The sequence below is a fragment of the Salvelinus namaycush genome, chromosome 35 (assembly GCF_016432855.1).
Source record: "Salvelinus namaycush isolate Seneca chromosome 35, SaNama_1.0, whole genome shotgun sequence".
Lineage (NCBI taxonomy): Eukaryota > Metazoa > Chordata > Actinopteri > Salmoniformes > Salmonidae > Salvelinus > Salvelinus namaycush.
Genome location: NC_052341.1, coordinates 9259477 through 9320424, shown reverse-complemented (window position 1 = coordinate 9320424; position 60948 = coordinate 9259477). Strand labels below are relative to the sequence as shown.

The window sequence follows — 60948 nt, the reverse complement described above, 5'->3', positions numbered from 1 at the left end:
CGGACCATGGATCGTCGCCGGAGGACCCAGACCGTGGATCATCGCCGGGGACTCCGGACCGTGGATCGTCGCAGGAGGAACCGGGCCGTGGATCGTCGCCGGAAGCTCCGGCCCGTAGATCGTCGCCGGAGGAACCGGACCGGGAACCCTCGCTGAAGGCTCTGGACTGGGAACCCTCGCAGGAGGCTCTGGACTGGGATTACTCGCAGGAGGCTCTGGACTGGGAACCCTCGCAGGAGGCTCCGGACCGGGAACCCTCGCAGGAGGCTCTGGACTGGGTACCCTCGCAGGAGGCTCTGGACTAGGAACCCTCACTGGAGGCTCTGGACTGGGAACCTCGCAGGAGGCTCTGGACCATGGATCATCGCTGGAGGCTCCGGGCCATGGATCATCACTGGAGACTCCGGGCCATGGACCATCACCGGAGGCTCCGGATTGGGAACCGTCGCCGGAGGCTCCGGACTGGTAACCCTTGCCGGAGGCTCCGGACTGGGAACCGTCGCTGGAGGCTCCGGACTGCAGACCGTCGCTGGAGGCCTGGTGCGTGGAGCTGGCAAAGGGCGTACCGGGCTGAGGAGGCGCACTGGAGGTCTGGAGCGTAGAGCTGGCACAATGTGTCCTGGACAGATGACAACCTTCGCACAGCCAGTGCGGGGGGCTGGCACAGGACGCACTGGGCTGTGGAGGCGCACTGGAGACATGGTGCGTAGAACTTGCACAGGACGTACTGGGACGTGGAGGCGCACTGGAGGTCTGGAGCGTAGAGCTGGCACAACGTGTCCTGGACAGATTAGAACCTTCGCACTGCAAGTGCGGGGAGCTGGAACAGGACGTACCAGGCTGTGGAGGCGCACTGGAGACACAGTGCGTAGAACCGGCACACATTGTACCGGAATGATGACACGCTCCTCAAAGCGAGTGCGGAGAGCTGGCACAGGACGTACTGGGCTGTGGAGGCGCACTGGAGACCTGGTGCGTGGAGCCGGCACAGATGGTACCGGACAGATGACACGCTCCTCAGGACGAATACGGGGAGCTGACACAGGTGGCATCGGCTAACACGCTACTTAGGGCGAATGTCTTGCCTCCCCAGCCAAACCAACAGCTCTTCCGCTTCACTCTCTTCACATTTCGCCAACCACTCCTCGAAGGTCTCTATCTCACCCCTCCGTTCACTCTCTCAATCTATCCAACTCTTCCTCCATGGTCTCTAACTCACCACTCAGCGTCGCCGACCACCCCGTGTACCCCCCCCCCCCCAAAAAAATTAGAGGTTGCTTCTTGGGCCTACGTCGTGGCCGCGAACCCCGATGTCGTCGCTTTCCCTCCTTCGCTGCTTCCGCCTGCTTCCATGGCAGGCTTTTGTCTCCTGACATTATTTCGTCCCAAGTCCAGGATGTCCTCCACTCCTGGCTTTCCTCCCAGGCCCAGGATCCCTGCTCCTCCTGGGCACGCTGCTTGGTCCGTGGGTGGTGGGATCTTCTGTCACGATCGCTGTTGTAAGAATCGGACCAAAATGCAGCGTGGTTTGGGTTCATCATCTTTATTGCGTGAACCGGCAAAAAACAATAAAGAACAAAACAAACGTGAAGCTATGCAGTGCCCAAGGCAACTATACACAAACAAGATCCCACAACAACAGGTGGGAAAAGGCTGCCTAAATATGATCCCCAATCAGAGACAACGATAGACGGCTGCCTCTGATTGGGAACCATACCAAGCCAACCTAGAAATTATGAAACTAGAATGCCCACCCTAGTCACACCCCGACCTAACCCAAAATAGAGAATAAAGGATCTCTAAGGTCAGGGCGTGACACTACTCTATTTATTTCACATGACCTCCCCCACTGGGGAGGCAAGCCCAGCCAATCAGAATAGGTTTTCCCCAAAAAAGGCCTTTATTACTGACAGAAATACACCTCAGTTTCATCAGCTGTCCAGGTGGCTGGTCTCAGACGATCCCGCAGGTGAAGAAGCCAGATGTGGAAGTACTGGTCTGGCGTGGTTACACGTGGTCGGTCGTTGTGAGGCTGGTTGGACGTACTGCCAAATTCTCTATGGCAGAGAAATTAACATTAAATTCACTAGCAACTGGTGGAAATTCCTTCAGTCAGCATGCCAGTTGCACGCTCCATCAAAACTTGGGATATCAGTGGCATTGTGTTATGTGACAAAACTGTACATTTTAGAGTGGCCTTTTATATTCCCCAGCACAAGGTGCACCTGTGTAATGATCATGCTGTTTAATCAGCTTCTTGATATGCCACACCTGTCTGTAACAATATTCGTCTTCGGATGAAGAGTAGTCATCGGACCAAAGCGCAGCGTGGTAAGTGTTCATGTTATTTGTATTAGAACAGAAACACTAAACAAAATAACAAAGAGAGTGAAACGAAAACGAAACAGTCCTGTAAGGTGCAGCAACACAAAACAGAAAACAACTACCCACAAAACACAGGTGGTAAAAGGCTACCTAAGTATGGTTCTCAATCAGAGACAACGATAGACAGCTGCCTCTGATTGAGAACCACACCCGGCCAAACACACAGAAAAGAAAACATAGAACACAAAACATATAATGCCCACCCCAACTCACGCCCTGACCAACCAAAATAGAGACATAAAAAGGATCTCTAAGGTCAGGGCGTGACACTGTCAGGTGGATGGATTATCTTGGCAAATGAGATATGCTCACTAACAAGGATGTAAACAAATTTGGCCACAACATTTGAGAGAAAAAAGCTTTGTGTATGGAACATTTCTGGGATCTTTTATTTCAGCTCACAAAACATGGGACCAACACTTTACATGTTGCATTCATATTTTTGTTCAAAATAGATGGGCCTGTCCAAAAAGACCATCGACATAATATTGTAGGTGGTCAAAAATGTACGTTGATTGATGTAATTCTAGATTCAATGAATGTACAGATTTGATTTTGGAAACAATAATTACTAATTTGTCCAAATGTCCTTTCCTTAAACGCACGGATATGGCCAACCCCTTAGGGATAATTAAATGGCTGTGTCGTTATTCTTTGACTTGTTAAGACAGGTTTCAGATTTCAAGTGTCTCCCCTTGCACATCTGAGTTGCCACATTCATCTTCATGTCGGTTAAGTTTTATTGCGGCCGCTAGAGGTGGATACAAAAACTTGTTCCTGGATGGGATGGACTCATTGGATAGACAACAAGCTTCAACACATTTTCCCAAAAACTTTACGCGCCGTGGCAACTAGTGGCAACGGGTGCTATTACTATATATAGTCTACTGATTTCCACTCAAAGGGGCTTTTATGTTCCTATTCAATGAAAGCGTTGGGCTTTTTCGACTTTTATGGGCGTACCTGCATGTTATTGTGTAGGTGCGAGATAAAGTCACAATTCCACATGTGATGCGCCTTTTGAAACATGTGACAGTGGGACATTGGATTTAAGCGGAGCACTGGAAAGAACTTCAACAAAAACGTGTTGTTGAAGAGAAGGGACAGCGAAGGGACAGCTCCACAGCATACGTTGATGTGAGACTTAGAAGAACATCATTGCAGGCAGACGTTCTCCTTTAAAGTGTTGTGACATAATAACCTTTATGTTAAGCTGGATGTAAAAAAAAACATTCAGAAATTGTGATATTTGCATTGAAATGGAGATCATCTTTATACATTAGTAACAACTGTATACTTGTGTAACATCATCATCAACAAACATAATTGTGCAAGATGAGAGCTTTCATTTCTTTGAACCGGGCAACGTTTGGACTTTTCTGGAGCTGCTTGAGTTTTCTATACTGCGCTCATTGTGGTTTAGGCGACAACCATGTGCATTCTAGTTTTATTTACAGGAGATTGCGTAACCATGAACGGAGAGAGATTCAGAGAGAGATTCTCTCTATTTTGGGTTTACCACATCGTCCAAGGCCCTTTTCTCCAGGAAAACAAGCATCTTCAGCACCCCTGTTCATGCTTGACCTGTACAATGCCATGACTACTGAGGAAGAAGAAGGGTTGAGAACACAAGAGGTTACAGGGAAAGGATTCAGCGGGAAGGCTCATGGAAACTCGCGTAAAGGGTACCACGGATCTCCGCAGGGAAACTCTCGTGTTTCGCAACCTTACCGCGCGGCTCCTCTGACGAGCCAAAGCCCTCCACTCACTACATCTCACGACACCAACTTTCTAAACGATGCTGATATGGTTATGAGCTTTGTCAACTTAGGTAAGCGAATTGAATTGAGAAAGGTTTCAAGCTTGCTGATTTGTGCTGTGCGCTCCAACACCCAAAAATGGCAAATATTGCGGTAACTGATTAACCACAGTATTTTTTAATCCTTAGAACAATGTCACATGGCCTTCCTACTACTAATATATTTAATATTTTGATTTGTTTATATATTATAGGCTTATTCTTTTTCTTATATTGTCCATATGTCCTTCAATGCTGGAAACGTACTCTTTAAACCATGTTTTTTTTCCATTTTTATTTTTTAAATACCACATAGATTCATACAAATTCTAACTTAACAACATTGATTAAATTAACATGAATCTGTGTTTATTTTTCTTGAATTTGATTGAATTCATTAGACGAAAATAAAAACCCTAAACATGTTAAACAAATGTTCCTCCCACAGTAGCGTATGCATGGCTATTCATTTTGTTGCAGATAATTATGATATTCAGTTAGATTTCCAATTAATAGAAGTTATAGGCTATTTCTGTAGTAGCAGGCACTCATTTCCCCTTTGTCACCTATAGCAGGAACAGTGTGGCACACTGCTCAGAAGTGTTCCCAAGTTCTCTTCAAGGTCACTGTGCTGTTTGTCTTAATGCTGTACTTTTCATTATACTGTTGTTGATGTTTCAAGTCTATTTCGATTTCAATATCAGTTTCTATTTCAGACTTTGAGATGCCTAATATTAATGTCAGACCATATTTACAAGGTAAAACAGTGGTAAAAGCACAAACAACCCATATTTTAAAGACCTTATCCATGCTCTTTGAATAAGGTTTGATCAAACAAGATGTTTGTATGGACATTCTTCAAATTCTCATCTCTATGGAGATCTTGAAATATTCAACTGCAATTTCATACTAAGTCTTGCTTCCCCTAAAATTCATGACTTTTCTCTTAAACCTTCATATTTGAATAACCTAGGACAATGGTTATTTGACAAGGGGACATCAAAAGCATTCAGCACATGTTAGATATCCAGCACATACATTTTGAATGAATAGATGTTTATCAAAGTACTTCATAAGGCCCACATTGGAGTATTTATATTTTTAGAAATTGTCAAAACGCATTGTAGCCTAAGGAATGGCGTTCTGGTAAATATGATTAACACTGTTTCTTCAGTAGCGCTGACCTTTATACCCGCAGTTCATACAAACTTATCAGATGACTGTCTGGCCTTGGTTAAATTGGCCTTAATTACGTCCTGTTGTTGAAGAAAGGAAAGCGATCGAACGAGGGCTGCACATTTTCGCCACTTATTCATCGTGGCAGTGGATTTGGGAAGTAAGATGTGAAAGCAGTAGCATTGTTAATTAGTCTTTGTGTCATTTTTCATTAAACATTACATCCCAAAGGAGAGTGAAATGTAATGTATATCGCATTTAAGGAATAGTACAACAGCAGCAAAAAAAATATATTAAAAAATACATTAAAGCTTTAGATCCGTTGATAAGGAGCTAGTGAAATGTTATACTTGTTCACATGTGCCACTATGATAAAACACAAACTACACTTACAGATGTAGGATCTTAATAAAATCACTATTTTGTTGCTGAGAATTTTCTGCACTACAGGAAATACAGAGGATCTTTGTGATTTACAAAAATTCACTGAAAACCCACACTGACACAGGTTATATTAACTGTACTGCACTTTTCATGTAGCCTACTTTTGCCCAGATAATAGCCTAACCACTGATTAAGCAACATTATGGCCTAAACTGTTCAAATCCTGTTGCTGCAGGATTATTTTTGCTGTGACAGTATAGGTCAAATTAAGATCCTACAACAATACAGACACATCTACCAACAACTACAGTTACAGAGAACACATTAACAACAAAGAGGCTTATACAGATATAGCTCTTATAAGTGCTGTATAGCGAAAGCATGTAAAAGGTATATGTGTGAACGCTGTTGGATGTAAAATCCCTCACCTTGGCCAGTCCCATCTGTTTGCACTTAGAGCTGTATGGCATGTTCACTGTCAGCCTTTAATGCTCTGTGCTCTCATTCATGGGACAGTCAGTGGTAAAGTGTTCAATGAGACTATTTACGCAAGTATTACTACTACAGCTATAATGGATTTAACTACACTAATGCTACTACTAACGCCTATTATAATACTACTACTATGAATGATTATTATGCCATTTAAGTGAGGTGTTCACAAAAATGCATATTCACTCTTGTCAACATTCATTTTTATTTTATTTAACTAGGCAAGTCAGTAACAAACAATTTCTTATTTACAATGACAGCCTACCCCAGGCCAATTGTGAGCTGCTCTATGGGACTCCCAATCACAGCCGGATGTGACGAATGTGACTGCAGTGACACCTCATGCACTGAGATGCAGTGCCTTTTACCACTGCGCCACTCAGGAGACATTATCATGAGCAATTGTACAACATCTGTATAATTTGCCTAGTTCCTCTTCCAAATTGTCATCAACGTTTATTCACTGAAACTGCCACATGTCAAGTAGCCTAAGTGGCCGACCCTTTTTAGTGAGTCAAACCACCCTCTGAATTAATCTGCAGCTATCTGACGCTTGAAATACTATATACTCAACCTCACTTCTGCTTCCGATTACTGACAAAAGCTAATCATGGAGCAAGTCCAATCTGTAACAGGACGGCCTGACCCCTGGCCTGTCTGTGTTAAGTAACCACAGACTTTCACTGTAGATAAACTATCAGTGAAATGGACTCACTGGCTGTATGATTTCACTGGCTGTGCCAGAACACTAACACACCTCAACATCAATGCTTTTCTGCTGCTATTTAGCAAGTGTTGGATGGTTAGCTGTCACTTTGTGTCTTCTTGACTGCATGATGGCATGCCTTTGATTGCAGACAGGGTTCAAAATGAGGTCTGCTCTTCTTTGTTGGTCAAGTGTAACTCTCAGTCATATACTATAGTACAAATGTACAATCTTAATTTGATCAATCTTTTGTTGCTGATAATTTTCCTGTACCGCAGGAAATGCAGATGAACTTCGTGATTTACATAAATTCGCTATTGCACTTTTCATGTAGCTTACATTTGGTCAGCTAATAGCCTAACCACTGATAAAGCAACATTATGGACTAAATGTTCAAATCGTGTTGCTGCAGGATTATTTTGCTGTGACTATCAGTGGAGGCTGCTCAGAGGAGGAAGGGGAGGACCATCCTACTCAGTTTTGCAATGAAGGTCTACAGTAGCCTTAACAGAACCCTCTACTGTAGCACCATGGTGTAACCGGAGGACAGCTATTTTCCTTCTTCCTCTGGGTACATTGACTTCAATATAAAACATAGGAGGCTCCTGGTTCTCACCCGCTTTCATAGACTTACACAGTAATTATGACGACTTCATAATTACCTACCAGTGCTCTTGCAGTATGAACTGACATGTTGGCCATCCAATCAAAGAATAAGATAATTTATCTAGTAGCCTACTGAAAGCATAAGCTATAGCTAGCTAGCACTACAGTGCATAAAATGTGGTGAGTAGTTGACTCAAAGAGAGAGAAAGACAATAGTTTAACAGTTTTGAAAACAAATTCATTTCTTCAAAAATTAAGGAGAAGCAGCAGAGAGAAAGAGAGAGAGATTTCGTGGTATTTTTTTTCTTATTATTTTACCTTTCACGTACTTAGGTATTGCAGCTAATTTAGCCTGCTCAACAACCTGACTCCAACATTGAGGAATGCTAGATAGCTATTTACTGTATGTTAGCTAGCTGGCTAAAGTGTAAATCATAGTCCACATATGCTGAGACGTGATAGTCCGGCGTCCCATTGTGACATAGCTACGCGGCTCCGATACGCGTCCTCTATTCATTTGAACGTATTGACAGTTGGAGAAATAGCTTGAGCTGAGAATGAGAAAAGTATGAAAGCTAAAGGTCCAATATTCTATAACACTGCTGTGAGGCTATGAAACACTGCAACTCTTCTAAGTCAAGGTAAACTTTCAGTTTTATAAATGTATTGCCACCAGGGCCTACTGGTGTAACTGCTAAACTGCTTACTGCGTGATTATATATAGGGATTAGATTGTGGGTTTACTAACGCGTTAGTTCTAGTTTGTTGACTGTAATGTTAATATGGTGACAACGATGTAAGCTGTGTAGCGGTTAGCGGTTATGGTATGAAGGCTTGGCTTGGAGAGTTTCTTGCCCTTGGTCACAGCTATTGTGTTGTGCACTGAAGTCCACAAGCAAAGAGAGAAGGTGAGAGGAGGATAAACATTTTGAAACTACTTGGACTAATGATTACACCCCAGATCAGCTAGATGCAGGCAAGAGTGTGCAAGGCAGTATTGAATGTGTCACTGTCTGTTATCTTGATTACTCCAATTTGTCTCTCGATCTGTGCACCAACGTTAAAAAACTTTAATTTGCATGCTAAGTTGTAACAACCTCATGATGGGAATAGGGCAAATTAGAGTATCATCCAATATGCTGTAATAGAAATAAGGCCATTCTCATAAAAAACAAAATTGTCCTCCCTAATCAAAAGGCACGACCGCCAGTGGTGACAATATTAGTTAAATGAAGATGCTACACCTGCATTTATCATTTTTGTAAATTAGTAATGTGCACATTTTATATTGTCCTCCTATGAAACAAGTTTAAACAAATATATCAGACAAAGATAACTTAATATGGGTTTCTTGTATCAAACATAGCCAATACGTTATATAGGTACTACAGGAGATCAATATTAAGTTGGTAAATGAGGTCAAAGCAGTCACTCAAATCATGTAAAAAAAAGTATGTCTGATCTCTTTTTCTCACGCGGAGGGGCAGACGAAAGTAACTTTACATTATTGAAATCACCCTGTTTTTCATAACTGACAGCCCATTCATCATCGGCAGAGAATGTTGTGCCGCACACAGTGGAGGGCCTGTCTAGAAACGTCTACTTGTACTCAGTTGACTGATTGAATGGACTGGAGAGTGCTTTTGTTGGGAGTCAAAATGTTTGGATTGGCTTTTGGAATGTGAAAAGTTTTGATAAATTACTTATTTTCAGTTAGGTAGGTTACTGCTGTCACACCACATTCTGTCGCTTTGCAACACATTTTGGATCTATTGTGTATCAGGGAGGAAGATATCGGTTATAATAATCACTGATCTGAATAAGGTTTATACATTGCCTCTCAGCATGTTATGCAGTTATGCGAGTCCTCTATTTAGTCCTCATGGACCATACTGTCTTCTTTTTCAGTGGAGAAAGACAAAGATTTCTCCCATCAGCGAAGACACTACAAGGAGTTCCGTTTTGACTTGACTCAGATCCCGGAGGGGGAGGCGGTGACTGCTGCTGAGTTTCGGATCTACAAAGATGGCAGTCCTCCGCGCTATGAGAACATTACCCTGAAGGTCACCATCCACCAGGTCATCAAGGAATATCAAAACAAGTAAGCTCCAGCTGCTCTTCATTTTAACACCCCAAATCATCCCAATTAAATATGAGGTATATCATTACATTTTAAATTCTTGTGAAATGGTATATAAATTCAGCTATGGACATTTATAAGTCCAGAAACAGAAACAGATTATATTGACTGCTACCTATGGAATAGGGTGATTCATAAATTCCACAATATTTTTTCTAAAACAGTTCTATGCACAGTAGAGTATCCTTGACATCCAGTGTTATACCTCTTTAGACGGTCACTGTACATTTTGTCTTAATCAAACTATGTTATGAACTGAATTTGCTATTGCATGTAATTGATAATTCTATTGCTTAGAGTGGTGGATTCCTCAATCAAACGCCTATACGAAGGGAAGTGAAAGCACATCTTATTCTGTTTAACTGAGAGGAAACAGCCATCTCAAATGTCCCCTATTACTGTTTATAGGCATCCTGAATCACTGTACATAAAAGATGCAGCCATGTGAGTTTACAAACCAGTTTGCCTTGTTCTGCCCTGGCCTTTTTGCCAGTTAGAGAACCAAAATGGTTGCTGATTTGGGTTTTATATTGGATATTTTGAGAATGGAAGAACTGTCTTTATCACATGTCAGATGTAATATCTAAGTGACATGGCTGTAAATGTATTTTCAAATTAATTCATTGATAAATCCAATCAATTAACCATTTAATCAGTAATTCAATCAACCTACCAATCAACCAATAAATCAACCAACCAATCGTCTAATCTACCAATGAAGCAATCTTCCAAATTATCAATCTATCAATCAACCAATCATCCAATCTATCAATCAACCAATCTTCCAAACAGATTAATCAATATTTCAGTCTTCCAATCTACCAATCAATCAACCATTCAATCAATCAATCAATCAATCAATCAATCAATCAATCAATCAACCCACCAATCTTCCAATCCACCAAACAACCAATCTTCCAATCTACCAATCTACCAATCTACCAGTCAATCAATCTACCAGTCACGCAATCTTCCAATCGACCAATCACCCAATCTACCAATCACCCAATCTTCCAATCACCATGGTCTTAGAGTGAATTTAACATTTTATGAAATTGAACACAGCTTAAATTAGCTTTGAATTAGCTTTGAATCTGATAATGGCGCCGACGGGGATGGCTGCCGTTTTACGGGGTCCTAACCAATTGTGCTATTTTGTGTTTTTTTCACATTGTTTGTAACTTTTTTTGTACATAATGTTGATGCTACCGTCTCTTATGACGGATCCCAAATCCCCGTCATTCTTATGAAGAAAAGACGGAAATATAGGGGCGCAGATTAGGGTTCCTTGTGAGAATTTGTCAGTGAGTGGGTAAGCCCCTTCTACCATCTGTTATATTAGCCAACGTGCAATCACTGGAGAATAAACTGGATGAGCTCTGTTCGAGACTATCCTACCAACGGACATTAAAAACTGTAATATCTTAGGTTTCACCGAGTCGTGGCTGAACGACGACACAGATAATATACAGTTGGCTGGGTTTTCCGTGCATCGGCAGAACAGCTACGTCCGGTAAAATGAGGGGTGTGGGTGTGTCTACTTGTCAATAACAGCTAGTGTGCAATGTCTAATATTAAGGTAGTCTCGAGGTATTGCTCGCCTGAGGTAGAGTACCTCATGATAAGCTGTAGACAACACTATCTACCAAGAGAGTTTTCATCTATATTTTTCATAGCCGTCTATTTACCACCACAAACTGACGCTGGCACAAAGACTGCACTCAACAAGCTATATAAGGCCATAAGAAAACAAGAAAATGCTCATCCAGAAGTGGCGCTCCTAGTGTTCGGGGACTTTAATACAGAGAAACTTAAATCTGTTGTACCTCATTTCTACCAGCATGTCATATGCAACCAGAGGGAAAAAAACTCTAGACCACCTTTACTCCACACACAGAGACACGTACAAAGCTCTCCCTCAACCTCCATTTGGAAAATATGACAATAATTATACAAGTACTAGTGACTCGATCAATACGGAATTGGTCAGATGACACAGATGCTACGCAACAGGACTGTTTTGCTAGCACAGACTGAAATATGTTCTGGGATTCATCCAATGGCATTGAGGAGTATACCACCTCAGTAATCGGCTTCATCAATAAGTGAATCGACGACATCATCCCCACAGTGACAGAACGTTCATATCCCAACCAGAAGCCATGGATAACCGGCAACATCAGCACCGAGCTAAAGGCTAGAGCTGCCGCTTTGAAGGAGCGGGAGACTAATCTAATAAGAAATCCCACTATGCCCTCAGATGAACCATCAAACAGGCAAAGTGTCAATACAGGACTAAGATGGAATCCTAGTACACCGGCTCTGACGCTCGTCGGATGTGGCAGGGCTTGCAAACTATTACGGACTACAAAGGGAAAGACAGCCTCGAGCTGCCCAGTGACGCGAGCCTATCAGACAGTCTAAATGCCTTTTATGGTCTCTTCGAGGCAAGCAACACTGAAGCATGTATGAGAGCACCAGCTATTGCGGACATTGAGTGATCATGCTCTCCTTAGCCTATGTGACCAATACCTTTAAACAGGTCAACATTCACAAGACCGCGGGGCCAGACGGATTACCAGGACATGTACTCAGAGCATACGCTGACCAACTGCTAATTGTCTTCACTGACATTTTCAACTTCTCCCTGACCGAATCTGTAATACCTACATGTTTCAAGCAGACCACCATTGTCCCTGTGCCCAAGGAAGCGAAGGTAACCTGCCTAAATGACTACCGCCCTGTAGCACTCAGGTCGGAAGCTATGAAGTGCTTTGAAAGGCTAGTCATGGCTCACATCAACACCATCATCCCGGAAACCCTAGACCCACTCCAAATCGCATACCGACCCAACAGATCCACAGATGACACAATCTCAATTGCACACAACACTGCCCTTTTCCACCTGGACAAAAGGAACACCTACAGTATGTGAGAATGCTGTTCATTGACTGCAGCTCAGCGTTCAACACCATCGTGCCCATGTAACGGATGTGAAATGGCTATCTAGTTAGCGGTGGTGCGTGCTAATAGCCTTTCAATCGGTGACGTCACTTGCTCTGAGACCTTGAAGTAGGGGTTCCCCTTTGCTCTGCAAGGGCCGCGGCTTTTGTGGCGCGATGGGTAACGATGCTTCGTGAGTGACTGTGGTTGATGTGTGCAGAGGGTCCCTGGTTCGCGCGAGGGGACGGACTAAAGGTATACTGTTACACCCACAAAGTTCATCACTAAGCTAAGAACCCTGGTACTAAAGAACAAGAACACATCTTCACATTTTCTTAACTCTATTTTCTTAAAATGGCATTGTTGGTTGAGGGCTTGCAAGTAAGCATTTCACAGTAAGGTCTACTACACCTGTTGTATTCGACGCATGTGAAAAACAACATTTGATTTGATGTGGGTGAATTTGAAAGTTTGGAATTTTTGGCGTGGATGTCTTTAGATCGTTATCTAAAGCTGAGCATCCACCTTTGGGGACATGCTTGTGTCAGCTTACTCCAAGGGAGGCTTTTAAATGGCCCTTTAAAACCTGCACGGTTCTGTGAAACACTTGTGTCAGGCAATCAGGCATAAAATGAAGGACATCCTGTTTACACTAGTACATCGCTGAAGTTTAGAGGGTATTTTCTCTTGATTAATCAGCTTGTTCCGAGTAGCTTCAAGAAGGTAATTTGTCTCCTTTGAAATATCAAATCATGACCAGCTGCTTTTCAATTTGACTCCGTAAATCATCCATCCTATAAAAATGTTTTTATATGAAGTATATCATTACCTTGTAAATTCTTGTGAAATGGAATATACATTCAGTCATGGGCATTTAAAAGTCCCTCCACAGAAGCAGATTATATTGAATGCCACCTTTGGAATAAGCTGAACTGTATATTTATGATTTGCAAGTTCCACCAGCTTTTTTTTCTAAAACAGTACTATGCACAGTAGAGTATCCTTGACATCCAGTTTTATACCTCATTACACGGTCACTGTACATTTTGTCTAAATCAAACTATGTTATGAACTGAATTTGCTATTGCATGTAATTGATCATTCTATGGTTTAGAGTGGTGGATTCCTCAATCAAACGCCTATACGAAGGGAAGTGAAAGCACATCTTATTCTGTTTAACTGAGAGGAAACAGCCATCTCAAATGTCCCCTATTATTGTTTATAGGCATCCTGAATCACTGTACATAAAAGGTGCAGCCATGTGAGTTTACAAACCAGTTTGCCTTGTTCTGCCCTGGCCTTTTTGCCAGTTAGAGAACCAAAATGGTTGCTGATTTGGGTTTTTAAATTGGACATTTTGAGAATGGAAAAAATTTCTTTATCATATGTGAGATGCAATATCACAGTGATATGGATGTAAATGTATTTTCAAATGAATGGATGAATGAATAAATGCATTAATTAATTAACTAATTAATTAATCAATACATCCAATCAATCACATTTTATACTTTTTCTTCGCCTTTATTTTAACAGGGTGTCATATTGAGACCAAGTCTCTTTTTCAAATGAGCCCTGCACAATACAAACACACACATCAATACAAAACACAATACAAATACTAAATTACAAGACATAATCATAGAAAACAAACACAATCTTCCGTTAGAGCATCCCCCACTAATGCTGTACATTGGGCACGAGGCATTCAAGCCTGAGCTTGCCTTGCAACATATTCCACATCTGTAGAGCATAACATCTATGAGCGGCTCTCCCTAAAAGGCTATGCATGGTCAATCTGACGTCTGCAGTGGCTTTACAGTGTTTACTGTGATGCGGCTTCCGCAGAAGTCAGAGCATTCATACGTATTGTGCTTTATGAAGCAGAGTTGTTGTTAAGGAAGTGAGTTTGTGTTGATACAGGACCTCCCGCCCCTACCATTCGTCAACCAATCATGTCAATGCGGAGCTATACGGAGCTATACAGAGCCCTCCACATTGTTGCAAAATTTGGGAGGTGCACGGCAATGCGGTACGGACCTCAATGGCCTCTGCATGCCTCCAGCAGCTCCACAATTGTGTCACACCCTCCATACGGAACCTCCGACCGCATTTGGAGATCAAGCATAAATTGGCCTTAAATCGGAAGCCACCCTTGGAACCTCTAGCACTATCCAATCTTGTGCTCTTAATCAGTCAATCAATCAACTCCAAGGGAGGCTTTCAACAAGGGAGGCTTTCAAATGTCCCTTTAACACCTGCACGATACTGTGAAACACTTGTGGCAGGCAATCAGACAGAAAATAAAGGACATGTTTACACTAGCCCATCTCTAAAGTTTAGAGGGTATTTTCCTTGATTAATCAGCTTGTTTTGAGTATCTTCAAACATTTTATTTGTCTCTTTTGAAATATCAAATCATGACCTGATACACACATTTAGGCAATAGATGGATATTGCAGAGCATTAAGTGGCACAAAGTAATAAGAAGTGCCACGAAATGAAGCTTGTCACAAATATATTATCATTAGGAGCTTGACTATACTTTTATTTTATCTTAACTTTGATTCCAAATGAGGGACACAATCTAGAAGTCTCTGGGAGGATCTAGATTAAGGTTATTTTCTTTTATTGACTATAAACATTCATTGTGCTATTTATATTATACGTCTTCCATGGAAAGAGAGTTTTAGCTGTGGTAAATGCAATCAGTAGCCTACACAGCGTGGTGTGTCATGAAACAATGAAGATGAAACAAACAACAAAGGAGGCAATAAGGCTGGGTTGACACAGGCAGCCCAATTCTGATATTTTACCCAATTATGGGCAAAATATCTGATTGTTAAAATGACCAAATATGGGCAAAAGATCTGATTGTTCAAATGACCAATTATTGGCAAAATATCTGATTGGACTGCTTGTGTAAACGCAGCTTAATGGACATGGTTACGCACACATTCTGGCCCAATCAGGTTTTTCTTTTCATTAATTAAGACCAAACATACATCTTGACTTTATTAGTATTTGGACATGAAAAATATGTTTCAATAAGTTACTGAAACTTTAGAACAAACATTTGCATGTTAAGTAAATATGTCAATGTTATGTATGAATTCTACAGTTGATCTTTGCCTGGTCTAAAAGTGTCCTATATTGCACTCCTTTCAGCTAACTGACTAGATACAGTTTGTGAACCTCATCCTTGTATCTCCAACCCTGTTCTGTCTCATTCTCACCACACCAGGGGCTCACAAATATAGTTCTTGGATAAAGCTTTTCCATTAGCAAGTTCACCACTTGTGAAGCCTCAGAAATCCATCATTTATCAGTCCTCCTGCTCTATGTGTTAACTGTCAGGCGACTTGTTGCATTCCCGTTCAGTTGAAGCCGTATTGGCCCAATAGGGGCTGCCTAGGGGGTTCCCATGGTAACCCGTATGCCTACCTGCTTCTCTTAAAAATGTTCTGGTAGTGGGAAGCAGTGACATAGCTGAACACACAGGGGTCTACTTAAAGCAGGGCCCACATTCACTGGCCAAATATGTGTGCGGGTGATTGAAGGGGAGATATGGCCCTCTTGGGCTTTTCTGGAGGTCCTAGTCAATAAACTCTCCCATCTGAAGCCCTGGGCCCCAGTCATCATGGTCACCTTTATAGCTCACCCAGGTCTGGAGCCATCACACACCACACATTTAGCTTCTCAGCTCCTAACTGTTATTTTTCTGCTGGATAAAACTTATTTAGAGTTTCACAGTTCAGCACCTCCTTTCTCTGCTCCTCCCCCAAGAAGCACTCATAAAGATGGGGTTAAACTGCTCAACAGCTCAGACGCATAGGACTTTAAATGTGTGGTAGAACAAAGACACGTTTGTTACTTTAATGTTTTTTTTCACTACTTGGAAATTATGGCCTTGAGTATGTGACTGGTTGATTAATATCCTGCTTGTCCATATGTTGTGCGGTTGTGAAAACAGATTGTCTCTAATCTGGCCAAAGAGTCATTAGGCATGAATCGAAATGTACAGAATGGTTACCTGGAGGAAAATGGAGAGGGTCATGCTTTTTCAATTTAAAATCTAGTCAGAGGGTCATATAATTTGTAATTGATTAAAAAACTTTTAATTGTATTTTTTTTACAATTAGTTGTTTATTAGGTTATACATCGATGTGTGCCCGATGCCACCCCTCATCTATGATTCTTCGCTGGGCGTGCAATATCAATTGCGCCTATAGGCTATTTACTGTGGTCTCAATCAGATTGCCCATATAGGTTGTAGTCTACGAAGTGCACGCTCAGAGAATCACAGAGCAAAGTTACATTTTGAAAATAGGTGCTATGACGGTGTAATTAAACTAGGCTGCATTACACACCGCAATGGATATTCCAACCCTGAGCCCCGGCCTGATCTGCTCTTGCTGATCAAAAACGTGTTAATATGCTGCCTAGACAGTGGCTGTGCTGTGTAGGCTAACGGTGGCAGTTCAGAAGGAGAGTCAAAGGCTTCTTCCGATTTATAGAGGGAGCTGGTATGGAGTAGGTGTGATGGTTTCTAAACCCCTGCTACTGTGATATCAATGTGAAATAATAATAATATCTACATAGGCGTACAGAGGCCCATTATCATCAACCATCATTTCTTTGTTCCAATGGCACGTTGTGTTAGCTAATCCAAGTTTATCATTTTAAAAGACTAATTTATCATTAGAAAACCCTTTTGCAATTATGTTAGCACAGCTGAAAACTGTTGTGCTTATTAAAGAAGCAATAAAACTGTCCTCCTTTAGACTAGTTGAGTGCAGGGAGCATCAGCATTTTTGGGTTCGATTACAGGCAAAAAATGGCCAGAAACAAAGCACTTTCTTCTGAAACTCGTCAGTCTATTATTGTTCTGAGAAATTAAGGCTATTCCATGCGAGAAATTGCCAAGAAACTGAATATCTCGTACAATGCCGTGTACTACTCCCTTCCCAGAACAGCGCAAACTGGCTCTAACCAGAATAGAAAGAGGAGTGGGAGGCTCCGGTGCACAACTGATCAAAATGACAAGTACATCAGAGTGTCTAGCTGAGAATCAGACGCCTCACAAGTCCTCAATTGGCAGCTTCATTAAATAGTACCCGCAAAACATCAGTCTCAACGTCAACAGTGAAGAGGCGACTCCGGGATGCTGGCCTTCTAGGCAGAGGTGCAAAGAAAAAGCCATATCTTAGACTGGCCAATAAAAACAGAAGATTAAGATGGGAAAAAGAACACAGCATCCCGGAGTCGCCTCTTCACTGTTGATGGTGAGACTGGTGTATTGCGGGTACTATTTAATGGAGTTGCCAGTTGAGGACTTGTGAGGCATCTGCTTCTCAAACTAGACACTCTAATGTACTTGTCCTCTTGCTCAGTTGTGCACCCGGGCCTCCCACTCCTCTTTCTATTCTGGTTAGAGCCAGTTCGCGCTGTTCTGTGAAGGGAGTAGTACACAGCGTACAGTAGTCATTTACAACATTAACAATGTCTACACTGTATTTCTGATCAATTTGATGTTATTTTAATGGACAAGAAATGTGCTTTTCTTTCAAAAACATTTCTAAGTGACCCCAAACTTCTGAACAGTAGTGTATTTATCAGAGTTATTAACAATAAGCCAGATTGGAGTAACTTACATTGTGGTGCTTAAACTTGAATTAGCAGCCACGCCACAATCAATCAGAAATGGACAGCTCAGGGTGCTGAAAGTAGGCAAATTCAAGTAAGAATAATTAATTTAATCTGTCTTCATTTAAATTAGACTTTACTAACAACAAGAGGGCTTTATGTTGAACCTATTTTGTCCTATTTAAGTAATAAGAAGTAGGCCTACCTGTTTGACAAACAAAATTAGGCTATATGCCGCTATATCCATAGATTTGTTGGTAAATTCCTCCACCCATATTGTACTCTTTAAAAAGCCTACCTCCGTGCCAGTGAAGGGCTGTTAAGTTTAAACCAAGACTCGAATTGAGGGGGTATGAGAGGGTATCCCATAGGCTGACCTTTTATTAAAGAAAATGTCAAAAAGCCTACCCCTTGTTAACTTAAGATTTTGATTAAAATAAAACTGATCCGATTATATGAAGTGACCTATAACAGCGCTTTGGTCTGCAATACTTTATGCTAGAAACAAAGTGTAAAATACCCGGGAAAGACGTTACTCAGATGCATATTGATATCATTGTTTTGTTTCTTTGACATTCAGAGGCTGAGTTACAACCTGCTATAGCCAAATACAAAAAAGGACTTTGTTTGGGAAGTAATCTAATTCTGTCAAAAGCATATGGAAACCCCTTCAAATTAATGGATTTGGCTATTTCAGCCACACCCGTTGCTGACAGGTGTATAAATTCGAGCACACAACCATGCAATCTCCATAGACAAACATTGGCAGTAGAATGGTCTTACTGAAGAGCTCAGTGACTTTCAACGTGGCACTGCCGTCGGATGCCACCTTTCCAACAAGTCAGTTTGTCAAATTTCTGCCCTGCTAGAGCTGCCCCAGTCAACCATAAGTGCTGTTATTGTGAAGTGGAAACATCTATGAGCAACAAGGGCTCAGCCGCAAAGTGGTAGGCCACACAAGCTCACAGAATGGGGCCGCCGAATGCTGAAGCACGTAACTCGTAAAAATCGTCTGTCCTCGGTTGCAACAGTCACTAACAAGTTCCAAACTGCCTTTGGAACCAAAGCCAGCACAAGAACTGTTCGTCGGAGCTTCATGAATTGGCTTTCAATGCACACAAGCCTAAGATCACCGTGTGCAATGTCAAGTGTGTAAGGGTTGACGCTGGTAGAGACGAGAAGCAGGAGTGTCGAGGCATGGACGCTGGACAAGCCGGCTAGGGCATAGAAGCCCGACGAACCGGCAGAGGCATGGGAGCCAGCTAGCCAGCTGAGGCGTGGGAGCCTGACGATCCAGCTGAGGCGTGAAAGCCCGACGATCCCGCTGAGGCGTGGGAGCCCGACGAACCGGCTGAGGCGTGGGAACCTGATGGGCCAGCTGAAGCATGACATGGGGTGGGCGCCTGCCGAGGCCACCGAGGCAAGAAGACCTCTCGAGCCAGCTAAGGCAAGGAAGCCCGACGAGCTAGCTGAGGCACCCTCGGTTCCCTCGGCGACGGCACCCGGACCCGACGTCACCAAACAAAACAAAAAACAAAACTCCCTGATGCTTCTTTTAGTGGTGTCAGCATTCTGTAAGGGTCAACGCTGGTAGAGACGAGAAGCAGGTACAGGGAGTGAACATTTAATAGCAATGGACATGGAACAGGACAGGACAGCGTCTGGACATTAACAGATAACGACATTAATGCTGACACAGGGAACAAACGGGGCAGCAGACAGAAATAGGGAAGGCAATCAACAGTGAGTCCAGGTGATGGTGACAGGTGTGCGTAATGAAGGGCAGTCTGGCACCCTCGAGCACCAGAGAGTGAGAGCGGGAGCGGGCGTGACAAAGTGTCAGCTTTAGTTTTGTAAAGCTTGCCAACATTGGACTCTGGAGCAGTGGAAACGTGTTCTCTGGAGTGATGAAACACGCTCCACCATCTGGCAGTCCAACGGACGAATCTGGGTTTGGCGGATGCCAGGAGAACGCTACCTGCCCCAATGCATAGTGCCAACTGTACAGTTTGGTGGAGGAGGAATAATGTTCTGGGGCTGTTTTTCATGGTTTGGGCTGGGCCCCTTAGTTCCAGCGAAGGGAAATCTTAATGCTACAGCATACGATGACATTCTAGATGATTCTGTGCTTCTAACTTTGTTTGTCGAGATCGGTGTGGAAGAACTTGACTGGGCTGCACAGAGCCCGGACCTCAACCCCATCGAACACCTTCTGGATGAATTGGAACGCGGACTGCGAGCCAGGCCTAATCACCCAACATCAGTTCCCAACCTCACCAATGCTATTGTGGCTGATTGGAAGCAAATTCCTGCAGCAATGTTCCAACATATAGTGAAAAGCCTTCCCAGAAGAGTGGAGGCTGTTATAGCTGCAAAGGGGGACCAACTCCATATTAGATGTCTGACGAGCAGGTGTACACATATATATATATACACACACACACACACTGAGTGTACAAAACATTAAGATCACCTGCTATTTCCTTGACATAGGTGACCAGGTGAATCCAGGTGAACGCTATGATCCCTTATTGATGTCACTTGTTAAATCCACTTCAATCAGTGCAACTCAATATTAGGAAGGTGTTCTTAATTGTTTTGTACCCTCAGTGAGCTCCAAAAATATTGGGACAGTGACACATCTTTTGTTGTATTAGCTCTGTACTCCAGCACTTTGGATTTGAAATGATACAATGGCTATGAGATTAAAGTGTAGACTGTTCTAATTTAAGAGTATTTTCATCCATATCGGCTGAATTTAGAAATTACAGCACTTTTTGTATGTTTTGGTCCCAAATTCCAAGCTTGTGACTCTATAAACTTATTGGATGCATTTGCTGTTTGTTTTGGTTGTGTGTGTTTCAGATTATTTTGTGCCCAATAGAAGTTAATGGTAAATAATGTATTGTGGAACTTCAGAGTCACTTTTATTGTAAATAAGAATAGAAAATGTTTCTAAACACTTCTACATTAATGTGGATGCTACCATGTTTACGGGTAACCCTGAATGAATCGTGAATAATGATGAGGAAGAAAGTTAGACGCATAAATATCATATCCCCCAAAATATGCTAATCTCCCTTGTTGTTGTAATGGTGAGAGGTTAGCATGTTTTAGGATTATGATATTTGTGCATTTGTAACTTTGTCACTCATCATTATTCATGAAATATATATATACAGTTGAAGTCGGAAGTTTACATACACTTAGGTTGGATTCATTAAAACTCGTTTTTCAACCTCTCCACAAATGTATTGTTAACAAACTATAGTTTTGGCATGTCGGGTAGGACATCTACTTTGTGCATGACACAAGTAATTTTCCCAACAATTGTTTACAGACAGATTATTTCACTTATAATTCACTGTATCACAATTCCAGTTGGTCAGAAGTTTTCATACACTAAAATTGACTGTGCCTTTAAACAGCTTGGAAAATTCCAGAAAATTATGTCATGTCATTAGAAGCTTCTGATAGGCTAATTGACATTATTTGAGTCAATTGGAGGTGTACCTGTGGATGTATTTCAAGGCCTACCTTCAAACTCAGTGCCTAGTTGCTTGACATCATGGGAAAATCAAAAGAAAACAGCCAAGACCTCAGAAAAAAATTGAAGACCTTCACAAGTCTGGTTCATCCTTGGGAGCAATTTCCAAATGCCTGAAGGTACCACGTTCATCTGTACAAACAATAGTACGCAAGTATAAACACCATGCGGCCACGCCGTCGTCATACCGCTCAGGAAGGAGACGCGTTCTGTCTCCTAGAGATGAACATACTTTGGTGCGAAAAGTGCAAATCAATCCCAGAACAACAGCAAAAGACCTTGTGAAGATGCTGGAGGAAACCGGTACAAAAGTATTTATATCCACAGTAAAACAAGTCCTATATCGACATAACCTGAAAGGCCGCTCAGCAAGGAAGAAGCCACTGCTCCAAAACCACCATTAAAAAGCCAGACTACGGTTTACAATTGCACATGGGGACAAAGATCGTACTTTTTGGAGAGATATCCTCTCGTCTGATGAAACAAAAATAGAACTGTTTTGCCATAATGACCATAGTTATGTTTGGAGGAAAAAGGGGGACGCTTGCAAGCTGAAGAACACCATCCCAACCGTGATGCACGGGGGTGGCAGCATCATGTTGTGGGGGTGCTTTGCTGCAGCAGGGACTGGTGCACAAAATAGATGGCATCACGAGGCAGGAAAATGATGTGGAAATATTGTTATAACATTTCAAGTCATCAGTCAGGAAGTCAAAGCTTGGTCGCAAATAAGTCCTCAAAATGGGCAATGACTCCAAGCATACTTCCAAATTTGTGGCAAAATGGCTTAAGGACAATAAAGTCAAGGTATTGGAGTGGCCAACACTAAGCCCTGACCTCAATCCGATAGAAATTGTATGGGCAGAACTGAAAAAACGTGTGAGATCAAGGAGGCCTACAAACCTGACTCAGTTACACCAGCTCTGTCAGTAGGAATGGGCCAAAATTCACCCAACTTATTGTGGGAATGTGGAAGGCTACCCGAAACGTTTGACCCAAGTTAAACAATTTAAAGGCTATACTACCAAATACTAATTGAGTGTGTGCAAACTTCTGACCCACTGGGAATGTGATGAAAGAAATAAAAGCTGAAATAAATCATTCTCTCTACTATTATTCTGACATTTCACATTCTTAAAATAAAGTGATGATCCTAACTGACCTAAGACAGGGATTTTGTACTCGTATTAAATGTCAGGAATTGTGAAAAACACATTTTAAATGTATTTGGCTAAGGTGTATGTAAACTTCCAACTTCAACTGTATATTTCAGCAGGGGTGCCACCAGGGTTGGGTAGGTTACTTTCTAAATGTAATCGGTTACAGTTGCAAGTTACCTGTCCAATATTGTAATCAGTAACGTAACTTTTGGATTATCCAAACTCAGTAACTTAATCTAATTATGTGCAGTTACTTTTCGATTACTTTCCCCTTAAGAGGCATTCGAAGAAGACAAAAATGTATGTTACCAATTGAACGACATCTTTTTCATGATAAATCAATGTTAACGTTTAGGTAGCTGGCCATACATCAATGTTACAATTTACTTTATGGGTTAGTTATGTAGGCTTCTTCTAACCCATCGCTTTCTACTAAATATAATAACACGATTTAATTATATCTTTACATTAATTTATATAATTTACAAGTCCAAAAATGGATGTAGCAACTACAGATTGCCCCTTTAAGTCTATCAAAAACGTGTGAGTTTGAGCATGTGTCCATTAGGCCTATGGATGCATTTTATTTTATCAGCATGAATTAGATTGAGTAATAAAAGTCCTACTTTTATTCCATAGGCTGGGATCGGAACTATGCAGCTGTTGTAAGAGCACATTTTTCACTAGCTGTCCACTGGTTTCAAAAACAATGATTGATAGGCAGCTTAAACTTCTGGAATTCAACCATTATTGGGTTCAAATATACATTTAGATTTGTGAACAGCCATCCAAGGCGCAAATAGCTAAATGAGAGAGCAGCAGTGTGATTCACATCAATGCGCTATGTAGATATCAATAATAAGTGATATCCGTATCACAGTAGACTACACCAGTGCTGGTAATCTTACCGCCAAGCGTTTATTCAAGTTGGATAATCTTTGGATGCCGACAGCAATTGCACCATTGGAAGACATAACTTGGACTGTAGCCTACAAAAGCCCATTCCTGCTCTTTTCCCGTGATCCATCAAACACATTTGGTGTGTCATCATATTGGTCTCTGACTTGGGGTCAGACTCGCTCAGGTGGAACAAACTTAAATTTGTGCCTTTTTTCAATACTGATTTGAATGTCATTGAGAAAACAGAGAAGTGTCAAAGATTTTTTCCGCAAACATCCTTTCTGAATTTAAAAGTAATCCTCGATGTAATCATCTAGTTTTTCAAAAGTATCTGTAATCTGATTGCAATATTTTAGTTTGTAACGTAACGGATTATATTTACCGTTTTTTTTTACTCCCTTACATGTAATCCGTTACTCCCCAATCCTGGGCGCCACTTTTAGAAGTTTGGTTTTAGAAGTGGGAGGGACAACCTGGCGGGGGATCTGGGGGTCCTCCCCCAGAAGTTTTTTGGGGATCTAAAGCTAATTTCCTGCATTATTGTCACACCCTGGCCTCTGTTATATTGATTTTCTTTATTAGTTTAGTTAGGTCAGGGTGTGACATGGGGGATGTTTGTGTGTTTTGTCTAGTTTAGGGTGTGTGTATTGTTTAGGGGGTTTTGTAGTAGGTATGGGGTAGTGTTCAGTGTAGGTGTTTAGGAAAGTCTATGGTTGCCTGATTTGGTTCTCAATCAGAGACAGCTGTTTATTGTTGTCTCTGATTGGGAGCCATATTTAAGGCAGCCATAGGCTTTAGGTGTTTGTGGGTAATTGTCTATGTTGAACGTTTGTAGCTTGTGTATGCACTTACGTTTGTAGCTTCTTTGTTGTTTTGTTTTGTAAAAGTGTTCGTTTCGTGTTTCGTCATCTTTAATAAAAGAAGATGTCTTCATATCCCGCTGCACCTTGGTCCGCTTATTATGACGATCGTGACAATTATTTAAAACAAAAAGTCAGCAAAAATTCCCACAGTCATCAAGCTAGGTAAGAGATCATAATTTAAATGTGTTTAACCAATAGCCTAACAAATGAACAACTCCTTAATTAAAAAATATAAAGACTTTTCATTGTCTTTATTAAGACTTCCTCTCCACCAAATTTAAGCCAGACCGACCAGCCAGCCTGATCCGCCTGCACGCCCGATCCTCACCAGTCTAGTCAATAACTCAACTCTCTCCCAAAACAATTTCCTTCCCAGCTCCCACCTTTAATTGTTTTAATTCTCAAGGAAAAGGTTTGGAAACAACAAAAACACACCAAAAAATATATACATGTCAAATTTACATTAACTCACAGAAACAGCAAATCCTCAATATAATTAGTCTCATAAGCCTAATAGTACTGTATAGCTCTTTTTACTTGCACACAATATAGCTGGGTCACCCCTTCCTGTCCCTAGGGGTCCACCACACTGCAGTGCCCCAACACAACACACCCCACTCAACTTTAGGATCTTTGTGAAATATTAATTTATTGGTTTTGGGTTTTGGGACCAGAGTGACAACCCACAGGAGGGCAGACCCCCAGGGCCAGGACTGAGCAGCCCAGCAGCTAGGGATTGCCTAAATAGTTATCTCCACTGACGTGGGCATGTTTTCAATACAGACTCCTTTAGTCATACTGTATTCCATATAAGGCACCCAGACCTTATGAAAGTTGCCCAGTATACCCTTAATATTGTAATAAATCAATTCTGGTGATACATAACTTGACATTGTGGGAGGATAACCAACCTTCCAATTAATGTCAATGCATTTCTTAGCTGCTATACATGCTTGGTTATACAGTTTCTTCTAATAATAGTCTCCAGTATCAACATTTCCAAGCAAACAACACAGGTAGAAGGGATAATCTGTAGACATGCTGAGATAAAAGAACATACTCTTTGCCAGAATTAAGCCAGCCTTCACAAGACCATAACATATGCAAATATGTCCCCTTTTGTGTTTTACACCTCCAGCAGAGGAATACCATTTCTTAGTGCTTGTAATTCAGTTTCACTGGCATATAGTGCATTCTATGGATGGTCTTAAACTGCCTGAGATGATATGAACATGACTGGGCATTCAAACATATCTGTATCCATTCATCATCATCAATAGCTTCTACCAGGGGCCAGATTCACAAAACATTACTTACGAAAAATGTAAGAAGTTTCTTAAGGAAAAAAATAGGAAGTTCATAAGATAGAACTTAAATGCAATTCCTCAAAATGTTCTTAGGAATTCGTAGTTTTCTTAGGAACTTCGTAAATATCTTTCTTAAGAACTTCTTAAATATCTTTCCTTATGTGGCATTGTCATTAGTGACGTGCTTGAAACCAATAAATAAGCCTATGTGACAGGAATGATCGGATTTGGTTATTTTGTTATTTTTCACACATTATAGCCATCAGACTAACTATATCAAAATCAAAAATTGATAACCAAGAAAAGAGATTGAAGTGATGGTGGAGGAAATAGCAGCCAGGAAAAGGTTGCTATTAGTGAAACTTTATAACTGTGTGGTCACTGCAGAGACCAAAAAGAAAGGATGGGCGAGAGTGGCCGAGTCTGTCTCTGCCGTCGGGGGTATGGCAAGGGACAGTGACGCCGTAAAAAAGAAGTGGCCCGACGTCAAGTCGGCTGCTAAGAAGTAGGGAGCTGAGAGACCATTCATGTGGACCAGCTGGAGGAGAAGGCGTCCATCGTAGAGATGGTGGTAGAGGGACTGCGCAACCGGTAAATTAGTTAGCTACGTTAGCTAGCTAATGTGTAAAGACATTATAGCCAACATAGCTAACAATGTTAACGTTAGCTAAGTTAGCCATGTTCTTCTTTGCAAATTGACGAGATATCGCTAGCTATTTAACACTTCTAGAATATTGTAATATGTTGTTAATTACTAGCTAGCTAGATAACGCGTGTTTAATTTGTATTCTTGCTGTATTTAAATATCCGTTAGCCAACTGTGTCTGTGGCGCAAGAAAATGATCATGGTTACAAAAGTATCCATTCGTCTCAAGAACGGGTGTTTAGCTGTCCTAAAGTTAAGTACATTTCCAAGACGAAATCCTAAAGCATTATTTTCAAGAATCCCATTTCTTCTTAACTTTTTTCTTTGGAAGAAATTTAGGAAAAACCTTAAGAACACTTCCAATAACTTTATTGAGGAATAGCAATTTTTCTTAACTTTATTCTTAAGTCTATAGTCAAGGGAAAAAAAGTCTGTTAAGAAGAAATTTCTTCTTAGGAATCTTAAGAAGGTTTTGTGAATCCTGCCCCTGGGTCTTCTTCACATTTTTGTTTCAGAATGTTTTGTGACATCAGGCAAAGCCTCTATCAACCCTTGATACAGTTTGGAAACCGTATGTGGCTTGTCCAGTGTTTGCTACACAGAGAGAATAACGTTTTGTATCTGCAAAACTTCACCTCAGCTCCGTCACAGACTGGTCTTCCCAGGCTGCCTGACTCTGCTGAGACCCCTGTCACCATCTGATCCTCCTAAGATGAGGCATGACAAAGAATTACCTTGGTGTACATTTATACATGATGTTATCCAAGAATATAATCAATGGTTCAATAATTGAAATGACCATCATTCCCAGATCTCAGACTGTAGTTTTAAGCTGCTGTCCTGTGGCTACTGTAGGTCTACCCATCAATTCAAGATGGAACTTTGTATCATTCACTGATATTGTTAATATACTGCAAAATTCACCTGAGCTCTGTAGATTGGTCTTCCCTGACCCATGTCACCATCTAATCCTGCTTAGACATGATGAGCAGTGTTGTGTACTGTCTGTGCACTAGAGGGCGGCATTCTCGAGGTATGCCTGCAGGACCTGACAGAGATCATTGCGGCGCGGTCTGCATTTTTCATGCTGCAGGCGGTCAGACAAATGACTTTGGGATGAAAATATTTTTCTTGTCCCACAGATTATTTGGAAACGGTCCTCTTTCTGCTTTGTATGCGTTAGCCTATTGTATTGTATTGTATTATTAACTTCTTATGGGCAGGTGGGACGGTAGCGTCCCACCTGGCCAACATCCAGTGAAATTGCAGAGCGCGAAATTCAAAAATACTAAATTCAAATAGTTAACATTCTTGAAAATATATGTGTTATACATCAAAATAAAGCTTAACTTCTTGTTAATCCAGCCGCTGTGTCAGATTTCAAAAAGGCTTTACCGCGAAAGCACACCATGCGATTATCTGAGGACAGCGCCCCGCATACAAACACATGAAAATTATTTTTCAACCAGGCAGGTGCGACACAAAAGTCAGAAATAGCGATATAATTAATGCCTTACATTTGAAGATCTTCTTCTGTTGGCACTCCAAAATGTCCCAGAAACATCACAAATGGTCCTTTTGTTCGATAATATCCTTCTTTATGTCCCCCCCCAAAAAATCTGCGTTTGATTCAGAAATACACTGGTTTCAACTCGCCCAACATGCCTACAAGTATCTAATAAGTTACCTGTAAACTTGGTCCAAACATTTCAAACAACGTTCCTAATCCAACCTCAGGTACCCTAAAACGTAAATTATCGATAAAATTTCAGACGGAATAAACTGTTTCTAATACCAGATAAAAACAATGTGAAGTGCTCTCCAGTTCACGCGCACCAAAACAGTAGAGCCCACCTGGAGTGACACTTACAATGAATAGGACTACTTCTTCATTTCTCAAAAGAAAAACATTGAACAATTTCTAAAGACTGTTGTCATCTAGTGGAAGCCATAGGAACTGCAACCAGGTTCCTAATAATAAGGGTATCCCATAGAAACCCATTGGAAAATCCTATGACCTCAATTTTTTCCCCCCTGGATAGTTTGTCCTCGGGGTTTCGCCTGCCAAATCAGTTCTGTTATACTCACAGACATTAATTTAACAGTTTTAGAAACTTTAGAGTGTATTCTATCCAAATCTACCAATTATATGCATATCCTAGCTTCTGGGCCTGAGTAACAGGCAGGTTACTTTGGGCACGCTTTTCATCCGGATGTCAAAATACTTCTCCCTACCCACATATTTTTTCGCATTACTCACACACTCAGAATATTGTGCTTCAACTTTAGTAGCCTACCTCTCCTAGTTGGACGTGAGAGTTCAAGTGCATCTAGTATGTGTGGTCTCATTGAAATAGACTAAGCTGCATACATGGGCAGAGAATCACGTGGCTGTTAACTTAAATATGATTAGACTGTAGTTTACTACATTGTCTGTAAATAAATATTGGTAATGGAACAAAGCGGAGGGCGCTCAACCAACGTGAGTTGAAGTGCAATCCAAAAATGTAATCATCACTGAAAAGAAAAAGGCACAATATACACATAGGTTAGGCTACGATGGTGAGCGAGGGTTGCGCCTTTTCATTTTCAATAAGCATTGATTAACCATTTATTTGTCAATGTCTGCAAATCGTCCTCCTAAAAGGTAGGCTATATCCTATAGGACTCTGCAAAAAATAGCAAGTGTCGCTGTCATCATTCTTGCTGCTTCAAGTTCAGTAGCCGTACAGTACCTGCGAGATCAGGTGCGCTTGTGGTTTCAATTAAATAGAGTAGGCTATAGCCAATGCATGTGCAGAGAAGCACTGGGCAGTTATCTTTCCAAGAAAATGTACTTCCTAATTAGTTTACTACATTCCCTAGAAATAGGCCTAAATATTGATCACCCATATTTCTAGGTCTGAAAATCTTCCCACTCCTTAAAGGTAGGCCCAAAAATACTGTACATACAAGCAACTGCTGTTATATAGTTATAATAGGGACCTCATATCGCAATCTGACAGACAGCTAGAGGCTAGAGCTGACCTGGCTATGGTAGCTACTAGCTAGTGCAGCTAATTAATTCACCTCAGTCGAGAGAGGATGAAACTTTAGCAAATGTTATATGTCAGTCACACTAGCTAATAGCTCAGCACTGCGAATAAACACTAGTTTGGTTTTTTTCTGTTAAGTTAAACAGCAGTTACCTTACCAGCTACATCAGTCAACTAAAGAGTAGCCAGTTTCTGCTCTGCTTGCTTTTACAACTTGGAAAAAAAGTGTAACACACTGACAGCAGCTACCTCTGTTCAACTCTCTGGTGTTGGTCCAACCAGCCATCCAGTACCTTTGCCTTTTACACAGCCTGTCCGCCCATTCTGTGGTGTCCGGATGGTCCTAAATCCAGCCTGCTGAACACTCCAAACAGCCTAGCGGACCGCTCTGAGGCGTCCACGTCATCCTAAAGCACACCGTCGCCACTTTTTGTATCGTATTGCAATGATAAAACTGTAGGGACAGAAATGTAATTTCAGAATGTAAATTATTCCATTAGGTATTTATTGTGGAATTGTTAGATATTACTTGTTAGATATTGCTGCACGGTCAGTAATAGAAGCACAAGCATTTCGCTACACTCGCAATAACATCTGCTAAACACATGATTGTGACCAATAAAATTTGATTCGATTTTATTTGAGTTTGAAATGCAATTTCAGAATGTAGGGACGACATGACCCCCCGTCCCCAGTGAAAGTTGCGTGCCTGTATTTCAGAAGAATTTACTTCAAAATATGGGGCTCAAAGGACAGAGCAAATGGATCAATAAATTGAACTAGTAAGATACATGTTTTTCAAAGGATGTTTTTGGCTCAGATCTGAGAGAACGATGGAATAAATTGCATCCAGTAGGGATTATTAAATGGTACTTTGTTTCTATAATAATTTCCAATATGGTATGTCAGGGCCTCCTTAACTGTTCTTCTGCTTCCAAGTCTAAACGACACAGAGGAAGCATGTTCTCTCTTTGTGTGGCCCCGTGCAAGTTTTAACAAAATTAACGTGGATAAACAGGAATTTCATGATTAGTTCCAGAGCTTAAAGAGGAGAGGAAGCCCCATCAATTATATCACCACTGTGCTAAATCTTTTTTATTAAATAAATCAAACTATTACACATCATAATGTATGTGCATTGCTTTGAGTATTGATTTTCTATGTATTTTTTCCTCAACAGGGATGCAGAGACGTTCTTGTTGGATTCCAAAAAGATCAAGGCCTCTGATGGGGGCTGGCTGGTCTTTGATATCACAGCTACCAGTAACCACTGGGTGCTGAACCCACTGCAGAACATGGGTCTGCAGCTCTCTGTTGAAACTATGGATGGTAATGGAAGCATTACTTTTCTTCAGCCTTTGTTGTTGCTGGGAATTACATATAGAAAAGCAAATGGCAGTTAAACTTTGTAGTTACCCCTAAACTGGTCTTCCAAAGTCACACCCAAGTTCTTTGCCATCTTGTAGGTAGACACAGCTGTCCATAGAGGAGAGTTTAGGTCTTATTGTCAGGGTTTGAGGTTGCGATGTTGATGTTTACCATGAAGAGATACATACGGTACCATATCATAACCTGTATGTCAGATGAGAGAAGGACAGACAGAGCTGTTCGCCTTCTGCATAGCAAAGGTAGGATAAATACTGTGAAGAGAAAACAGAGCCCTATGACTTGGTTGTGGTCTACAGAGAGAACAACAGGGGAGGAGAACTGAGCCCTGGGGAAAGGGGAAAGGGGGATACCTAGTCAATTGTACAACTGAATACCTTTAACTGAAATGTGTCTACCGCATTTAACCTAACACCTGTTGCTTGGCTTCATGGCTCCTAGTTCTTAACTGCCTTGCCTAGTTAAAATAAAAATAAACAAATGTTAAGGATAGATCCTCTTCATGTGTTTGTAGGGCATCCTGAATGGGCATCCTGAGATGCACATTCCTCATAGAGGTGGGCTTCAGAGCAGGATCTGATGTTTCACATGCTTATAAAATGGCTGTTTTAGTAGTGAAGAATTTAAGTATGTTCATTTGGGATTTTTTTTCAGGAACAATGTTAATGTTAAAAATATATATATTTTATTATTATATGCACACTAGAGTAAATTGAGCCATAATCCTTGCATCTATTTTTATGCTATTTATATTACGTTAACTGATGACATATGACCATAAATCAATAATAAAGCCTCTTTGTGGTCTGAGATTAGTGCAGTCAAGCCAAGTGTAACGGACCTTGCATATGCTCATAACAACAATGCAAGCCTACATGATGCAAGGATTTTGACCCTCTTTTGGTTGGTGCAATTAAAGAGCTTCAAGTCTACAAGTCCTCAGTCCAGCCTCTCTCAGCCTACTGCGGACAGTCTGAGCACTGATGGAGGGATTGTGCATTCCTGGTGTAACTCAGGCAGTTGTTGTTGCCATCCTATACCTGTCCCGCAGGTGTGATGTTCGAATGTACCGATCCTGTGCAGATGTTGTTACACGTGGTCTGCCACTGCGAGGATGATCAGCTGTCCGTCCTGTTTCCTTGTAGTGCTGTCTTAGGCGTCTCACAGTACGGACATTACAATTTATAGCCCTGGCCACATCTGCAGTCCTCATGCCTCCTTGCAGCATGCCTAAGGCACGTTCATGCAGATGAGCAAGGACCCTGGGCATCTTTTGTTTTGTGTTTTTAGAGTCAGTAGAAAGGCCTCTTTAGTGTTCTAAGTTTTCATATCTGTGACCTTAATTGCCTACCATCTGTAAGCTGTTAGTATCTTAACGACCGTTCAACAGGTTCATGTTCATTAATTGCTTATGGTTCATTGAACAAGCATGGGAAACAGTGTTTAAACCCTTTACAATGAAGATCTGTGGATTTTTACAAATTATCTTTGAAAGACAGGGTCCTGAAAAAGGGACGTTTCTTTTTTTGCTGAGTTTAGCGCGCTTCTGTCTATTTGAGCTGGTCAATATGTCTAAGTAATCTTGTCTAGCGTGGCTTTTTTTAAGTGTATCATGTATTAAAACTGCATAAGTGTTGCTCTCCACTTTCTGGGGGACTGAGTTTTGAAATCAGTGGAATATAATAGCTAAGGAGATGTAGAAAACACCTGTCTCCGGATTACATCTTCAACCTAAGGGCAACCATGGCATCCGACATGAGACGCTTCCAACCATGAATAATGTAAGATAAGATAAGATATTAAGATATTCTAGCTAGCTACATTTTCAGATATTACACATTTCTAATTTTGACAGAAAAAGCCATCAGAATGTTCGGATCAACCCTACTAATTGGCCAAAGCATCCGGTGTGCACTCTGAACGCGAAATGCTCTGAATTTACTAACGGACAATCTGACAACACAGTTGCAGTCTCCAATGCTCTGGATAACACAACAGCCTAACCAGCTTTGCTAGGGTGAGTAATGTTCAGTGAGCTGTTCTCTCTCACTTACGTAGCTAACAAGTTAGCTTGGGTGCTTGACTGCTGCTGTTAGTACATTCGCAACAACCCTTAAGAGCTGGGTGGGGCTAAAGCTGAAGAGGGTGTGAATGATGCTGAATGGGTGTAGACAAAGAAGGGCTCTCCAATAGTAGTACCAAAACATTTAAAGGCTATTGTCTCAAAAGAGAGTTTATCAACTTTCAAAGCAAAATTACTTTCCCATTGTTCCTCAACTGTAGTATATGATGTACCATTTTGTAGCTCTGAGTCTCTACTTTTATCCAATGTAAAAAACACAATCTTAAATTTTGCTACATAAGACTGATTTAAGCTGGTCGGTCACAAATATACATGATACGAACATACCATTGGGCTAAGGAGTAACGAGTCACCAACCCGGATCCGGGATCACCCCCCACTCCCCCCCCACTGAGTAGCATAGCTAGCATAGCGTCACAAGTAAATTGTAGCATCTAAATATCATTAAATCACAAGTCCAAGACACCAGATGAAAGATACAGATCTTGTGAATAAAGCCACCATTTCAGATTTTTAAAATGTTTTACAGGGAAGACACAATATGTAAATCTATTAGCTAACCACGTTAGCATAAGACACAATTTTTTTACTCCAACAGTTTTTTCCTGCGTCAGTAGCTATCACTAATTCGACTAAATAAAAATATATATAGCCACTAACCAAGAAACAACTTCATAAGATGACAGTCTGATAACATATTTATGGTATAGCATAGTTTTTTTTTGAAAAATGTGCATTTTTCAGGTATAAATCACAGTTCTACATTGCAGCTGCAATCTGAAATAGTGCTGACGCAGCCAGAACAATTACAGAGACCAACGTCATATAACTAATTACTTATCTTAAAACATTTCAGAAAAATACACAGCGTACAGATATTGAAAGCCCAACATCTGGTGAATCCAAACAATATTTCAGATTTATTAAATGTTTTATAGCGAAAACAAAATGTAGCGCTAAATTAGCATAGCCACGCCAGCCAGAACCAGCTGGGCGCCCCCGACCAGTTCACATGCACGACAGATATATGAAATAACATCGTAAATTGGGTCTTACTATTGCTGATCTTTCATCAGAATGTTGATCAATGTGTCCTTAGTCCTGATGAGTCGTTCAATCCATTCATAATGGCAACTTTCCCTCTTCATTTAGCATATGTACTGGTCGACTGGCCAAAGTAAAAAAAGTCACAGAACGGAACACGGCAAAACTCCTGAAAAAATTCAAATAATCTGATTAAACTATATTGAAAAAACATACATTAAGATGATATGGTCACATGTATCAAACAAACTTCGAGACGGAGATAGTTTTCATCCGTAACGGCAGCAAAACAGTAGACAATCGCACCTCCAAATAGCGCGAATCAGAGAACCGGAAGTTGTCGGTCACGCCAAAGAAATAGGTCTTATTTCACGTCAGTACAAGGTAAACAAAAAATTTCTCCTCTGACGTCCTCTTGACACCCAGAGGAAGACGAATGAAGTGTGTTTCGGGTCATAGGTGGCGTGACCATATATAGGCAGAGCGTTGAAGCGAGCATACACATCTTGCATTCTTCTTCTTGGTCAGGGAAAGTGCTGTCAAATGACTTCTGTTTAACTCAGAGACAAAATTGAAACGGTTTTAGAAACTATAGATTGTTTTCTATCCAATGGTATTAATTATATGCATATAGTAAGAGCAATAATTGAATAAGAGGCAGTTTAATCTGTAGAGGAAATTATGCTAATGCGAAAACAGCACCCCCTATAGTGGCAAGAAGTTTTAAGAGCTGGGTGGGGCTAAAGCTGAAGAGGGTGTGAATGATGCTGAATGGGTGTAGACAAAGAAGGGCTCTCCAATAGTAGTACCAAAACATTTAAAGGCTATTGTCTCAAAAGAGAGTTTATCAACTTTCAAAGCAAAATTACTTTCCCATTGTTCCTCAACTGTAGTATATGATGTACCATTTTGTAGCTCTGAGTCTCTACTTTTATCCAATGTAAAAAACACAATCTTAAATTTTGCTACATAAGACTGATTTAAGCTGGTCGGTCACAAATATACATGATACGAACATACCATTGGGCTAAGGAGTATTGGTGTCTCTGAGGGGTCTTTGTCCTGGTTTGCTAACTACCTCTCTCAAAGAGTGCAGTGTATAAAATCAGAATATCTACTGTCTCAGCCACTGCCTGTCACCAAGGTATACCCCAAGGCTCGATCCTAGGCCCGATCCTCGATCCTATGCTCTTCTCAATTTACATCAACAACATAGCTCATGTAGTAGGAAGCTCTCTCATCCAATTATATGCAGATGATACAGTCTTATACTCAGCTAGCCCCTCCCCGGATTTTGTGTCCAAAAAGCTTTATCTGCCCTTAAAACAAAGGTCATATGGTTTGGTAAAAAGAAAGCCCCTCTCCCCACAGGTGTGATTACTACCTCTGAGGGTTTAGAGCTTGAAGTAGTCACCTCATACAAGTACTTGGGAGTATGGCTAGATGGTACACTGTCCTTCTCTCAGCACATATCAAAACTGCAGGCTAAAGTTAAATCTAGACTTGGTTTCTTCTATCGTAATCGCTCCTCTTTCACCCCTGCTGCCAAACTAACCCTGATTCAGATGACCATCCTACCCATGCTAGAATACGGAGATGTAATTTATAGATCGGCAGGTAATGGTGCTCTCGAGCGGCTGGATGTTCTTTACCATTCGGCCATCAGATTTGCCACCAATGCTGCTTGTAGGACACATCACTCTGTATACCCGTCGCAAGACCCACTGGTTGAAGCTTATTTATAAAACCCTCTTAGTGCTCTCTCCCCCCTATCTGAGATATCTACTGCAGCCCTCATCCTCCACTTACAACACCCGTAATGCCAGTCACATTCTGTTAAAGGTCCCCAAAGCACACCCATCCCTGGGTCACTCGTCTTTTCAGTTCGCTTCAGCTAGCGACTGGAACAAGCTGCAACAAACACTCAAACTGGACAGTTTTATCTCAATCTCTTCATTCAAATACTCAATCATGGACACTTACTGACAGTTGTGGCTGCTTTGCGTGATGTATTGTTGTCTCTACCTTCTTGCCCTTTGTGCTGTTGTCTGTGCCCAATAATGTTTGTACCCTGTTTTGTGCTGCTACCATGTTGTGCTGCTGCCATGTTGTGTTGCAACCATGTTGTTGTCATGTGTTGCTGCCATGCTATGTTGTTGTCTTAGGTCTCTCTTTATGTAGTGTTGTGTTGTCTCTCTTGTCGTGTTGTGTGCTTTGTCCTATGTTTTTATTTAATATATGTTTATTTTTAATTCCAGCCACAATCCCCGCAGGAGGCCTTTTGCCTTTTGGTAGGCCATCAATGTAAACTTGCCAAGTTAACTGACTTGCCAAGTTAAATAAAGGTTAAATAAAAAATAAAAAATTCCAGCTAAACAACGTATACGTTTTGTAGCGTTTTGCCAAAAAATATCAAAATATGCAGTTGAAGTCGGAAGTTTACATGCACTTAGGTTAGAATCATTAAAACTCGTTTCTCAACCTCTCCACAAATTTCTTGTTAACAAACTATAGTTTTGGCAAGTTGGTTAGGACATCTACTTTGTGCATGACACAAGTAATTTTTCCAACCATTGCTTACAGACAGATTATTTCACTTATAATTCACTGTATCACAATTCCAGTGGATCAGAAGTTTACATACACTAAGTTGTCTGTGCCTTTAAACAACTTGGAAAATTCCAGAAAATTATGTCATGGCTTTAGAAGCTTCTGATAGGCTAATTGACATCATTTGAGTCAATTGGAGGTGTACCTGTGGATGTATTTCAAGGCCTACCTTCAAACTCAGTGCCTCTTTGCTTGAAATCATGGGAAAATCAAAAGAAATCAGCCAAGACCTCAGAAAAAAAAATGTAAACCTCCACAAGTCTGGTTCATCATTGGGAGCAATTTCCAAACGCCTGAAGGTACCACGTTCATCTGTACAAACAATAGTATGCAAGTATAAACACCAAGGGACCACGCAGCCATCATACCGCTCAGGGAGGAGACGCTTTCTGTCTCCTAGAGATGAACGTACTTTGGTGCGGAAAGTTTGAATCAATCCCAGAACAACAGCAAAGGACCTTGTGAAGATGCTGGAGGAAACAGGTACAAAAGTATCTATATCCACAGTAAAACAAGTCCTATATCGACATAACCTGAAAGGCCGCTCAGCAAGGAAGAACCCACTGCTCCAAAACCACCATAAAAAAGCCAGACTACGGTTCACAACTGTACATGGGGACAAAGATCGTACTTTTTGGAGAAATGTCCTCTGGTCTGATGAAACAAAAATAGAACTGTTTGGCCATAATGACCATTGTTATGTTTGGAGGCAAAAGGGGGAGGCTTGCAAGCCGAAGAACACCATCCCAACCATGAAGGGGGCAAGGGGGTGGCAGCGTCATGTTGTGGGGGTGCTTTGCTGCAGGAGGGACTGGTGCACTTCACAAAATAGATGGCATCATGAGGTAGGAAAATTATGTGGATATATTGAAGTAACATCTCAAGACATCAGTCAGGAAGTTAAAGCTTGGTCACAAACTGGTCTTCCAAATGGGCAATGACCCCAAGCATACTTCCAAAGTTGTGGCGAAATGGCTTAAGGACAACAAAGTCAAGGTATTGGAGTGGCCACCACAAAACCCTGAACTCAATCCCATAGAAAATTTGTGGGCAGAACTGAAAAAGCGTACGGCAGGAAGGAGGCCTACAAACCTGACTCAGTTACACCAGCTCTGTCAAGAGGAATGGGCCAAAATTCACCCAACTTATTGTGGGAAGCGTGTGGAAGGCTACCCGAAACGTTTGACCCAAGTTAAACAATTTAAAGGCAATGCTACCAAATACTAATTGAGTGTATGTTAACTTCTGACCCACTGGGAATGTGATGAAAGAAATAAAAGCTGAAACAAATAATTCGCTCTACTATTATTCTGACATTTCACATTCTTAAAATAAAGTGATGATACTAACTGACCTAAGACAGGGAATTTTTACTAAGATTAAATGTCAGGAATTGTGAAAAACTGAGTTCAAATGTATTTGGCTAAGGTGTATGTAAACTTCTGACTTCAACTGTACATCTAAAATCTCTGAATGAAACATCTGAGAACGGTAATATTTTACACACACATGACAGTATCCATAAGCAATCCTTTCTGATGTAAAAACACAAATGTGAAGGATTGGTTGATATTTCCTTTTGGAAATAAACTCTTATGTTGCGCCCCGGTGAATAGGAACGTAATTATGCTTCTGTTTGCTGCTATTCAACACTGCTTGTTGTTTTAAAAGGACGGAGTATCAACATGAAGTCTGCTGGCATCGTTGGTAGGAATGGACCACAATCCAAACAGCCGTTCCTAGTCTCATTCTTCAAGGCCAGTGAGGTATTGTTGCGCTCTGTCAGGGCCGCTGGTGGAAAGAAAAATAATCACAATCGCAACAAATCAGGTGGTCAACAGGAATCATCACAGGCACCGAAAAGTGGAGGTGGGCATATTAAACGATCATAATTGTTATGTCTACACTCCAGGATGTTATGTCTACTCAAGCAGCCTCTTATTGCCAATTAGCCTTGTTTTGGCAGTACACGTGTACTATAGATCCATTTAAAACAGGTAGATTTTCAAAATAATAAACCTACCTGCTGAATCTTTTACCCTTCCTTCAACTCAGGATGGTCCATGGATATTAACATGTAACGCTCACCTTATACAAATACTCTAGCTAAAGTACACAAAACGTCCCCAATGACCCTCAATAAATTTGTTTCATTTGGCTGTCATTTTATAGAAGTCTATGTGCACTTGCTTCAGCTCCACATCTGTTTAGAACTGATGTGGTTCAGTGCGTTAGGGACACCCAGTCAACACCCTTTCAGTGGCCGCTTTACTGTAATAACAATAAATGAGTTGGTGCTGCCATTTGCTGTTAACAGTTTGTTAACATTTCATTAATCATTTTCTAGTTTCCTATTGTCCAAAATAATAATAGTGCTCAATAAAATAAAATAAAAGCCTAATGATGCATGAAAAACCGGTAAACTTGCAGATTAATTTAATGTTTCTTGTTTTCAGATCATAACACCAGTGAACAGAAACAAGCCTGCAAGAAGCATGAACTTTACGTCAGCTTCCGAGACTTAGGGTGGCAGGTAAGAAAGATGGAATACCATTTGAACTTTACCATGTTTATTCTACACTGTCATAAGCATGTCAGAGCAGAAGGCACATAGGCTGCATTTAGACAGGCAGCCCAATTCAGCCCAATTTTTTTTTTCTCCACTAATTGGTCTTCTGACCAATAACATCAGCTCTTTTTCATGGCTGATTTGATTGGTCAAAAGACCAATTAGTTTAAAAAATATATCAGAATCATAACATGTGTGTTACATGTGTGTTACAAATATGTGTGTGTTTGTAAAAACGTCTCTTTTAGTTTCAACACTTATTTAGGGTATTCAATGCAGTGCACGAGAAACAGACAGATGACTGACTAAAGAAAACACATCAAGTGTCAATGAAGTGTCTTCAATATTCAATGAGGAGCACGTTGAGGCTTATTTTGTCTTTTTTAATTCTATTTGAAGGACTGGATTATTGCACCTGAAGGCTATGCTGCTTTTTACTGCGATGGGGAATGTTCTTTTCCACTCAATGCGCATATGAATGCGACAAATCACGCCATTGTGCAAACCCTGGTAAGTGCAAAGCCTCAAAAGTTACTTATTTGAATTCATATTGACTTCTTTAACAATATGGTGATAATTAATCCCACACCATATAGATTTTATGAGCTTCTCAAACTGCTGCTTTGATGCTCTCCTTTCTATACTCAGTCCTTTCTTTCTTTCAGTCATTTTAATTAATATTTTACTCAGTCCTTTCTGTTCACTTCCACAGGTCCATCTGATGTTCCCTGACAATGTGCCAAAGCCATGTTGTGCACCGACCAAGCTGAACGCTATATCTGTGCTTTACTTTGATGACAGCTCAAATGTCATCCTCAAGAAATACAGAAACATGGTCGTCAGGTCATGTGGTTGCCATTAACGGACAAGCAGCGTTATATTTCAGATACTATATGTGGTATTGCTGAAAAAGTACAATATTGATTTAGATAGGTTGGAGGTGTGATGTACAGCATTATGTATATATTAGTTGTATTAACTTATTTATTTCCCCCTATTTTTGTGGTAACACTCAATATTGTACAATGAATATGACTTAGAATATGAAATTAGAGTGCATGTATATTTGACATCACTTGGCACTCTCTCCTATAGGCCATATCAAACATATACAGGTACGTTGTTATAGTTGTAGGATTTTGTTGTACATCTTAGCAAAAGGAAACTTCTCGATCCGATATGGATCTATTGGACGTATTGTTATTGAATACGGTTCAACTATGTATACACATTTTTCCAACATGGTTCTTCGGCTGTCCCTATAGGAGAACCATTTGAAGAAACCCTTTTGTTTCCAGGTAGAACCTTTTGGGGTTCCATATAGAAGCCTTTCCACATACGGTTCTACATTGAACCCAAAATGGTGCTTCTATGGGGACGGCGGAAGAACCGTTTTGGAACCCGTTTTCTAAGAGTGTATAGCACTGTTTTTCAAACTGTTAAATTAGATTTCATTTTCAAACCATTGTTTTAAACCATTCTAACCACTCAAAAAAGATTTACAAAATGCTGCTACAGTAAAATGAGGTAAAATCCTATGACATAGCAGTTGAAAATGGTTTGCGTAGCTACAGTATCTTACCTAGAAATAGTGTCAATTATTGCATCAACATTGTATTATTAAGGTTTTGTAAGCACATTATAACCTATACTAGCCTATGCAACTTGCAAAAATGTATTTGATTTATCCATCAGATGTGTTAAAGCAGAATCCGTATTGATGTCATTGAGTGAGTAAGAGCCTGGCACAACATAAATCACATTAAAGGTATGACGTAAAAGAGCAAAGTAAGTATTTCAAATAGGTTCCCTTGAATAACACTCTTGAGTTTTTCCTTCAGGCTTGAAGTTAATCATATTTACACTGTGCACAGTCTTCAGTCTATCATGAAAATGGGTTTGGAAAAACTTGTGGTTGTTTATACGGTATCCTTAGACTTCTGGCTATAAAATATATGTATATATCATGTTTTATATCAAATAAGTTATGCTGAAAGGCACTTCCTCTATGCCAAAGTATCCCATTGCTACATTCTGTTGAATACATATTTCCAGAGTATTCACTGAAAAAACATGAGGACTGGCCTGCTATATTCTCAGACCCTTGAAATGTCATAGTTCAATAACAGTAGGAATATATGACAATTAGGCAAAAGTTGTGCAGTAGCTCTCTTAAAAGTACTTTTTGGCCAGTATATATTTTCATATTTTACATATTCAATACATAATGGATGAAACATCCCTAACATGCTGACTAGACCGGCCACGTTACGTGCGCGAGTGTTACAAAATAAATGTACACATCATGTACACGTTATTCAATCATTTAATCCAAACTGCTTGCATGTGTCAACGAGCGTCTGCGTAGCCAGATGCTAAAATAGAACTTGGTTCCATTTGAGACGCTTGACGCGCTACAATTCCTGCCTCTCCCATCTACTCTTTTGTTTTCACGACCATACTTACCCACATGGGTGATTGAAAAATTAACAAGGAGAGATTAATCAAAGAAAACGGACAAACAAATAATTTTAACTGTGGATTCATTTTCGGAGTAGAGAACACACAATTTTGTATGACTCAAAATGGGACAAAATTCTACAAAGATCCAGCAAAAAAATAGGACCATTTGCATTTCAGATAAAATAGCAAGTCAATGTTTATCTCCCAGGACAAATTAGCTAGCAACAGCAAGCTAGCTAAATGTCCATGAATGTTTCATGTGTGTTTCAACTTGTCCCCAAATTAATATAGTTGGTTCTCAGTTGGTTTTGGTATTTTAACCTGCGTGTCATGAATGCATATGGCGGAGATAAACAAAATCAAAATGCGCACGATGGCGCACGTGGATGCATGCTTTGGGCAGGTTTGGTTAAGGTGTGAGAAAATACATTGTTTGCCCAATTGTGGTTATATCACTGTTATTTTTGTATTATTATTGATGTTATATTATTATTGTCATGTTGTTATGCTTCATAGTAATTTGAGTAATATATGTTTGGGAAAAATACAGGTTACTGTATTGTTAGTGTTGTTTACATATTATTAAATGATCTTTTTGAAAATATTGCTTCCAAATACTTTCAATTTATTATTAACTAAACCAAAACATATTAAAAAGTAAACAGACAATTTACATCCCTTAAAAGATTTTCAGTTTAAATGTGAAAATAACAATTTTCCCCACCCCCAAAGGCTTAAAACACCAATCCCACCTTAAAGAAACTCCATTGACAAACACTCTCTTTTGTCCTCCAGCTGCAGGCCTTCAAGTCTTTCAAATCCAAGTTGTCTTCGTGTATTAGTGTTTGGAATTCTATGGATGTTTTATGCACTGTTGCCGGACTACCGTCTGAGATTTATAAATGTTTGACAAGTATGATATAAACATAGGGGTCCACCCAGGGAGCCTGTACATCTGCTGCGTAGTGACAGACTGCTAGTGTTTAGTTGTTTTGTGAGCTTCAGCAGAGCTCTCTCCTTACTCCTGACAGGGAGGATTACAACATCATATTGTTTCTGTGTGTGGTGATCTGTAGTCACTAGGCACCAAAGAGGCATCCCTCCTATTTTGGAGAATATAGAATAAATGTATGGTTTAGACCATACAGTGACCAAATGTTTTACTGCTACATTATTGTTTAATGCATAGTATATCAGTAGCATCAGGGTTTGAATTGCGGTGGTGTGATCACAATGGTTGTTATGCTGTTTTCGTCTTTGCTAGCACTTAATCATGAGCCCCGCCAAGCAGCTGTTGGTAAAGCACCGTTGTGCATGGGGTTTCCATAGAGAAGTGACCTTTCAAATCAACTAGCTAGGAAATCCACGCTATTAGAACGACAACTGCCAAGAGGGAGAATATCTAAATGGATTCAGTTTTCTCTGTGACACACAAACACTTTGGAGACACAATTCAGTTCAAGACAGTTCTACTTACTTTTCTGACCACTGACATTGCCTCCTATCGTTCAAGATAAAAAGAGAAGCAATGATATTTGCCATAGTTGCTATTCCAGCTCCCACTTGGCTCAAATGGGATGAAGAACAGATAGTTAACCATTGAGGAAATGACCCCTAATAACCACCAACACACCAAGAGCAGGATTCAGTCAAACTAATTGTTTATCCAATATACATAAACAGTAGGGGTGCGTGGGTAAAATCACTGAGGAAGCCAGGCCAGAAAAAAAGCCATATTACAACCTATTTGTTGTGATAATTGCGTTGTTTGCTCTATAACCTGTTATGCCTTGCCAGAATAAATTCAACTACACCTTTGTTTCATCACAAAACCGGAGAGCAACATTCGTCCTGTGAAGTCCATAAAGCATACGAACAGTTACATCACCTACAGCATAGTCAAGCAAGTTAATGTTTCCGACATTTTCGGACTGCTAAATAACTGATAATTTAGAACCACGGAGAGTTACCACAATATAGAACATGCTTTTAGTTTTTGTTTTCCTAGGCTACCTGGCTAAAATGCTTGCTCACTAGCCTGACTTCCTTTCATGGGCAATGATGAGCCAGTTAGTTAATGTAACGGCTGTCGAAGTCGTTCTCCTCCTCAGACGAGGAGGAGCATGGATCGGACCAACACGCAGAGTGGAAAGTAGTCATTATTTAATGAACGTAAAACTGAACACTTACACATACAAAAACAACAAACGTGACCAAACCGAAAACAGTCCCGTGTGGCACGAACACAGACACGAGATACAAACACCCACAAAACACACGTGAAACCCAGGCTGCCTAAGTATGATTCTCAATCAGGGACAACGATTGACAGCTTGAGAATCATACCCGGCCGAACACAAACATCCCAACATAGAAAATAACACATAGACAACCCACCCCAACTCACGCCCTGACCAACTAAATAAATACAAGAAAAAGGAAAAACAGGTCAGGAACGTGACAGTTAATTAATGTTAGCCTACTACATCTAGCAGCATATTGAACTACCATTACATTTACATTTAAGTCATTTAGCAGACGCTCTTATCCAGAGCGACTTACAAGTACATACATTCATACTTTTTTTGTACTGGCCCCCCGTGGGAATCGAACCCACAACCCTGGCGTTGCAAGCGCCATGCTCTACCAACTGAGCCACACGGGGCCTTACCATCCTCTCAGGCCATAGGCACAATATGAATTAATGGTTGGATCAGAATCGATGTTATAATCATTGGCCAGTATGGATAATTAAGTCCAAATCCATGTCTCCATCCATGGCTAATTTCACAGTTGAGCTCACTCAGTTTAGCTCAATGTTGATGGGCTTTTATTTCTTTTATGTTTTTATCAACAGAGGCCAAATGCTCTCTGGCTTCCTTTGCATTCAATTCTGCGGGCTGCAACAATGTCATACTCTTTTTGACCAGACAGCATCAGATAGACGGGCTACACATACAGAGACAGAGGCACTGTTTTGCTTGCTCAGATGCTTTCTCCGGTGAGATACATTCAGTCTCTTGCGAATTGAATCAAAATTATGAAACACAGAGAGACGAAAGATACATTATTTTAAATAGGTTTTTTTTAGTTCATTTTTGGGGGAAGCCTGGGTTCCCTTGGCATCCACGAATACACGCCACTGTACATAAAGTACATTTTTTCGTTTATAGAGTAGCCTAGCAACAGGGAGCCTAGCGGTTAGAGAGGCGAGCAAGCAACCGGAGGGTTGCAAGATTGAATCCCGGGTCTGATGGGAAAAATCTGTCGGGAAGTGAGCTGGCAAACGGAGGGCTGCTGGTATCAAATCATAGATGCCATTGCATGCCGTTGTGCCCTTGAGCAAGGCACTTAAAACCAAACAAAAACTTCTCCACGTGGCGCCATGGTAGGGCAGCCCCCTGCGCCAACCTTTCCAACCTGAGTGTTTATGTGTGTCTTTCTTCCATTGGATCTTGGGTGTACAAATAAGGTGATATTGTGTACAAATAAAGTGATATTGTGTACAAATAAAGTGATATTGTGTACAAATAAAGTGATATTGTGTATGAATAAGGTGATCTTGTGTACAAATAAAGTGATCTTGTGTACAAATAAAGTGATCTTGTGTATGAATAAGTTGATCTTTTGTACAAATAAAGTGATCTTGTGTACAAATAAAGTGATCTTAATCTACTTCTCACACACATTTTATTCTGAAAGCTGGAAGCATCTACCTGTGAAATGAGCAGGTTTAAGTCGAATCAGAAAAAGGTTCTATCAACAGGAGCATGCGCTGTCCTAACTAATGCAATATCTCATTTAGGAAATGAGAGCAGGGACCTGGGATGAATAGCTCTTGCATTCACCCCATGTCTAACAAATCAGTCCAAGTAGGGCTTTCCTGTCCTTTGGTTGCCCAGGGATGTTCAGTACACTTGGAAAGGTAGATAACCAAAGGGATTAGGTTAAAGATGAATATTTATTTACACAACCGTATTGACCTTCACCAAACACAGGACATGTATTCAGCTATACTTTTTCTTCCCTCAGTCACCCCTTTTTATACCTTTTTTCTCAAATGGCAGAACATTGAGTGACTATATTTCACTTAATTTAAAGCAGTGACCAGTCTCCCCAGATGTTATGTGCGCTCCATCGAAAAGTGTTGATGTTCAATGAATAGAAGAGGCCACCTGCTAACTTAACTCTTGGCGTGGAGGATGATTTGCATTCCTGTGGCCTGTTGCCTGGCATGATTACTTCTAGCACTTACAATCCCATCTACTGTTTAATATCATGGATTCTTTCCAATCCAGCTACATTTCTCCCTCTCTATAACGTACGGGGCTAGCATGAATAAACTCCTACTTTCAGGAACTCTCAGCAAGTATAGAGGCCTCTTAGCGTAAACCCCCTGACCACATGAAAGGAGTTGCAATACTGAGGGCAGATTGATACACTGCCTCCTTCCCCTTGGGAGGGCCTCCTGCTGAATTACAGCCTACAGTGAGTCAGAGGTGCTCTGAATCCCATCACATCAACAGTCCCTTACTTCTGAGGCACACCACAAAATGGCTGCTCTGAAAACAGCAGTAAAACAACCTATGACAATCCGCTAAAGTTTGTGTAGAGTGTTTTTCTTTCTTTCATTCTTTATGTCTTTCTTTGCTTGAGTGTTACTAGTTTTTGTACCTTGAACAGATGTATTTTTTATTTTATCAAGTACTATTATGAATCAATCTTCATATTCCTATGGTTTCATGGTCATTCTTAACCCGGATCAGGGAAGGGCAACTTTAATGAGGGTGGGGGCACCAAAAAACCTGAATTCATCATGAGGGCCCAAGTTTCAAGTTTCAGTATCAATGTCATGTGCACAAGTACAGTGAAATGCCTTTCTTGCAAGCTTCAAATCCAACAATGCAGTAATCAATATCAATGTAGCACTAAAAATAACATAAGGTAGAACAAAAACACGAAATAAATAAAAATAAGAAATAAGAAGAACACGAGAAAGTAAGAAGCTATATACAGGGTCAGGCTTCAGGATATATGATAAACAGAGTAGTTGTTCGCAGGTCTGTGTACCCACATCCATACCCCCACCCCCCAGGTTTTTATATGATATGTGAGTCAAAAAGAAATCTATGGGGGCCCCCGGCCGGTAATTCGACCATGATAAGAAGTTTAGCTAGCCGCTAAACTAACTTAGCAATCTAAGACATGTTAGCTGACATGGGCTGATCAGTAGTCATTCTCAGTAGCCAGGTTTCCATCCAATTGTCAACAGATTTTCATGCAAATATTCTACAATCCGCTTTAAAGAAAATATGCGCATTTCCCCAACAGTGGTGTATTTACACCAAACTGACTTGTTGCAGATAAAAATTAGTGCAGCATTTTAAACTCTACCGATAGTTTTGTCACTAAAACTGTTGCATTAAATAGCAAATGTGCTACTCTGGTCTTGTCACGTGCTCTCTAGCCAACAGCTCACAGATACAGCATTGATAGGCTTTGCGGATAGGCTAGTCTACATGATTAAATTATTATGGAAAAGAGTGAGAATATTTGTATCGGTCAAACGGCAGTCAAGCATCGATCATCATGTCACCACAATAAGACCCTCAATATTGTTTTGAAAGGAGCATCAATATTATCGTGCACTTTCACAACACTGTGAAGATCATCATCACTTGTTTCATCTGTAGCCTAATAACCTGTATGGTTTCCTGAGTCGTAGTGGGAGGACTACACACCATGTCATCACGTGACTCCAAGTTTACATCGATATGATGGTTGCTATATCAATATTTGCGCATAAAGGCGGTTCTACTGCCATTTCTCGCATAATACATAGATCCCACCATGTCGAACGAACAAATTATCTGTCAGCATTTATAAAACTGTACCGAAACTTCCTGTTTCCATCACAGCCGTATTTTTTTTTAATACAGTATGACTGTGGATGGAAACGTGGTTACAGACAGTTTTTGTATTATTCTTTATTTATTCAGAGAAAACTCCTTGAGACCATGGTCTCTTTCCCAAGGGTGCCCTCATCACAACAATACTAAAACCAATACAACTTCAAATAAAACAGGAATCAACACGACACACAAAATGTATGAAAAACAGTCACAGTCCTCAGCTACTAGGTCCTCAATTAACACCCTAAACTGTCCGAGCGACACCAGAACATCTAACTGTAATGACTTCTGGAAATTGTTCCAGCGGTGAGGCGCATTAAAACTGAAAGCGGATTTTCCTAATTTGGTGGAGACCCGAGGAACCTCAAGAGTTTTTGATAAAGGATGCAGTGATGAGTATTAAAGCTCTCACCTGTGATAAAGTGAAGGGTGCTATGGAAGATGGCATCCAAAGATTTAAGAGTTGTGGTTGCTGCATTCTGGTAAATTGTATCACCATAATCAAGAACTGCTAGGAAAGTGAACTATATGATCTGCTTCCTGCTGTTTAGGGAGAGGCAAGATCTATTTCTAAAAATGAAGCCCACTTAAATCTTAGCTTTTTAACTAACTCATTAGTATGTTTTTTAAAATCCTTGCCAAACCAAAAGCTCAGATATTTATAGAGACGGGAACCCGATCGATGGGAGAACCATTCAATTAATAAATATGTAGTCCATCTGAAACATTTTCTTGAGAATTAGAGAACAACATATATTTAGTCGTGGCCACATTAAGTGCACATTATTAATAAACCAGGGCTTTCTGTAAGGTAACAAGGTCATATTGCAGCTCTAACAACGCCTGGTCTACAGTTGGTGCAATGCCGTACATAACAGTATATATTCTTAATTAAATTCCTTACTTTAGATTTGTGTGTATTGTGTGTATTGTTGTGAAATTGTTAGATATTACTTGTTAGATTTTACTGCACTATTGGAACTAGAAACACAAGCATTTCGCTACACACGCAATAACATCTGCTAAACGTGTATGTGACCAAACAAATTTGATTTGAATATGGATGACTATTACAAGTTTTAACAGAGAGACCAATATTACTTATATAAATATTAAAGAGAACAGGTCCCAATAACAACCCCTGTGGTACACCTTTTGTAATATCCAGGAACCTAGACTTAGGTTCCGAAAACCAGTCAGTATCTGGTGTGACCACCATTTGCATCGTGCAGCGCAACACATCTCCTTCGCATAGAGTTGATCAGACTGTTAATTGTGGCCTGTGGAATGTCGTCCCACTCCTCTTCAATGGCTGTGTGAAGTTGCTGGATATTGGTGGGTACTGGAACATGTCGTACACGTCAATCCAGAGCATCGTACACGTTGATCCAGAGCATTCCAAACATGCTCAATGACTGAAATGTCTGGTGGGTATGCAGGCCATGGAAGAACTGGGACATTTTCAGCTTCCAGGAATTGTGTACAGATCCTTGCGACATGGGGCCATGCATTACCGTGATGAAACATGAAGTGATGGCGGCAGATGAATGGAACGACAATGGGCCTCAGGATCTCATCACGGTATCAAATTACCATTGAAAAAATGCAATTGTGTTCATTGTCTGTAGCTTACGCCTGTCCATACCATAACCCCACCGCCACCATGGGGCACTCTGTTCACAATATTGACATCAGCAAACCACTCGCCCACACAAAACCATACACGTGGTCTGCGGTTGTGAGACCGGGTGGACGTACTGCCAAATTCTATAAAACTAAGTTGGAGGCGGCTTATGGTATAGAAATGAACATTCAATTCTCTGGCAACAGCTCTGGTGGACATTCCTGCAGTCAGCATGCCAATTGCACTCTCCCTCAAAACTTGAGACATCTGTGGCATTGTGTTGTGTGACATAACTGTGCAATTTAGAGTGTCCTTTTATTGTCCCCGGCACAAGGTGCACCTGTGTAATGATCATGATGTTTCATTAGCTTCTTGATATGCCACACCTGCCAGGGGGATGGATTATCTTAGCAGAGGAGAAATTATCACTAACAGGGCTGTAAACACATTTGAGAGAAATATGCTTTTTGTGCATATGGAACATTTCTGGGATCTTTTATTTCAGCTCATGAAACATGGGACCAACACTTTACATGTTGCATTTATATTTTTGTTTAGTGTATTTTTGTTCAGTGTATATTAAAGTGTCTTCAAAAGGGGCCTGCCCAGATGCACATCCCTGACCTAGATTCTCCTCATTTAGCATGCCTTTTGAAACAACTCAGCCCATGGATAGCAGAATATATTTCAGTTTAATATTATAAATGATTCTGTAATCTTATTTGTGATTTTGAAGATGTCAATCAGCTCCTTTATATTTAATATCTTGTTAGCCACTGCACAGGAGCAACCCTGCACTGCACACTGAGTTCTGATGAAATGTCAGTTTTGTGTTTCAGTGCTCTCAGCAGGGTTACAGTGTTGATCTAACGATGCCTCACTCCCGGATAAGCTAAACACCTCCTTCGCCCACTTTGAGGAAAACAACATCAAGTCGCCGACGTGGGCCCCCTCCGCTCATGAGGACTGTGTGCTCTTGTTCTCTGTGGCCGACGTGAGTAAATCATTTAAGCGTGTTAACCCTCGCAGGGCTACCGGCCCAGACGGCATTCCAAAACGATTCCTCAGAGCATGTGCAGACCAGCTGGCTGGAGTGTTTACAGATATATTCAATCTCTCCATATCCCTGTCCGTTGTCCCCCACACTTCCTTCAAAATGTTCACCATTATTCCTGGACCTAAAATAGCAAAGGTAACTGAACTAAATGACTATCGCCCCATAGCACTCACTTCTGTATTCTTGAAGTGCATTGAGAGGTTAGTTAAGGACCATATGACCTCTACCTTACCCGACAACTTAGACCCCCAACACATCCACGAACGACACAATCGTCATTGCAAGGCACACTGCCCATCCCACAGAATGCTGTTCCTCGACTTTAACACCATAGTGCTCTCAAAGCTCATCACTAAGCTCAGGGCCCTGGGTCAGTGGTGAAGGTAGGCAACAACACCTCCGCCACGCTGATCCTTAACATGGGGGCCCCACAGGGGTGCGTGCTCCTCCCCCGCCTGTACTTCCTGTTCAACCATGACTGTGAAGCAACGCACATCTCCAACTCAATCATCAAGTTTGCTGACGACACAACAGTAGTAGGCATGATTACCAACAATGACGAGAGTATAAAGTACAGGGAGGAGGTGAAAGCCCTTGAGGAATGGTGCCAGGAAAATAAACTCTCCCTCAACATCAACAAAATGAAGGAGCTGATAGTGGACCACATGAGATGACAAAGAGAGCACATCCTCATCCACATCGACGGGGCCACAATTTAGAGGGTTAAAACCTTCCAGTTCCTCAGCAACAGCGCCTCTTCAACTGTAATTGCACCGGAAGAAATGGCAGCAGTTTTACGGGCACCCAAACAATTGTGCTATTATTTGTTTTCTTTCGCGTTATTTGTAACCTATTTTGTACATAATGTTTCTGCAACCGTATCTTACGGCAAAAAAGAGCTTCTGATATCAGGACAGCGATCACTCACCTCGGATTAGACAAAGATTTTTTCTTCAACAAGCAAGACACACAAGACATTCTCCAAATACCCGACAGGGCCAACATCCCCGTTTTCTGCAAGAGGAAACAACGCAGGTACAGAGGACAAAGAGCCAGATACCTGGTCAGGACCCGGAGAAGGCGAGTGGGAAAGCTGCCGTTACCGTCAATATTACTCGTCAACGTGCAATCATTGGACTATAAACTAGACGAGGTACGATCACGAATATCCTACCAACGGGACATCAAAAACTGTAATATCCTATGTTTCACGGAATCGTGGCTGAATGACGACATGGATATTCAGCTAGCGGGATACACGCTTCACCGGCAAGATAGAACAGCACACTCCGGTAAGCACACTCAGCACACTCCGGTAAGACGAGGGGGGCGGGCTGTGCATATTTGTAAACAACAGCTAGTGCACGAAATCTAAGGAAGTCTCTAGATTTTGCTCGCCCGAAGTAGAGTATATTGTGATAAATTGCAGGCCACACTACTTGCCTAGAGAGTTTTCAGCTATACTTTTCGTGGCTGTTTATTTACCACCACAGACAGATGCGGGCACTAAGACCGCACTCAGTCAGCTGTATAAGGAAATAAGCAAACAGGAAACCACTCACCCAGAGGTGGCGCTCCTAGTGGCCGGAGACTTTAATGCAGGGAAACTTAAATCAGTTCTACCAAATTTCCATCAACATATTAAATGTGCAACCAGAGGGAAAAAAATTCTAGATCACCTGTACTCCACACACAGAGACGCGTACAAAGCTCTCCCTCGCCCTCCATTTGGTAAATCCGATCACAACTCTATCCTCCTGATTCCTGCTTACAAGCAAAAATTAAAGCAGGAAGCACCAGTGACTCGGTCTATAAAAAAGTGGTCAGATGAAGCAGATGCTAAACTACAGGACTGTTTTGCTATCACAGACTGGAACATGTTCCGGGATTCTTCCGATGGCATTGAGGAGTACACCACATCAGTCACTGGCTTTATCAATAAGTGCATCGAGGACGTCGTCCCCACAGTGACTGTACGTACATACCCCAACCAGAAACCATGGATAACAGGCAACATTCGCACTGAGCTAAAGGGTAGAGCTGCCGCTTTCAAGGTGCGGGACTCTAACCCGGAAGCTTACAATAAATCCTGCTATGCCCTGCGACGAACCATCAAACAGGTAAAGCATAAATACAGGGCTAAGATTGAATCATACTACACCGGCTCCGACGCTCGTCTTATGTGGCAGGGCTTGCAAACTATTACAGACTACAAAGGGAGGCACAGCCATGAGCTGCCCTGTGACACAAGCCTACCAGACGAGCTAAATCACTTCTATGCTCGCTTCAAGGCATGCATGAGAGCATCAGCTGTCTGGACGACTGTGTGATCACGCTCTCCGTAGCCGACGTGAGTAAGACCTTTAAACAGGTCAACATACACAAGGCTGCGGGGCCAGACGGATTACCAGGACGTGTGCTCCGGGTATGTGCTGACCAACTGACAGGTGTCGCCACTGACATTTTCAACATGTCCCTGATTGAGTCTGTAATACCAACATGTTTCAAGCAGACCACCATAGTCCCTGTGCCCAAGAACACAATGGCAACCTTCCAAAATGACTACAGATCCGTAGCACTGATGTCCGTAGCCATGAAGTGCTTTGAAAGGTTGGTAATGGCTCACATCAACACCATTATCCCAGAAACCCTAGACCCACTCCCATTCCCAAACAGATCCACATATGATGCAATCTCTATTGCACTCCACACTGCCCTTTCCCAACTGGACAAAAGGAACACTTATGTGAGAATGCTATTCATTGACTACAGCTCAGCGTTTAACACCATATTACCCTCAAAGCTCATCACTAAGCTAAGGATCCTGGGACTAAACAACTCCCTCTGCAACTGGATCCTGACTTCCTGACGGGCCGCCCCCAGGTGGTGAGGGTAGGTAGCAAAACATCTGCCACGCTAATCCTCAACACTGGAGCTCCCCAGGGGTGCGTGCTCAGTCCCCTCCTGTACTCCCTGTTCACCCACGACTGCATGGCCGGGCACGACTCCAACACCATCATTAAGTTTGCCGATGACACAACAGTGGTAGGCCTGATCACCGACAACGACGAGACAGCCTATAGGGAGGAAGTCAGAGACCTGGCCGGGTGGTGCCAGAATAACAACCTATCCCTCAACGTAACCAAACTAAGGAGATGATTGTGGAGTACAGGAAAAGGAGGACCGAGCACGCCCCCATTCTCATCAACGGGGTTGTAGTGGAGCAGGTTGAGAGCTTCAAGATCTTTGGTGTCCACATCAACAACAAACTAGAATGGTCCAAACACACCAAGACAGTCGTGAAGAGGGCACGACAAAGCCTATTCCCCTCAGGAAACTGAAAAGATTTGGCATGGGTCCTGAGATCCTCAAAAGGTTCTACAGCTGCAACATCGAGAGCATCCTGACTGGTTGCATCACTGCCTGGTATGGCAATTGCTCAGCCTCCGACCACAAGGCACTACATAGGGTAGTGTGTACGGCCCAGTACATCACTGGGGCTAAGCTGCCTGCCATCCAGGACTTCTACACCAGGCGGTGTCAGAGGAAGGCCCTAAAAATTGTCAAAGACCCCAGCCACCCCAGTCATAGACTGTTCTCTCTACTAACGCATGGCAAGCGGTACCGGAGTGCCAAGTCTAGGACAAAAAGGCTTCTCAACAGTTTTTACCCCCAAGCCATAAGACTCCTGAACAGGTAATCAAATGGCTACCCGGACTATTTGCATTGTGTGCTTTTTACGCTGCTGCTACTCTCTGTTAATCATATAGGCATAGTCGCTTTAACTATAAAGTTATATGTACATACTACCTCAATCAGCCTGACTAACCGGTGTCTGTATGTAGCCTCGCTACTTTTATAGCCTCGCTACTGTATATAGCCTGTCTTTTTACTGTTGTTTTATTTCTTTACCTACCTATTGTTCACCTAATACCTTTTTTGCACTATTGGTTAGAGCCTGTAAGTAAGCATTTCACTGTAAGGTCTACACCTGTTGTATATGGTGCACGTGGCAAATAAACTTTGATTTGATTTGATTCAACCTCAGGAGGCTAAAGACATCCAGCTTGGCCCCTAAAACCATCACAAACTTCTACAGATGCACCATTGAGAGCATCCTGTCGGGTTGTATCAACCTCTGGTACGACAATTGCACAGTCTGCAAACACAGGGCTCTCCAGATGGTGTTGAGGTCAGCCCGGTGTCACAGGAAGTCCAAGAAGATCATCAAGGACCTCAGCCACCCGAAACAGGGCCTGGTCACCCTGCTATCATCTAGAAAGAGGAGAAGAAAACAGGTGCATCAAAGCTGGGAGGAGAGACTGATAAACAGTTTCTATCTCCAGGCCATTAGACTGTTAAACAGATGCTGGCCTTCTAGGCAGAGTTCCTCTGTCCAGTGTCTGTGTTCTTTCGCCCATCTTAATCTTTTATTTTTATTGGCCAGTCTGAGATATGGCTTTTTCTTTGCAACTCTGCATAGGCCAGCATCCCGGAGTCACCTCTTCACTGTTGACGTTGAGACTGGTGTTTTTGGGTACTATTTAATGAAGCTGCCAGTTGAGGACTAGTGAGGCGTCTGTTTCTCAAACTAAACCCTCTAATGTACTTGTCCTCTCGCTCAGTTGTGCACCGGGGCCTCCCACTCCTCTTTCTATTTTGGTTAGACCCAGTTTGCGTTGTTCTGTGAAGGGAGTAGTACACAGCATTGTACGAGATCTTCAGTTTCTTAGCAATTTCTCGCATGGATTAGCCTTCATTTCTCAGAACAAGAATAGACTGACGAGTTTCAGAAGAAAGTCTATGTTTCTGGCCATTTTGAGCCTGTAATCGAACCCAAAAATGCTGATGCTTGAGATAATCAACCAGTCTAAAGAAGGACAGTTTTATTGCTTCTTTAATCAGGACAACAGTTTTCAGCTGTGCTAGCATAATTGCAAAAGGGTTTTCTAATGATCAATTAGCCTTTTAAAATGATGAACTTGGATTAGTCAACACAACGTGCCATTGGAACACAGGAACAATGGTTGCTGATAATGGGCCTCTGTACGCCTATATAGATATTCCATTAAAAATCAGCCGTTTCCAGCTACAATGGTCAATTACAACATTAACAATGTCAACCCTGTATTTCTGATCAATATGATGTTATTTTAATGGACAAGAAATGTGCTTTCTTTCAAAAACAAGGATAATTTCTAAGTGACCCCAAACTTTTGAATGGTAGTGTATATAGCGTATTCTTGTCATGGCTCATCCTACAGATGTTGGATCTTAATTTGACCCCTTTCGTCGCAGGAGGAAAATAATTCTGCAGCAGGAGGATTTGAGTGAATATTGAATATTTTAGGAATAACTGCCAGGGGGCAGATCTGAACGGTGTTTGTAGGCTATATTAGACTACAAGTCCACTGGGTGTCAGTTCAAGCAGCGTAGGCTACAGTTGAAGTTGGAAGTTTAAATACACCTTAGCCAAATATATTTAAACTTTTTTTTCACAATTCCTGACATTTAATCCGAGTTAAAATTCCCTGTCTTAGGTCAGTTAGGATCACCACTTTATTTAAGAATGTGAAATGTCAGAATAATAGTAGAGAGAATGATTTATTTCAGCTTTTATTTCTTTCATCACATTCCCAGTGTGTCAGAAGTTTACATACACTCAATTAGTATTTTGTAGCATTGTCTTTAAATTATTTAACTTGGGTCAAACGTTTCGGGTAGCCTTCCACAAGCTTCCCAAATAAGTTGGTTTAAATTTCGTCCATTCCTCCTGACAGAGCTGGTGTAACTGAGTCAGGTTTGTAGGCCTCCTTGATCTCACACGCTTTTTCAGTTCTGCCCACAAATTTTCTATGGGATTGAGGTCAGGGCTTAGTGTTGGCCACTCCAATACCTTGACTTTGTTGTCCTTAAGCCATTTTGCCACAACTTTGGAAGTGTGCTTGGGGTCATTGTCCATTTGGAAGACCCATTTGCGACCAAGCTTTAACTTCCTGACTGATGTCTTGAGACGTTACTTCAATATATCCACATAATTTTCCTACCTGATGATGCCATCTATTTTGTGAAGTGCACCAGTCCCTCCTGCAGCAAAGCACCCCCACAACATGATGCTGCCACCCCCGTGCTTCACGGTTGGGATGGTGTTCTTCGGCTTGCAAGTCTCCCCCTTTTTCCTCCAAACATAACGATGGTCATTATGGCAAAACAGTTCTATTATTGATTCATCAGACTAGAGGACATTTCTCCAAAAAGTACGATCTTTGTCCCCCATGTGCAGTTGTAAACCGTAGTCTGGCTTTTTTTATGGTGGTTTTGGAGCAGTGGCTTCTTCCTTGCTGAGCGGCCTTTCAGGTTATGTCGATATAGGACTCGTTTTACAGTGGATATAGATACTTTAGTACCTGTTTCCTCCAGCATCTTCACAAGGTCCTTTGCTGTTGTTCTGGGATTGATTTGCACTTTTCACACCAAAGTACGTTCATCTCTAGGAGACCGAAAGCGTCTCCTTCCTGAGCGGTATGACGGCCACGTGGTCCCATGGTGTTTATACTTGCGTACTATTGTTTGTACAGATGAACGTGGTACCTTCAGGCATTTGGAAATTGCTCCCAAGGATGAACCAGACTTTTTTTTCTGAGGTTTTGGCTGTTTTCTTTTGATTTTCCCATGATGTCAAGCAAAGAGGCACTGAGTTTGAAGGTAGGCCTTGAAATACATCCACAGGTACACCTCCAATTGACTCAAATGATGTCAATTATCCCATCAGAAGCTTCTAAAGCCATCATTTTCTGGAATTTCCCAAGCTGTTTAAAGTCACAGTCAACTTAGTGTATGTAAACTTCTGACCCACTGGAATTGTGATACAGTGAATTATAAGTGAAATAATCTGTCTGTAAACAATTGTTGGAAAAATTACTTGTGTCATGCACAAAGTAAATGTCTTTACCGACTTGCCAAAACTATAGTTTGTTTACAAGAAATTTGTAGAGTGGTTGAAAAACAAGTTTTAATGACTGTAACCTAAGTATATATAAACTTCAACTGTAGCCTCGTTATTGTTATTTTATTGTTATTTTTTTTACATTAGTTTATTTAGCCTGTATTTTCATACTCTGCATTGTTGGTAAAGGTCTTGTAAGTAAGAATTTCACGGTAAGGTTGTACCTGCTGTACCTGTTGTATTCGCCGCAAGTGACAGATGAAATCTGATTTGATTTGTTGAAATTATGTTTTGAGGGTAAGTGCAAATTAAATGGCTAGGTCGCTAACTACCTGTTTTTAGCTCTCCATATTATCTCTGCTTATTGGCTAACTAGGCACCTTGTCATTGGCTTAAATAGTGCCCAGATTAATCAGATGTGTGTGGCAATAGCTAACTAGTTATCACATTAAGTGCCAGTAGATATGCTGGCTAAACTAGCTAGCTAGCTGCAGTGTCAACCATGTAGCTAGCTAGCTAACGTTCAGCGCAGTGTGCGTGTAAATGTCCCTCTGTTTTTATGACCTAGGCCCATAAGCAAATATCTCATACAGTCAGTGTATCATATCAGTAAGCTTTTTTGTGCCATATATTACAAAGTTGTTTTTGTGTCTGTCTTATTTACAGCACAACCAAGGGGGAGGAGAATAGGCCAGCCAAGAAAATAAAATACTTTGTAAGTGGAAAGGAGAGGTTCGGAGGGTAAATCTGGTTTTGTCTAGAAGGGATACTGCTTTTGGAACTTATGCAGCAGATTAAGATAATTAACGTAGCAGGTTAGGAGGAGTAGGTTAGGAAAAGGGTTACGGTTAGCTAAAATGTACCAAAAAATCTACTTTGGACGTCAAAATCCCATTCAGACATGACCAGTAAATCCTACCTTGGCTGGAAAAAGATGATTGAGTTAACTAGGGCAATTGATATTCTATTAGGCCTTTTGATTATCTGTTAGGCTACTTATATGATGCTGACCTGAATACCTACCTTGATGTTTAATTACACGTGGAAATGTGCCTGATTTGCATACTAGTAACCGGATTGAAAGTGACATTTCTATATTCATGGTTATTTGACTTTTGTACGCTTGCCTGATCCTCCTTGATTTTTCATTTTGAGTGAAACATGGTGTAAATCTTTTTAGTAGGCATTCACCATCACATGTACTTGAAATTATATTGTGAAATTACATTTGACATTTTAGTCATTTAGCAGACGCTCTTATCCATTACAGGAGCAATTAGAGTTAAGTGCCTTGCTCGAGGGTGTCACGCCCTGACCATAGTTTGCTTTGTATGGTTCTATGTTTTGTTTGGTCATCGTGTGATGTGAGTGGGCATTCTATGTTGTATGTCTAGTTTGTCTGTTTCTATGTGTTTGGCCTGATATGGTTCTCAATCAGAGGCAGGTGTCAGTTGTTGTCTCTGATTGGGAGCCATATTTAGGTAGCCTGTTTTGTCATTGTGGGTTGTGGGTGATTGTTTCCTGTGTCTTTGTCACCAGACAGGGCTGTTTCGTTTTGTGTTATTCTCGTTTATCGTTATTTTGTTGTTTTGTTCGAGTATTTCGGTTTTCATTCAAAGGAATATGAATACTCACCACGCTGCAGTTTGGTCCTCCTCTCTTTCTCCTAACGACGAGCGTTACAGAGGGCACATCGACAGATTTTTCCCCTAGTCAGCTTGGGAATTCAAACCAGCAACCTTTCGGTTACCAGATCAACCTCTTAACCTCAGGGCTGCTTGGCGTTCTAATGCTATTGTAATTGTAAAATGATTCAAATGTCTCAGTTACCATTTACCTTTTTATGAAATTGAGCACAGCAGCCAGGTTTCGATCCAATTGGCGACAGATTTTCATGTGAATATTCTAGAATCCGTGTAAAGAAAATATGTGCCTTTTCCCATCAAGGGTGTTTACACCAAATAGACATGTTGCGGATAAAAATCAGCGCGTGGTGACATAATCCACACAAAATGTACTTTTTCGCTTACATTTTCATGTACCGAATAAAAATCTAAAGTTCAATGTGTGTCCATCGCATTTTCAACCCAATGGATAGTTTTGTCACAAAAACTGTTGCAGTAAATAGCAAATGTGTCTACTCTGGTCTTGGCACGTGTGCTCTAGCCGACAGCTTGTAGATACAATACGGACAGGTAAGCTAGTCTATATAATGAGTTTATCATGGACAAGAGCAAAAATATTTGTATTTGTCAAACAGCAGTCAAGCATTTGTCAAACATCATGTCACCAGAATAAGACCTTTGATATTGTTTTGAAAGGAACATCAAGATCACCGTGCACTTTCACCACTCTGTGAAGTTCATCATAACTTATTTCATCTGTAGCCTAATAAACTGCATGGTTTCCCGAGTCGTAGTGAGAGGACCACACCATATCATTGCGTGACTCCGTTTATTTCCATCTGATGGTTATTATATCAATATTTTAGCTGTGCTGGAGGACATCTGCAAGATGGTGCTGGCTGGCAGGCTTAAATTAAACAATGAATGTCAAATCACTTGCACTAAACTGTCCTTTTTATTTGCTGTCACAGTTTACAATAAGGTGTCAAAATTACCAAACTAAATGTGTGACTAGTACTTAGGTATTTTTCTGTTTGTAAACAAATTAAACACTATATAGCCTCAAAACATGGTTAAAACTATAATTGTGATATCATGGATGGTCAGTCCTTGCATCAATAGCTCTGTCTATGAATTTGAATGGTTACATTTCTCCAGCCCCATTCCTCAGCTTTATACCGAAACAGGGGCTGGGAGCGCACTTTGTTATTGTTTCTACTGCTGATAGCCGCTTTAAGTACAGATTTTCAGTACCATACATTCCTCTGCAAATTATACACAGCCTAACTATAAAACATGGGCGAGCGTCCACACTGGAGGAAAGTTTACCATTCTACAGTAGGTCTACATCTGTCAATCAACTGATGGCCCAAATCAGCTCAGGGAAACACAAACAGTAGCTTATTAATGGTTTTCACAACTTTCAATTTGTGACAATGGCTTGGCAAAATGTAGCCTATTGGAATATAATCAAATAACAAGAGGCCTATTGCAACCATCGATGGCACAAGATTAACGCCAGCTGATGTCTCCTTAAACCATCAATATGCACTAAATTCACCCACGCGGCTGATCTCAATTGCAACCATTAATGGTCACCTCATTACCACACCCTAAAAGATGATGTCAGTGTTACCTTATACCACGTTCATATGCTACTCGGGAACTCTGACATTTCCGATTCCCTGTTTGGTTGGGCTGCGGTATGTGTATAAATAATATCAGTTAACATGTCGGAAATTTCAGAGTGCAAGTGAATGCAGCATTAGTCCGAGATCTGTTGGCTATACAATGACGAGTTGCTCATGTCTCCGCACTAACAATGGGAGTCGTCCCAAAGGCAAGAAGGCAGGTGACAAGCTTAGGTCTGCATATTAAACAACTGTTATCAAATG

At 41.2% G+C, this 60948-nt stretch overlaps 1 protein-coding gene across 1 annotated transcript; it reads left to right on the top strand.

Annotated features, from left to right (window-relative positions):
- The first annotated feature begins 612 nt into the window (after positions 1 to 612).
- Positions 613 to 40288, top strand: bmp5 (bone morphogenetic protein 5). Its single transcript, XM_038974615.1, has 9 exons — positions 613 to 724; positions 3809 to 4020; positions 4090 to 4216; positions 9456 to 9648; positions 30915 to 31063; positions 38529 to 38726; positions 39314 to 39390; positions 39826 to 39936; positions 40139 to 40288. Exons 1-9 carry the CDS (start codon positions 613 to 615, stop codon positions 40286 to 40288), a joined length of 1329 nt encoding a protein of 442 aa, XP_038830543.1.
- The last annotated feature ends 20660 nt before the right edge of the window (positions 40289 to 60948 follow it).

Excerpts from the sequence above, each read along its gene's own strand:
- bmp5 (XM_038974615.1), top strand. The coding sequence starts at position 613 with ATGTGTCCTGGACAGATGACAACCTTCGCACAGCCAGTGCGGGGGGCT. Across the intron at positions 38,727-39,313 it reads ACAGGCACCGAAAAGTGGAG|ATCATAACACCAGTGAACAG; the intron begins GTGGGCATATTA and ends TCTTGTTTTCAG. Across the intron at positions 39,937-40,138 it reads ACGCCATTGTGCAAACCCTG|GTCCATCTGATGTTCCCTGA; the intron begins GTAAGTGCAAAG and ends TCACTTCCACAG.